This window comes from Maniola hyperantus, chromosome 1, assembly GCF_902806685.2.
Source record: "Maniola hyperantus chromosome 1, iAphHyp1.2, whole genome shotgun sequence".
Taxonomy (NCBI): Eukaryota; Metazoa; Arthropoda; class Insecta; order Lepidoptera; family Nymphalidae; genus Maniola; species Maniola hyperantus.
In genome coordinates this window covers 16,716,702-16,777,649 of record NC_048536.1, presented here as the reverse complement: position 1 = coordinate 16,777,649, position 60,948 = coordinate 16,716,702, and the positions used below count along the sequence as shown (strand labels likewise).

The following is a 60,948-nucleotide window of genomic DNA, read 5'->3' as shown; positions in this document are numbered from 1 at the left end:
GTATCATATGAAAGGTCTTCACCTGTGCATTCTGAAACAGATTTTTATTTATTTTTATGCATCATAGTTTTTGAATTATCGTGCAAAATGTCGAAAAAATACGACTGTAGTACGGAACCCTCGTTGCGCGAGCCTGACTCGCACTTGACCGGTTTTTTTTGTAACATAGTTTCAATTACAAAAGATGTTATCGCCATATTATTGTTTGTCCTGCCATTATGTAGGGTGACAATGATTTGAAGATCCGTCAGCAAGGGGCGTGATAATAAACATAATTAAAATCCACACCAACACGCGACAGATACGCATCGCTATACATAATAATAAGACTGTCTGTCTGTGCTGATGCGATATGAAAGATGACTCCTATTCAAGGAATGAAGGGTGCTTGCTGCTAATATTATTTGTATGGTACTAGCGACCCGCCCCGGCTTCGCATGGGTGCAACGTAGATACTAATGTGGTGTCATTGAGGTATCATTGCCTCGGAAACTCTCAAATGAGAGGATTTTTTTCCGACCTAATTCACATTATTTCAATTTCTCTAGGGATTTCTATTTTTTTGAGAATTAAACTATAGCTATAAACCTTCCTCTTGAATCACTATCTATTAGTGAAAACCGCATTAAAATCCGTTGCTTATAGTTTAAAAGATCTACGCGTTCATACATACATACAGACGCGGGAAGCGACTTTATTTTATACTTTTTTTTTATAGAATATTAGCCATGTTAAATAACTAATATTCCCCTTTCCTCTCCAACTAAGCGTCAGGCTTGTGCTAGGAGTAGGTACGACAATAGTGCAACGGGCGAGGTTTGAACCGTCGACCTTTCGGTTTTCAGTCCACTCCTTTACCGGTTGAGCTATTGAGGCTATGTAGAGATGTAGAGAAGATGTAACGTGAATCAAAACCAGTTCGTGATCGCTTAAAGAATATTTAATTTGGTGATAAATAGGTTCTATTAGATATACTTACGTTTGAAGTGATAATAGTCTAGTGGTTAAGACTTCTGCATCATGATCGGAGGGTCCAGGGGTCGATCCAGGCCACCTGTAAATTTTCGGAATTATGTGCGACTAGATGATGCCCGCGACTTCGTCCGCGTGGATTTAGGTTTTTAAAATCCCCTGGGAACTCTTTGAATTTCCAGGATTAAAAGTAGGCTATATCCTTCCTCGGGATGCAAGCTATCTCTGTACCAAATAGCGTATCCGTATCCGTCTGTAGCAGACAGACAGACAGACAGACGGACAGCAGACAGACAGACGGACGGACAGACAGACACACTTTCGCATTTTTTTTTATTTTTATTCAGATACAAGTTAGCCCTTGACTACAATCTCACCTGGTGGTAAGTGATGATGCAGTCTAAGATGATAGCGGGCTAACCTGGAAGGGGTATGGCAGTTTTTATTAAACCCATACCCCTTTGGTTTCTACACGGCATCGTACCGGAACGCTAAATCGCTTGGCGGCACGGCTTTGCCGGTAGGGTGGCTCGCGCTCTACAAAGCCGAAATGTCATTCTAAAGGCCGATTTACATTACTTTCGGCCACGTACTGTACAAAATAAATACATTGTAGGATTTAGGTATAAAATCCAAAATCAAAAACGGTCTATGCGCGAGTAAGTAGGTAAGGATAGAGGCAACAATGGGTTCCGCGAATTGTTCGCGATATTCGCGTGTGTAAGTACTTATAGCACATTGTCACTTGTGATATTATTCACTTTGATGTATGACTACTTGTACTCCTCAGACCACGGCATAGAGCTACTGGATAAGGCAGCCACGCCACACTGAACGCCACTGATTACTACCATTCGGCCGCCTACGCCACGCCACATCACCTGTCACTACATACACTTTGTAGCGACAGTTTTTTTAATTATTATTTAGATACAAGTTAGCCCTTGACTGCAATCTCACCTGGTGGTAAGCAGTCTACGTTGGAAGCGGGCTAACCTGGAAGGGATTTGGCAATTTTTATTAAGGCGAGTCACCGATGCTAAGCGGAAAAAACTGGTTTGCTAGATCCAATGTTTTAGGTATTTACTATTAAATAAAAATCATTATAATATATACAATATACTTAAAGACATTGGTCTAAAGAATGTGCTACTTTGATACACAATAGGAAGTACTTCACTCGATCAAATAAAATCTTGAAATAAGCCGAAATAAAAGTCTAAAACGAATTATTTAATACTTAAATTTCTGACTTGGCAAATAATTTTTATATGGAAATATTTGTCTTTAAGTACTCCAGAGAACCTGCTAAATTTTGGTTTTCAACAGGACTTCTATAATTTATTAAATTCAAATTTAAAGTTTGAAACACAGAATTTGAACGTTGCCAAGCGGTTTACTTCAAAGCCGCGCTGCCCGCCTCGGTGACTCGCCTTAACCCTTGCCCCTTTGGTTTCTACACGGTATCGTGCTGGAACGCTTAATAGCTCGGCGGCACGGCTTTCGCAAATCGCAAACCTCCTACCAGGAATCTGAAAAGAAGCCATGGAACTGATGGATTCGGACACATTCCTGCAGTACCATACGCCACGCCACGCTACCTGCCACTCTGTGCGACTGCATAATGTGGCAACAATGGGTTACGCGAATTGTTCGCGATACTCGCGTGTGTATTTCACTTGCGATACTATTCACTTTGATGTAAGTAGGTACCTGTTACATGTACTACTCAGACCAAGTATAGAGCTACCTACTAGACAGGATCTACAGAACGTTGAAAATGCCACGCTACGCTACGTGTGGCATTCTACGAGCCGTGGCATGCTACTCCATAGGACATATTCCCACAGCACGCTACGCTTTTCCACGCCACCTGCCACTCTACGTCTATCGGTTATAATATTATGGACTTTCGCAAAGTAATGCTTGGTTTTATCCAAGATCTGCCACCTTTTGAATTAATGTTCACAGGATTTGTATTCAAACACTTCCAGTGGTCCTAATCCCGTGTATTATATACGAACGCGATGAAAGGCGTATGTCATGTCGCTCTGAAAACGCTCGCATGTGTAATGGAGGCTTTATGCGATTGTGTGTTTATTATACGTAGCCATTGTTTGCGCGTCGAGCCGCCGAACTTGCGGATTGTATGAAACAATCGGTTTTCATACAAACATTCATACAATCATAATATGGAGATACCTACCTCGTAGTTAGGCATAAGTAGCATATCTACCTAAACTTTTCTTCCTTGCCTTATCCCACGCTACGTGGGGTCGGCACAACATGTCTTCTTCTTCCACTCATTCTTGTCATTCGTCAACGTATTATCCACTCCTTTTTCACGCATATCCTCTTTCACGCAATCCATCCACCTTTTCTTTGGTCGTCCTCTCCTTTTTTTCCTTCCACATGCATACCTGTTTAACATTCATCTAGTGACATGGCTTTCTTCCCTCCGCTTTTATATGTCCATACCATGCCAGTCATCCCATCCCATGCCATCTATCTAAACTTTATGGTATACTTACTATAACATACCAAAAGCCGCAACGCTGCATCTTCCGGTGCGAGGTCGCCATTCTAGCACCTTGAGACCCCAAAGTCTATCGATTTTACGAACTGTGCCTGCCCATTGCCACTTCAGCTTCGCAACCCGTTGAGCTATGTCGGTTACTCTAGTTCTCCTACGGACCTCCTCATTTCTGATTTGATCACGTAGAGAAACTCCAAGCATAGCTCTCTCCATCGCCCGCTGAGTGACTCTGAGCTTTCTTATGAGACATGGTCATGTCTCGGATCCATATGTCATATATAACAATAGCTACAACAATAGTTATTAGGTATTCTAAAATCTAGAACTTGTACAGTCGAATCCAGTAATCCTTGCATAATAAGTACATGGGCAAAGAGACTTGGATTTGCCTCACAAAGCGCCTAACGCGACGCGTCTCAGGCGAGGGTAGTACTAGTTACCCCACGATAGGGTGGCCATGTTACATTCAATGAATGTAGGATTGAAGTTCTAAATCCTTTTTTTAATGAAATGACTTAGATCTACTAAAACCCCAATGCAAATGTGTCTGTCTGTTGTTGCCTTTTCACGGCCCATCCTTTTAACCGATTTTGACAAAAGGTACAGAGTTAGGATGCATTCCGTATACGGAATATTCTAGGTACTTTTTATCTAAGATTTCCTTGGGATTTTTAAAAAACCCATGTCATTAGGGGAAAACGGTGATAGGCGCCTTCTATTCTATCTAAGGCTGAAGGGTCGATCCCGGGTACGCACCTCGACCTTTTCGTAGCTATGTGCATTTTAAGCTATTAAATATCACTTGCTTTAACGGTGAAGGAAAACATCGTGAGGAAATCTACTTGCCTCTTATGTTGAGTTCTCCGTAATGCTCTCAAAGATGTGTGAAGTCTGCCATTCCACACTGGATCCGCGTGGCAGACTATAGCTTAAACTCTTCTCATTCTGAGAGGAGATCCGTGCTCATGGATGGGTCTTATGCAAAAAAAATATATATTTTTTATTTAAATTCGTGGCTAAGTTCATCATGATGACTAATATTTCCCTTTCCCCTCGAACTAAGCGTTAAGCTTGTGCTAGAAGTCAGTAAGACAATAGTGCAACGGATGAGGTTTGAACCGGCGACCTTTCGGATTTCAGTCCACACTTTTAACCGTTGAAAATAGTTCTAAAAGCTCAAGAATGTCCTGGAAATTCGCCAGATGATGGTGTTCCTAGCACGGGAGCGGCGGTGGGCGGGCGGGGGAGTCTATTCACAAAGGCCCTGCGTAATAATATAATCGGGGCGACGACGCCACTTGTTATTAATTAAATTTAAAATTTTCATTGCTGTAGGTGCGACTAGCTACTTACCTACCTACCTACCTATCTACCTACCTAGTATAGTATCTGACGCTATTCGAACCACTGGTTAGGAATGCCTTTCCTACCGAGAAGAACCAGCAAGAAACTCAGCGGTTGCTCTTTTCCAAAGATTTGATATACCTACAATAGTATGCCATGTATAAGAAAAGTATTTGCTGTCCTGCGCGTTGCTGGATCGAGCTGCAGGTCAAATCCATTATCCGCTTTTATCATTTAGGTTGTATAATGCTATGCTTTTTTCAGGAGCATACTTTTACCTAATAGATTTTTTAAACTATGCAACAATGCATTCTAGCCAATAGTGAGCGAGTGTCAGCCAATCATTGGTGATTGCAATCGTCACATTGTAGCTTGACAGCTATGGCGGTAGGCCCCCAGGCCCCAGGCCCTCAGTTTTATTAATTAAATTTATTTCAGCCAACTGTGAACAGAGCTACCTACTGTATCTTACGCCATTCAAATGTCATTGTCCCGAACGGCTTTCATGCGTAAACGGCGGCCATTGTGGTGGAAGAGAAAGAAAGGTAAAGTAATTGAAATAGACAATGATGACTGTTAACTCTACAGTCTGGAAGCTTTATAGTGGCTTATTGTACCTACCTGACTTTATTTACTGCGAAAGTTTACCTATAGTACGTGACAGGTCGACATGGCAATCAGGGTGGGGACGCCCGGCACACCCGCACAGCCTAGTGCGGGTAAAATGCGGGTATGCGGAGCGTCTTCCCGCCTCTTTGCTCAGACTTAAGATTGAGTTAAAACGAGACAGATTTATGTGAGAGATATAGGTAGCTCTGTCTCGTTTTAACTCTGCCTTAAGTTTAAGCTAAGTCAGAGTGCGCTCTATTAGATGTCACCCTCAGTGTCAAAAATTCTAAGGTTAGGTGGGTATAATTAATTTTTGAAGCGGTGATAACCTGAGCTAGGAGGGGGATGGATTAAAATGATGAGAAGAAGTAAGTAGGTACCTAAGTATAACCTACCTAAGTTTTTCACTTTCACTCACTCACTTTCAAGTCACTCCATCGAGAAACTCTTCTCATAATGCTTTCGCTGGCCTTACTTAGTGTGCACAAGACAGTTCTTCTCTTGTGGCTCTTTTCAGCCTATATAACCTCAGTAATTTTTGTATAATTTAAGGTTTACTGTCTACTTTAAAATAAAGAAAAATACTTGTTACGCATTATAAATATCTAGGTGACGACCTCCCTGGCGCAGTCGTGAGCGCTGTGGTCTTATTAGTGGGAGGTCCCGGGTTCGATTCCTGGCAGGGCCTGCCATACCCCTTCCAGGTTAGCCCGCTATCATCTTAGACTGCATCATCACTTACCATCTGGTGAGATTGCAGTCAAGGGCTAACTTGTATCTGAATAAATAAATAAAAAAAAGGTACTTACAGTATACGCGGCCAAAAGTGATGAACATGGATCTTTAGAAGGAGACAGCAGATTTGTAGAGCTGCACTGTCTCGGTCGTTGAGACCGACAAAGCGTCATTTATGGGTATGAGTGACAGAGACAACGCTCTACAAACATGAATTAATGTCATTCTAAAGGCCGATGTTCGTCACTTGACGTAGAACTCTAAAATTAAAAAGCTGAGCTATTTTATCTAAACCATCTCATTGACACAATCGCTGACTCATTGCGAAATGGTTTCTACAAGGACATTTAGTTACGGCTGCCCTAAAACACGAAAAAACCCATGGGAGCCGAAAATTCCTAGCCACCATCTCCTTCTGTTATTATGAATGATCTTTTTTATTGCACCTCCATCGTTCGAACGATTAGTTTCATTACGACCTGCCAGTTCGCATCAATAACGAAGAAAAAACCGGCCAAGTGCGAGTCGAACTCGCACACGAAGGGTTCAGCAAGTAGGTATAGGAAAGTCCCGCAAATTGCGAATGCGCGTGGCCGCCATTTTAGTGACGACAGCACTAGACTGAAGTTTCGAACTGATGGTATATTTTTGTTTTCGGCTGACGTCAAAATAACGTCAATTCGATGTTAATGAGAAATAGTTCCAGCGCAATAGCAATTTGCGGGAAATAGGTAGATATACCAATTAGCATCGTACAAGAAATAACACTTTGTAATTTATTTTTGTGATGTACCTAAGTAACCACAAATTCCAGGTTTTCAGGTTATTCCTTTTAATTGTGTTATTTCACACTAGCTGATGCCCGCGACTTCGTACCCGTGGAATTAGGTTATTAAAAATCCCGTGGGAACTCTTTGGTTTTCCAGGATAAAAAGTAGCCCATGTCACTCTCCAAGTCTTTCACTATATCCATGCAAAAAATCACGTTAATCCGTTGCTCCGTTGTGACGTGATTGAAGGACAAACCAACAAATCAACAAACAAACACAATTTCACATTTATAATATGGGTACCTACTGATTGCTATAAGAAATTGCAGATCCTGCCAATTTTTATGATTCTAGGTCAACGGGAAGGTATAGGAAGGTTGTCCATTTAAAAAATGGCTATGACATAACTACAGACAGACAGACAGACAGACAGACAGACGGACTGGACGAAGGGTTCCTTGTTTTACTACGGAACCCTAAAAACAAATTGTCTATGAATTTTATCTACAAAAGTTTAAAGTTGAGAATCGAACGCCGAATTTCGGAAACACCCTAACCTCCCTGTGTTAACAAAATAATAATATGTCAATGATTAAAAAAAAATAGAGTCAAACTAGCCCAAATGCCCGAAGGTGTTTTATAGAGTTGCCGATGGGTTTTTTCTCACTTCCTCTCCTTTCATGGATTTATCCCTTTTTTTTAGGGTTCCGTACCTCAAAAGGAAAAACGGACCCTTATAGGATCACTTTGTTGTCTGTCTGTCTGTCTGTCTGTCTGTCTGTCAAGAAACCTACAGGGTACTTCCCGTTGACCTAGAATCATGAAATTTGTCAGGTAGGTAGGTCTTATAGCTGGCATTAGTGGAAAAATCTGAAAACCGTGAATTTGTAGTTACATTGCACAAAAAAAAAAAATTGTGGTCATAAACTAATAATTAGTATTTTCAATTTTCGAAGTAAGATAACTATATCAAGTGGGATATCATATGAAAGGTCTTCACTTATATATTCTAAAACAGATTTTAATTTATTTTTATGCATCATAGTTTTTGAATTATCGTGCAAAATGTCGAAAAAATACGACTGTTGTACGGAACCCTCATTGTGCGAGCCTGACTCGCACTTTTCCGGTTTTTTTTCTTTGTAACATGTTGCGATAATAAATGGACAGGTGGTATTTATGGCCACATGATTAGGCATAGAGGCATAGAGGCACATCTTTACTCATGTGATAGAGGTGCGGGTTTGTTAGTTTGTTGAATGAATGTTGACTACTTATTTATGATCGGCAGCCATATTTTTTAGGGTAGGGTTTTCACTGAGTCGCAATCACTTAGGTGATGATGCAGTCTAAGATGGAAGCAGGCTAACCTGAAAGGGTTTTTTTTTTCTAGGAGGAGGAAAAATCCCTAATGGACTTCTGTCTATCGACAGGGTGTGTCCGACTCGCACGGACTAAAAAAGACCTCCCCCTCTGCGAGATCAGCATGGAACCGTGTAACATTACTTCGTGCTGACCCTCCACTGGTTGCTCTCTCTCCTTTTTTTCTTGTTTTTCTCTATCTTCCCTTCTCAACATTATGGCTCTCAGCATCTGACCGTATCTGTGCCACTCATTCTCGCTTGACACCATACGGGCTACCAGATTTTGGGCGTTGACACTGTCACTTGCTCCCTGTGCTGCTTCTCTAAGATCCGCGCACGCGGGACACTCAAAAATCGCGTGTCTCGGGGTGTCTTCCTCTCCGCAAAAGTAGCAATTTTCAGTAGGCGCTTTCCCTATTGCGAAGAGGTATGTGTTGAACACTCCGTGGCCGCTGAGTGCTTGTGTCAGCCAGCGGTCTACTTCCCCATGCTTCCTCGTGTGCCATTTTTCCAAGTCGGTAATGAGTTCTCTGGTCCAGGTCCCTTTGCCAGCTCCCGACCATTCCTTTACCCACTCCTTCAAGGTATCTTCTCGCACTTCTAAAAGTGTTTTCTCCTTGCTATCGAACAGCTTAGCACGTTCTTTTACCAGTTTTGCAATAGGCACAAGCCCGGCTATCACTAGCACGGCTTCAGTGGAAACTGTTCGATATGCTCCACAAATACCTACCTATAGCAAGTCGCCTTTGGACTCCTTCTAATTTCTTTCTATACAGTTCCACCTTCATAGCTTCACTGAATATTGGTGCCCCGTAAAGAATAATGGAGTGGTCCACTGATGCCAACCTGAAAGGGGTATGGCGTTTTTTATTAAACCCATGCCCCTTTGGTTTCTACACGGCATCGTACTTACCGGAACACTAAATTGCTTGGCGGCACGGCGGTAGGGTGGTAACTAGCCACGACCAAAGCCTCTACCAGACCAGACCAGAAATTTAGAAATTATAAAATTCCAACCCCCTACCAGAAATCGAACACGGGACCTCCCACTAATAAGACCACAGTGCTTACCACTGCACCAGGGAGGCCGTCAAAAAACTGTATTATAAATGTGAAAGTGTCTTTTATACGAATCCGCACATGGCCAGCGTGGTAGACTATGGCCAAAACCCTTCTCACTCTGAGAGGAGACCCGTGCTCTGTAGTGAGCCGGTGATGGGTTGATCATAATGATGATGATGATGATGCAGTTATGATTATTAAATAAAATTACGAAAACCGACGAGGCCGTATGAGCTTGATGCATTTGCTTTTCCGACAAAAAAATATTAGTCTAGGAATTTACCGCGTTTTTTTTTTCTTCAAATACATAAACGTTAAGTTTATTTTAATTTATTTTTATAAATAAGTTAATGTTCTAAAAATACGTTTAATAAATGCTTATCTCATATTATTATTGTGTTAATTTTTTCGCAAATGGTATGAAAAGTAGAGTATTTTCCTCGGTGTTAAAGCTGTCTTAGTCTTGGGTGAACTTAAATCCCTCGCTATCGTCACCCGCGACAGAAGACACTGCTTTATCCCCTTGGTTAATAATCTACTATTATTTCATAATACCTAGTGTAGGAGCTAACACTAATAAAATGGTTATGAAACAGGTACATAAATAAATAAAAGAGGAAAATTTGATGAAAAATGAACAAATGAAAAACATAAAGTCCTTCGCAAGCCATCACGTTTTAACTAAAGTTCATTTGTTTATTTCTTATCCCATCTCGGTTCCGGTTGTTTTAATCAATTGGCAATTAGGCGCGGGGCATTGTCGCGCTCGTGAAAACTTTGATTGGCCAGACTCTCAGAGCACGGCCAATTATGCCAAATGCCAATACAACGTGCCAATTATATCGAGCTAGGGTCGCCATGGATTCGTTAGTCTAGAACGCTGTTTGAAAGTTTAGAAGTGGTGCTAAATACGGTTGTGAAACTTAAGTAGGTACATTTTAAAGGAATAAAAATCGTCGAAAAGGCCTATTAAGTACCTCTTGATAAATGGATACATCTAAATACCTAGACTACCTTTACAAAATAGAAAGGTGACTGATGATCTATCATTGCACAGCTGAAACTACTGGACGGATCGGGCTGAAAGGTATACAGATAGCAACTGCTTAAGTACCTAGGTACTTATATAAAATAGAAAGGTGACTGCTGATCTATCATTGCACAGCTGAAACTACTGGACGGATCGGGCTGAAAGGTAAGTATACAGATAGCAACTGCTTAAGTACCTAGGTACTTATATAAAATAGAAAGGTGACTGATGATCTATCATTGCACAGCTGAAACTACTGGACGGATCGGGCTGAAAGGTATACAGATAGCAACTGCCTAAGTACCTAGGTATTTATATAAAATAGAAAGGTGACTGATGATCTATCATTGCACAGCTGAAACTACTGGACGGATCGGGCTGAAAGGTATACAGATAGCAACTGCTTAAGTACCTAGGTATACCTATACCTAAAATAGAAAGGTGACTGAGAGATCTATCATTGCACTATCAATTAGTATTATTTTTTCTGGAAACGTATAATCTTAGGGACATGCTAGAAGAAAGCAAAAAGGTGACCCTATCAAGTACCTAGATATTATTTTTTCGGGAAACAAACAATATTGGGGACATGCTAGAAGAAAGCAAAAAGGTGACCCATCAAGTACTTAGATATTATTTTTTCGGGAAACAAAATATGTTGGGGACATGCTAGATGAAAGCAAAAAGGTGACTCTATCAAGTACCTAGATATTATTTTTTCGGGAAACAAAATATGTTGGGGACATGCTAGAACAAAGCAAAAAGGTGACCCTATCAAGTACCTAGATATTATTTTTTCGGGAAACAAAAAATGTTGGGGACATGCTAGAAGAAAGCAAAATGGTGACCCTATCAAGTTTCCCAGCACGCCAGCATCAGGCATCAGGCAGCTGGCAGCACTCAACGGCACAATAATTAAACCGCACCGGAGATCTTCTTGAAGAACTGGCTTTTTAATTAATTGGATTGTTCTAGCTACTCTGTAATGCGAACGAGCGCTTGTTTATTGAATGCTCGATTGCTTTCCTTCTCGATTGTAGATCGATTAGGTTTTACAATTAAATGATTGATTATATTTTTCGTCGTGGATAATTGTTTTTTCAATCCCAAGGTACTTACCTAATTGGGTATCTTTTACAAGTAGGTACTTACACCATGTAGCTAAAAATATTTTTAAACACCATGTAGCTAAAAATATTTACTACGAGATTTTATAACGAGCCGATGCCTTAAGCTTCGTACCTACTAAAAAACCTGTGGGATTCAAAGAGCTATGTGGGCTAAGGTCTCGAAATCCATACTAATATTATTTATGCGAAAGTGTCTGTCTGTCCGTCTGTCTGTCTGTCGGCTAGCCTTTCGCGGCCCATCCGTTCAACCGATTTCGACGAAATTTGCTATAATATATCAGAGATAGCTTGCATCCTGGGGCTGCTACATAGGCTACTTTTATAATCTATGTAATCTAAGTAATATTTTTTAATTTCTTATAGGACGTAGGAACTATTATAGAAGCACTAAACTAGCGGCACGCTATGATGGCCGGTTTGACGTTTGTCCGCTCATGAAGTTCCGTATTAATTGATAACGACTTTGAAGGAAATAATTGTATTACTTTATTGACGATAGTGATGTGCAGAGATTCATAAATTTTATCGAATGTAGTTTTAGGTTTAGGACTCAAAATTTATTTATTAAATTGATTTCTTAAATGTATACAAGTGTAGAAAAATCAGTTTGCACCATTTAAGGGGTGAATGTACTTGTGAATATGAACAATTTTCACTATGTGGACAAACCTCTGAAATCGCAAAAAAATATCAATAAATTTTTAAAAATGGAATCTAATACGATCGTCACATAGGATCGCTGGCTAGCACAACTACTACCTCCGGCAAACTCGCGTCAATGCTCAATGCAAAACAAAGCAGTTTCGAATTGACGTTGCTTCGAAAAGTATAAACTGTCAGTGCAATGCGATTGTGATATAGTTTTGACCTGGCTTTGGATTTCAAATATTGATACTGCATTACTGTTGACCCTTGCTCGTTAATTTGGACTCTGTTCAAGCCCTTTGTTGTGGATTTCGTCGATATGACCGAACGTACGCAGAGAACTGTTCTAAATAGTCAGACACGTGAGTTCCTAATACGCCTTCGTAACTATTTCGATCGTGAAGCTCAAAATGGAGGGCCAATTTTACCTATAACGTCAGTGGTTGAACGCGTAGCTGATGCGCTTAATATTGGACAACGAACTGTTAGACGGATAACTAAAAAAAAATATGGCGAGACTGGCACAGAAGAAAATAAACTTCACACACCAAAAAGAGAAAACGAGCAAAACCAGTCGTAGGCATCGATAGCTTTGATGCCGATGCTATCCGAAGACATGTTTACGGCTACTATTTACAGAAGGAGTATCCAACAAGAAAAAAGTTGGTGCATTCACTGAAGGAAGCTGGATTATTCTTCGGTGGGGAAAGTTCTTTAACGAAGATTTTGAAGACCATTGGATTTCGATACAAAAAATGTAACAAACGCAAAATATTGATGGAAAGATTTGATATAGCGATGGCAAGGTATACTTTTTTACGGCAAGTGAAAGAAATCAAAAATTGGCAAAATGTTGTGTTCTTGGATGAAACATGGCTTAATGCTAACCATACTGTAGGCCGTTCTTGGAACGATGACACAGCAGCATCTACTTCCAAAGTTCCTGTAGGAAAAGGATCGCGACTTATAATTTGTCACGCCGGAACCATCAACGGGTTTGTCGAAGGTTCTCTCATGGCTTTTGCGTCAAAAACCACTGGAGACTATCATGAAGACATGAATGGAGAAAAGTTTACTGAATGGTTTACCTCAATGTTGTGTAGCCTCCCTGAACCATCTATTATAATTATGGACAACGCCCCATACCACTCGATGCAAATTGACAAGCCACCTGCCCAATCCCAAAAGAAAGCTGATATCGTCGCATGGCTTCGTAAAAATGGCGTAGATGCAAACATGAATATGTTAAAAGCGGAATTAGTACGTCTTTTAAAAGAAAACAAACCAACCAAGATCCGATACGTCATTGACGAAATAGCATTAGAACATGGGCACAGAGTTATACGGTTACCGCCTTACCATTGTGAGTATAATGCGATTGAGTTGGTGTGGGCTCAAATTAAGGGATATGCTGCAAGACACAATACAGAACCCCCATTTACCACAAAAAAAATGCTAAAATTATTAGAAGAAGCTTGTGAACATGTGACTAAAGGAGACTGGGAAAAGGTTGTGAATAGAACTGTTAAATTAATAAGGGAAGATTATGAAAGAGATGTGAAAATAGATAATATTATAGAAAACGAACATATAATTATTAATGTATGTGATGATAGCAGTGACGACAGTGAAAATAGTAGTATGGACGAATCTGATTAATTATGGCCTTTTGTGGCACCTTTTTCGGTATCTTTTGTATTCATATGTTTCTTGTGTGCATATAAAGTATGTATATTCATTTTCGTTCAAATATTCAGTTCGTTCAAATAAATTAAATAAACATATACATTTTTGTTTTATTAAACCTATTTAATCAGGTACAAAAACAAAACTTAATTGTTTTTTGTTCGAGAATAAATTGACATTCCACATCACTATTGTAATGTGTCAAACCGGCCATCATAGCGTGCCGCTAGTGTAAGTACAATAGATCAGTCGACGCAGCTCGGAGTCTGCACATAGGTAGTTACGTACCTAAATAGTACAAAGGAGCAATAAAACGACCCGGCCAGACAATGATATCGATCCGGCAGCGGAACCGGCGACACCGCTACCCCGCTAGTCGCTACCCCGCTACCCCACCCGGGTGTAGGTAGCTACCCTACCCGCTAGTGTTCATTACATCTTTATAGTTCTCAGTGTAGCGTGGCCTAGTGATGGACAACGCATACCGATCATGCTGGTTAAGCAACGTTGACAGAGGTCGCTAACTGGATGATTGACCGACTTAAGAGTTTAGAAGCCCGGTTTTTTTTTCATTTTCTCCTTGATTAAAACGTCTTACAATAACATCAATAAGTGAGTAGGTAGGTACCTACTTAGATATGAGTCGAAAGGAGATTGCCCATTTTCTTAGGAGCTTTGGGCCCCCCCCCCCTAGTATAATTGTTATGTCACCATTGTTTTAATTTTATTTTGTAGACAAATAATTACCTTTTTATATTCTGCGAACGATTTCCATTTATTCACCCTGGTTATAAAGAAATCTTTTTTTTATGCTGCTGATATTGAGGTTATTTTTAATTAATTCTCCTTCAAAATAAATTGATGTTTACGATTCTTACTGTAATTATGGATATTTTCAATAATAGAGTGAAAGAAAAGTCGTAATAAAATATATAAGTAATCGTAAAAATAACACATTTTTAAAAATTAATTTAAGTCTTGACACGACGCCACAAAAGAGGGCCCGTTTACGGGCGATCTCCTTTGGTTCTTAGACATAGCATACCTATAGCTACCTACCTACAGATTACATACCTAGGTCCTAGGTATCTACTTATACCTACCTACTTACCTACATACCTAAGTATACTTAGGTAGGTAGGTATAAGTACACATTGAACTATAGTTCAATGTGTTGTAGGTAAGTACAGTAGCCGGCAGGAAATGTTGTAGGTACATCGACCTTTAGAAAGGGATTTCGGCTTCGTAGAGCGTTGTCTCAGTCACTCATACCATATCTCTTTCTAAAGGTCGATGTACAATATTTCCTGCCTATCAATTTAACCCTATAACAAGTCTATGATTTAACCACTAACGATGTCTGGTAGGAGGCTTCGGCCGTGGCTAGATACCACCCTACCGGCAAAGCCGTGCTGCCAAGCGATTTAGCGTTCCGGTACGAAACCAAAGCGGTATGGGTTTAATAAAGCCTGCCATACCCCTTCCAGGTTAGCCCGCTATCATCTTAAACTGCATCATCACTTACCACCAGGTGAGATTGCAGTCAAGGGCTAAAATCTGAATAAAAAAAAAATAAAAAAATGTAGGTAGGTATTATCTGTCACACAGAGAATTCAACGTCACAAGTACGCCATATGTCCAGCGGCGTGCAAGTCCTAGAGGCATAAATGCACTGCTTACCCCAGTAGTAATAGCTCAATGCATATTTTTCATTAAACTGGTTCCGACCTAACTAATGCCTACCCTGGCTTCAAACACTGTGCACGCCACTGCACATGTCCCACAAAATCAACTTTAGATTTAAAGGAAATCCCAATAAGGTAGCAGTTTTTCTACATGAAACAAAACCGCCTTGGCGGTGGGCGGGGCCTGCATTGTCTCGTACAATGGGAAGAGAGCATTTCCTTTGTGCCCATTGTGCGCGCGATTGTTCGCCTCGCGCCGCCGTGTGAGGCGAATCGCGGGTAGAGGTGTGGTTTGGGCTGAAATCCACCGCTTTTTTGCCTAGATCGCTTTCATTGGCCATGGATTATGGATAATCGCATAGTGGCAGATTCTAAGCACAACCTAATTTTAGAGTATTCGCACCCCCTTCCCACCATTGTAATTATGAAAAGGACAGAAGCAGTTTGACATTTCTAAATTTATATTTTAGATGGTAAAACCCGTGATTTTAGCACGCACTCGCGAACCTACTGTTTAAATTTGTATTGTGCACTAAAATTTAGAGTCTTTAAATGTGAAAGTCATGTTCCGTTCCTTTTTTAGCATTAGTAAAAAGAAAAGGATGCAGACACTCCAAATTTAGTTTAGAGAGAGACTAGAGAATCGGGAATTAATGGCACCGATTCTAAGCACAACCTAATTTTAGAGTATTCGCACCCTCTTCTTACTATTGTAATATGAAAAGGACAGAAGCAGTTTGACATTTCTAAATTTAATTTTTAGATGGTAAAACCCGTGATTTTAGCACGCACTCGCGAACCTACTGTTTAAATTTGTATTGTGCACTAAAATTTAGAGTCTTTAAATGTGAAAGTCATGTTCCGTTCCTTTTTTAGCATTAATAAAAAGAAAAGGATGCAGACACTCCAAATTTAGTTTAGAGAGAGACTAGAGAATCGGGAATTATGTACCTATATCATTTGTTTTTTAGGCTTCCGTAGGTACCTCAAAAGGAAAAACAGAACCCTTAGGTACCTACCTAGGTATAGGATCACTTTGTTGTCTGTCTGTCTGTCTGTATGTCTGTCAAGAAACCTACAGGCTAGTGCATACCTAGGTATGCTTCTTCTCTTGGATGACGAGTGCAGGCGTTTGCCGTGTTCTCGGTGATGACGGAGCGAAGGGCAAAACGGTTTCTCGCGCCTACTGGGATCTAGTGATTATATACCTACTCTTTGACTGGGAGGACCTAAGTACCCACTTCATCATGATCAACCCATGGCTCAATACAGAGCACAGGTCTCCACTCAGAGTGAGCAGGGTTTGGCCATGGTCTACCACGCTGGCCAAGTGCGGATTGGCAGACTTTACACACCTTTAAGAGCATTACGAAGAACTCTCAGGCATGCAAGTTTCCTCGCTATGTTTCCTTCACTTACAAAGCAAGTTATACCAGTGGCGTGCATAGGGTTTAAAGCCAGGGTAAGCAGTAGTTAGGTAGGTAAGCAAGTCAAAGGATAATGAGCATTGAGCAATTTCAACCGAGTTAACTATTTCTTGGGTAAGCAGCGCTTTTATGCCTCTATGAGTTGCACGCCACTGAGTTATACCTAGGTACCTATTTAATTTACCTACCTACTTAAAACCTAGGTAACCTACCTACCTACTTAAAACGCACATACCTAGGTCTTAAGTATAGGGTAAGTCCGGGAGAGATGCCTATACAGTATAGATGCCTACTAAATTTAAAACTTAAAAAAATAAAATTGTGTGAACTGGAACGCATCTTTATTACATCAGTTCAAGCTTGGCGGTCAGTGTGAAACTTTTGCGCGCAAATTTATGGAGTTTTAATTAATATTTTGATGTTTATTCATAAAATAAGGTAAGTGTAGTTAATTAATACGTTAGAATACAATCTTTGGGATAGTTTGGAGTAATTTTTTGCCCTGAATTCTTCACTTCAATAGTTTAAATTTTTTTCATAACCCAACATTGTGATCTTGTTTTGTTGACGATCCGCCATTTTGGATTAGAAATGCTTTCGGATGCGTCCAGAGTCGATAGGCATCTCTCCCCTATGATCGGGAGAGATGCCCAATAATGTTTCAGTGTTAGATGCCCAGTAAATATTAATGATCTGATATCTTTTTATATGCCGAATGAATACAGAAGAAAGCCTACTGTACGTACGTACTGTACGGTTTTGAGTAAAAGAAAACAGCACGCTGAGGTGTTGACACCGGAAAATTTGAACAAAATTAGGAATAAAACTAAAATAAAAGATTTAAAAAGCCGTTCTAATAAAGAATCAGACAAGAAAAAACCAAGGGGGAAAAAACTATTTGGGGAAAAACCAAAGAAAAGACTACCGTCGAATAGAAATTATGCAAGATTAAACAAGAAAACCCGGCCAAGTGCGAGTCAGGCTCGCGCAATAAGGGTTCCGTACTACAGCCGTATTTTTTAGACATTGAGCATGATAATTCAAAAACTATGATACATAAAAATAAATAAAAATGTGTTTTAGAATGCACAAGTGAAGACCTTTCATATGATACCCCACATGATATAGTTATCTTACTTAGAAAATTGAAAATACTAATTATTATTTCATGACCATAATTTTTTTTTGTGTGTGATGTAACCACAAATTCACGGTTTTCAGATTTTTCCCCGAATATCAGCTATAAGATCTATCTGCCAAATTTCATGATTCTAGGTCAACGGGAAGTAAGTACTTTAGATAAAATTGAATTTTTGACAGTTAGTCAACCTGCCCCTACGTACCTACCCACAACCAGAGCCGGTCTCCCCTACATTTCAATGAGACAGACCGACAATCGACAGTTTTGTATCGTACCTATCATGTGAAAGGAAATACAGTGATCCTATTGTAGGGAACAATGGAGGCCCCGCCCACAACAAAGGCGGCATTGTTTCATGTAGAAAACCGTCTCCCCCATTGGCGGAGACGGAGATTCGATCAACAGTCTCGTTGCATGACCACCCGCGGCCCACTGAAGAATGTGATCGAAAAAATGATCATTTTGTACTAGGGCTGGCACATTTCTGCTGAGAAAATCATTTTTTTTTTACTTATTAAATCAGTACCTAGTACCTACCCTTATTATAAATGCGAAAGTGTGTTTTTTGTTGGTTTATTGGTATGTTGATGTCCTTGAATCACGTCGCAACGAGGTGATTTTTTGCATGGGTAGGTACCTATAGTCAAAGGCCTGGAGAGTGACATAGGCTACTATTTATCCCGGAAAATCAAGGTGTTCCCACGGGATTTAAAAAAAATCTAATTCCACGCGGACTAAGTCGCGGGCATCAGCTAGTAAATATAAATAATCATTTATTTGCAAGAAAATTGGTCAAGAAAGATAGAAGTATACCTACCTACTTACCTACTGACAATACCTAAATAGGTACCTAAATATATACCTACCTAATCAGAGGCTATCTTACGAATGCAGGTAATTTATAAATGTAGAATTGTAGATGCCTTGAGTGACATTATGTTCCGAAAGGAAATAACTCCTTAAAATAAAGACTGTAAAAAAATCAGAGGTCATAACGTTCAACTAAATCAATACCTAAGTAGTGTGCAAATATTTTAAGAGAGAGATCAAATATTTAAATGAAGTCACCTAAGTAGGTATCTACTTATAAAATAAGTAGGTACATTATAGTCTACTTAGTTATTATTGTGAGATAGGCGCTTCACGACAACCCCAACCTATGTACGTAGGTACTTATTATAAATGCAAAAATGTGTTTATTTGTTGTTTTGTTCTTCAATCACGTTGTAACGGAGCAACGGATCGATGTGATTTTTAGACCTTCCTAGCAGATGCCTAAGTCATAATAGCTATCTGGATGCAAAATTTCAGTCCGATCCGTCCATAGTTTGAGCTTTGCGTTGATAGATCAGTCATGTCAATCAGTCAGTCAGAATCTTCTTTTATACTTACCTAACTATCCCTGTTACCTTAATTTGAGCTTGAAATGGGTAGGTATGACTTCTTTTTCTTTGTCAGTCCTTATTTATCCGTTGCTAGACATAAGGTCTCCTAATGAGCCTCAATAGCTCAACCGGTAAAGGAGTGGACTGAAAATCGAAAGGTCGACGACGCGACGGTTCAAACCCCGCCCGTTGCACTATTGTCGTACCTACTCCTAGCACAAGCCTGACGCTTAGTTGAAGAGGAAAGGGGAATATTAGTCATTTAACATGGCTAATATTCTTAAAAAAAAAAAAAATGTGCATGCCATTCTTCTCGGTGCTGGGCGAGCCTCCTCCAAGTTTTTCCCGCGTAGGCATTACCTACTCACTTATACCTACATACCTAGTTATAGTCGGCAGGGTGGTATTTAGCCACGGCCGAAGCGTCCCACCAGATTTGCTTCAATGATTGCCCTCGTAGCTTTAGTAGGTATTAAGTTCACGTAAAAATTATCACCACTAGGTATACTCCTACCTATCATCATCTAACAAAATATGCAAACCGACTACGAAAAAGCGTATTTTTTTTACCTAAGTACTTTGAATAAAAGTTTGACTTTGACTTTGACTTTGATTAAGCACGAGTGGCAGCCCTAGATTGTTATCATTCTGGCTACTTAAATTCTTTTCCTAAGTAATATAAAATAAACCCTATTGTAACACAATTGGGTTGTTTTTCGAGTGGTTCTTGACCACGCATATGCCAGATGCCCGCTAGTCGTTGATCGGAGGTAAATTGACAGGAGGTATAAATAATGGGGTACCTACAGATCGTTTACTGACGTCATGTTGGCACCATTGCTTTGTATGCTTTATTCCTTAGAAATTAGGGCTCATTATTGTGTGATTTGCATTGGTGCCAACATTGTCAGGGGAAAAGTTACAGTGAACGATCTGTACTTACTGATGATTTCGATTTTTTGAATGAAAGTGTTTATTTTTTATTATTTGGGTAGAAACTGCTGTTGGCAAAGCTATGCTGTTTGACCACCTTTAAAAAGATCAGTCAAGTGAGGCTCGGGCCGCGCGCAGTTCAGGGTTCCGTAGTTGCTAGTGTTTTACAAAACAAACATTTCTTAGCGGATGCCTAGGTCATAATAGCTATTACCTATTACAGCCCGATCCGTCCAGTGGTTTGAGCTGTGCGTTGATAGATCAGTCAGTCAGTCAGTCAGTCAGTCAGTCACCTTTTCCTTTTATATATTTAGATTTAGGGTAATTCCGGGGGAGATGGCCGTACGGGAGAGATGGCCAATACATAAAAAATCGACAATTAGACAGTAAATGGCACTAATATCAGTTTAGTACGCTTTCTTTCGCGACCGGCGACAGGTGTCCGTGAGTTGTTGTCAAAAAGTACATGAAAATGTAAGTAAATTCCACTTTTTTGTTTGATTAAACATTTCATATAAGGCAAGGGGTTATCATAATACGTGGTGGCAAAAAGATTTTACAATATTTGCATGTTTTAGCACAGTTATTGTAAAGTAATTAAGTTTCCACGCATTTTAACCTATACTTAAATTATAAATCATAGTTGCTGCGTGTTTCTTTTTTTAATTCATATGGCCATCTCTCCCGGACAATCGGGATAGATGGCCTATTGTTAGAAAACGCAAAGCCATTCGGAGGATCTCAGACAGTAGCTGTGAAGAAGTTCCCTTCTCCCTTTGTGATACTTCTGAAAGTGAGAATGAAGACAACGAAGAAGATAACTGTAGAGGCTGTGGAGAAAATTATCACAAGACCCAACTCGTCGAAGACTGGCTGCAATGTAATATTTGCATGCTTTGGAAGCATGAAAACTGTACGGAGTTTGAGGATATGTGCTCTGACTGCGGCAATAAGAAAAAGAAGGAGTTGAAAGGACGTAAGGGCAAAGGGAAAGGGAAAAAGAGTACTGGCTATCTCTCCCCGACTCCTATGGCCATCTTACCCGGACAATCTGGGAGAGATGGCCAATCGTAAGTTTTTTATTTCGTGCCAGGTTGATTACTTTTGTTTATTTTAAGACTGATTATTGTTAACATTTGATAACAGAGATAATTAAAGTTTCGTTTGTGATTAAAGTAATTGTTTGATTTATTATGATTCATTGACAATCAGTCCTCAAAGTTAATGGGGCCATCTCCCCCGGAATTACCCTAAAGATAAAAATTTCAAATTGAAAAAAAAATATTAACAGTGTTCATAAAAAAAAAAAAAATAGGTAGGTAGCTACTTATTTGAAGACCATAATATCCGAAGGTATATTTAGATAGAAGAACATTTCCAAGGGTAACGGGGCTAAAATCGTTAGGCCCCTCAGTGGCAGGTTGGCCAGCGAGTCGAGAGGCAATTTGCCGCGGTCGGGGAAACACTCATGAAAATGTGTTTGCCCCTTAGGTTCCGTCCGCGCTCCTTGGCTCGCCAATTTTGCTATTTCCAAGAGCTTTCTCTGCTCTTAATATTGTGTACGCGACCTTAAGTACCTACCTAGGTATTTTCGGGTCTGTTACATTTTAGAGATTAGATACTTAGGTAAACTTATCAACTGCTGCATTATCTGATACCACAAATATTAAGTACCTACTTATTGTAGGTAAGTAGGTACCAGTAGGTACTTATAATCTACATTCTACCTACTAGTTACCTAGGTACCTATTTATTTACATTAAGAAAACCAAAAATATTTCTCAATATACCTACCTACCGGCTAAAAGTGATGAACATCGGCCAGTGGCGGATTTGCAGTCTTGGCCGCCCCCGCTTGGGGGGGGGGGGGATTAAAAATTTACCTTTTCATTTGTCAGTAAAATACAATCCAATGATAAATAGGAGCGCGAGCACAGCAGGCGCAATTTTTTTTGTCACTAAAAAAAGTGCTTTTTGTCATGATTGGCCGCCTCTAATATCTAGCCGCCCTAGGCCCGGGCCTACTGGGCCTTAGGGCAAATCCGCCACTGACATCGGCCTTTATTTCAGGTTTGTGGAGCGTTGTCTCCGTCACTCATACTTACCCATATATCTCAACGACTAAGACAGCGCTCTACAGCCTCTGCAAATGAGTCGTATAAAATCAAAGTCGGCAAAGTAGGTAGGTGGACGAAAATGAGATAAATATATGGCAACACTGAAAATTCAAATGTTTACCTATTCCGTGGTCACTTTAAAATCAAATACGTCCATAAATCCTTCAAAAACACGAAATAAAACTCGGCATGGGATCAAAGACGGCAATCGACGACGACCTCACAACCATAGTCGGCAATCTTTCACTGTCAACCAATCATAAGCGTTGTTAACCGCAGTTTCAATATGGCGGATCGTATTCATTTGCATAGAAAATTACTGCGAGTTTTTATTGAATTATTAGAGTTTCTTTAGCTAAATAAAGTTATCTATCACAATGGAGCATAGCCCAACACCGGCTACGAATAATACAGCGAGGAAAAGGAGCAGAAATCCTGAGACATGGAAGAAAAACGTGTTGATAAAACAAAGGCAAATAGCAACAGTATTCTAACCATTTTTACGCTAGGGCTGTGTTCTAACACTATTGTAATTTTATTTTTTCTTTATTTGAAATAAAAACGTACGATGACACATGTGAAAAATTAACTCAATGCAAGTAAAAAGAGATCGTAGTCATACTCGCTATTTATAGCGTTTTCACAATTTTTAACTAACTTAAAAAAGGAGGTTATCAATTCGACCCGTATGTATGTAATATTTTTTATTTATTTTTATTTTATTTTATTTGACTAACCAACAACATTTACACATACACAAGTATTTACATACAAAAGGATTTATCACTAAAGGACACATAGTATAAACGTTAACAACTGGCTATTTCTAGAACTGCCCAGTTTTCGTACATGTTAGTCTATATCAGCTTCTAAAAAGTGCCAAATTTCAAAAGTATGTATGTATGTATATATGTATGTATGTATGTATGTATGTATTTATATGTGTATCTTTGTCCTCGCATATCTCCGGAACTACATTCATAATAACGCTTATAGAATAACACGTTTGCAAGTCAGCTGTCTAGTACACACTTAACATTCCCTATCTCAAAAACTGCTCAACCGATTTTGATGAAACGTGCTGCATTCCCTAAGTTTAACAACACCTAGTTCAACAAAAAATAATTATTTAAATCGAACGTGTAGTTCCGGAGATATGCGAGGACAAACATACAAAGATACATACATACACTTTTGAAATTTGGCACACTTGTTTAGAAGCTGATATAGACTAACATAATATACGAAAACTGGGCAGTTCTGGAAATATTAGGTACATACATACGGGTTGAATTTGATAACCTCCTTTTTTGAAGTTGGTTAAAAAAGTTTTGAGTGTCTATGCATGTGTAACAAAAAGGCGAAATACTATTTTAATAAAACTGTATATTTCTGAGTTTAATTATAATTTTTACACACGGATATTTTGCTTTTATTTTAGCCAACCCTAATTTTCATAAAATCTGTCAGGTTCGAAGACGGCCACCTTGCCTTCGTATGGGTTCAAACACGGCAATCTTTATAATTCAAAATCAAAGTCGGCAATTTGGCAAATTCAATGTGATTTTGCACCTATATGCTTAACTATTACACAGATTTTAGAGTGTCTATGGCTTAGTACACCATACAGTAATAGACAACACATCTGTTATTATTATTTTATGGCTTTAAATCGAAATTAACGGTTTTTGTTTAATTGCCAAAATTTAGGAAAACCCTACTTTGCCGATTTTGATTTTATACGACTCAAATCTGCTATCTCCTTCTACTGGCCGCGTACTGTACATACCTACATAGGTAGGTACAGTACGCAACAGAAAGTAATGTACCTTTAGAAGGAGATAGCGGATTTGTAGAGCATTGTCTCTGTCGTTGAGACCGACAAAACGTCATATGCTTAGGTATGAGTGACAGAGACAACGCTCTACAAAACCGAAATGTCATTCTTCCGACAAAATCTTCCGACCATCATACTAATTTAATACAAGACTCGAAAGAGCTAGAACCCAGAGCCGTACAGCCAGTCGCAAAAACTGACAGACTGACGTGGACGTGCTGACCATCCATCTCAATGACCTAGGAAATAGTTATTGTTTACTCATTGATCCATCTCCATCCATGGTGAAGCCAACGAATTAGTACTTACGAGTAGTACTTAGAAATTCTATGACCCATGGTGCTCAGAACAAGGACAATGGACATATCTTGCCATGGTTTACATATTCTGTGCCATGTTGTGACAACTGACTGACAGTGACACAACGATTTTAGGGTTATTTTTCTGGTCGGTGGACTCATTAATTGCGCGAAAAGCGGTAAAAATTAGAAATCTTTGATAAATACATTATGATTACACTCTTTGGAATTTGGATAGATTAAACCTTGTAGTCATCTTGTAGTGTTCTGTGAGCAAGACTCATTTCTCATTCTCAAAATTTACGTGTTAAAAACTCTTATACCTATAAATCTGTGAAACTGCTTCAAGGCAAAACACTAGGCATTAAAAATGCGGTGTTGTGTGCCTTTTTGCAAAAATACTTCGGATAATGTATCACCATCAGACGGAGAAGGGAAGGGGATTAGTTTTCATCGGTGAGTATATTTGAGTTGCCTCGCAAGTCGTAGAACCATGGCCGAGTTCTCACTTGTCAAACTCCAGAATATTAAAGTTGATTGCGAGTATATAGTTTTCTTAAAATATTATATTCTGTGGTCTTAGTTTTGTGCTGACTGCTGGTCTGAGCCAGTCTGAGCAGTAGCAGCAGTAGTCAGTCAGTACAGATCAGCTAGTCATGCTGGTGGTCATTGAAACACTGTCCTGCAGCAAAGCGAGGGCTTACAAGGAGTTATCAAAGTGTGTGTGTGTGTGTGTGTGTGTACTAGAAATATAACTGATTACTGTTTAAAACACGAGTATAGGTTTTTAGTTACCTACCTAAAAAGTAAAATTCAGGAATTTTAGTTGTAGAGTGTGAAATAAATCACTATGGTACCTACATGTTTATTATGTATAACATAAAAGGTGATTTTCAGTTTCCCCAGTGAAGTGCATCTTCGTGCTGCTTGGCTCCGAGCCCTCGGCAAACAAGACCATCTACCGGAAACTGCTGTGGTCTGCTCGCAGCATTTTCTAAATGACGATATTTATGAAACAGAAAGTGGCTTAAGGCAAATTGGTACTGGTGCCATTCCTTCAACGGTGCAGGTAACTAATTATGTATCATTAGTTGTAACTAAAAAGTAACTAAATTATATCAACTATGGCTGAGGAAAGAGAAGGAGTTAAGACATATTGGCTCTGAATTTGCCTTTTCGCCTCACCTGTTGCAGCATTACTAGTTACTTCTACACCTCTGTTAGTAAATATAAATATATTACTGTATATTTACAGGTTTGCATGATATGCCTTGACACTGACAGCAAGCTGTGTCTAATGAATAAACATAAATTGGATGAAGCGTATGAAAAGTTAACGGGACATCCTGTAAGTTGTTAATCTATCACTCTTTATGTATTGTATACACACAAGGAAGAGCCATTTATAGTACATGACAGGTTGAGATGGCAATCAGGGTATGAGGTGGTGGGACACCTCACACACCCACACATCACACGCACTATATGTATAATATGTCTTAATGTTAAATCCCTAGATTGAACCTACTTTGCTTAACACTGTCAAATGCTTTTGATAAATCTGTTAACAATGCAGGGACAATTACAAAGATTATTTGACAAATGTTTGAATAGTTATGTGTTGTTTCAGTTGTGTGATCAAGGAAACCTAAAACAGACACTTTGCATACAATGTGCTCAGAGATTGATAAATTTCAGTAGATTTAGAGACAAGAGCTTGAGAGCCCGTGCACTGATGATGGACTTAGTTGAAAAACATGAATTAGTGAGTACTTAATACGTATGTGAACTTATTAGTTCGAGCTTTGCTTTTAAACTTGCACTCTTTCTATAGCCTTGATGACCTCCCTGGCGCAGTCGTGAGCGCTGTGGTCTTATTAGTTGGAGGTCCCGGGTTCGATTCCTGGCAGGGGTTTGGAATTTTATAATTTCTAAATTTCTAGTCTGGTCTGGTGGGAGGCTTCGGCCGTGGCTAGTTACTACCCTACCGGCAAAGCCGTGCCGCCAAGCGATTTAGCGTTCCGGTACGATGCCGTGTAGAAAACAAAGGGGTACGGGTTTAATAAAAACTGCCATATCCCTTCCAGGTTAGCCCGCTATCATCTTAGATCATCACTTACCATCAGGTGAGATTGCAGTCAAGGGCTAACTTGTATCTGAATAAAAAAAAAAAGCCTTGTACTGTACACATTAAACATTTAACTTGTCTCTCAACAGATAACAAAGCGACATATCAAAATGATAAACCGCACAAAACATCAACTAATGACTAATATGGTGTTGACAACGCTAGGACCTGACCACTGTGACTTATACATAGTAGAACACCCCTCGGAAGACGAACAAACTGAATCAGAGGAAACAAACCACCAAGTTCCAGTGAAAACTGAAGGAAGTGATGACTCTATGTCGGTTGATGAGGACATAGAAGTAGTAAATGAAGATGACAACAATGCAGTACATGTCAAAGATGAGTTTGCAACTTGTTATGATGAAGACATATCCGACTATAGCATCATGGACGCAATAGATGATGCTCTTTACAAAGCTCTCAAGACGAAACATTCATACATTCGACACATTAGTGCTAATCTAGAGGTGAGATAGTTTTTCAACAACTTGATAAGTTCATAATATAAAGCTTGTTTGGTGGTGGAGGGGAAGGAATTTTTTAAGTGAAATTTCTTTAGGCGTGACTTGAGAGATTGCTTGAGAGTAAATAGTAATTCAGACCTTTTTTCGGATGGAAGATTTTCATACATCATTTTGAGAGTAAATCAGATCTTTGTTCGGAGGGAAGTAACGTTCATACGTCATTTTAAAAATGGCTGCCAAATAGATCAGCCGTCTCAAGGCTACCATCTTATATCTTGTTACCACAAAGTTTCATGACAGATTAAAAGTTCTATATATTAATAATATGTCTTCGTCTTCCTACTTCGTGATATACCTAATAGCCTAATACCTTTTGTTAGCTCAATAAAAAAAAAAGGAATCCTTCGCGCTGTTAGTTATATCACTTATACTTCAATCGTGTGTTAAGGGTTACACATGCATTTTTTTTGTATTTTGCAGAACAGTGATGGCAAATGTGAGATGTCACAAGTATGCAAGCTTCATACAGCTGTGAGCTCTAGCTCCTCACACTCTTCACTCATCACTGAGAACAAGTCAGTATACCTGCCAGTGCCAATAACGTTTAGTTTAAGTTACAGTTAGGTCTAGAACACACGACGCAACTCAGAAGTGATAAAACTACTATTCAAGTTTCTTTTCAGTTTCATGCCTATAGTCTTATACTTATGAAGCATCTAGTTCGCAAAATCACAAACTCAACACTGATTAGTTGCGGTCTGTCTTGTGGTAATTACGTGAAACATACTCTATTTATTGCGAACTTCTATTTAACGAAAACCTCCTTAAACATAGAAATTGCTAAGTTTGTCCAAACATAACTCTACACTGTAGTGACTCTAGGTCCAGATACATTCTGATAATATATTTCACAGGCAGGCAGACCCCAGCCCTTCTGCACATGCTGCTCAAACCTTAGGTAAGATATGGCGTTATTTATCATTTTACATTTTACACATATAACAAGGAAATAATAAAAATATTTCGTTTCAGTTGCTCCGCTGCCCGCGAGTCTTGCGGCAAGTAACGAAGTAAATGTGGCCCCAACTGAAGTCGCCGATACAAACTTCAGATTAACAGATTGTGTTGTCAAATTATATGATATTTTCTCTAAGAAAGTTGTACGGAGACGAGACGGAAAAGCTGTTAGGTCTCGTGTCAATCAAAATATTGTGTCTCAAGATCAGGTGGCAAGTCGGAGTGAAGTCTCTACGACAAAATACGTTGAACCAGCCACTAATACAGTACAAGATGTACATAAAACTTTGCAAAGCAAAAGTGATTGTTTGGAGAAAGTCATTATTAAACAATGTTCATTACAAAATAGTTCACACACTGAGGAAGGTCAATTCATTTGTGATATTTGCCGAATAGAGTTCAAACGAAAAAATCTCATAGTTAAACATATGAAGACTCATGCTGAAGTAAGACGGTTCACTTGCAAGATTTGCCAGTACAAATGTAATTATCAAAGTCACTTGAAGATGCACATGAGAACCCACACTGGTATAAAACCTTTCTCGTGTAAGTTATGTGATTACAAATGTGCACAAAATAGCAGTCTAGTAACACACATGAGAACCCATACTGGTATAAAACCTTTCTCGTGTAAATTATGTGATTACAAATGTACAGTCAATAGCAGTCTCGTGAAGCACATGAGAACCCACACTGGTATAAAACCTTTCTTGTGTAAGTTTTGTAATTACAAATGTACAGTCAATAGCAATCTTGTGAAGCACATGAGAACCCATACTGGTATAAAGCCTTTCTTGTGTAAGTTATGTGATTACAAATGTACGCAAAATAGCAGTCTAGTAACACACATGAGAACCCACACGGGAATAAAACCTTTCTCGTGTAAGTTATGTGATTACAAATGTGCACAAAATAGCAGTCTCGTGAAGCACATGAAAACCCACACTGGTATAAAACCTTTCTTGTGTAAGTTATGCGACTACAAATGTACACGAAATAGCAATCTAGTGACGCACATGAGAACCCACACTGGCATAAAACCTTTCTCGTGTAAATTATGTGATTACAAATGTACAGTCAATAGCAGTCTCGTGAAGCACATGAGAACCCACACTGGTATAAAACCTTTCTTGTGTAAGTTTTGTAATTACAAATGTACAGTCAATAGCAATCTTGTGAAGCACATGAGAACCCATACTGGTATAAAGCCTTTCTTGTGTAAGTTATGTGATTACAAATGTACGCAAAATAGCAGTCTAGTAACACACATGAGAACCCACACGGGAATAAAACCTTTCTCGTGTAAGTTATGTGATTACAAATGTGCACAAAATAGCAGTCTAGTAACACACATGAGAACCCACACTGGTATAAAACCTTTCTTGTGTAAGTTTTGTGATTACAAATGTGCACAAAATAGCAGTCTAGTAACACACATGAGAACCCACACTGGTATAAAACCTTTCTTGTGTAAGTTATGTGATTACAAATGTGCACAAAATAGCAGTCTAGTAACACACATGAGAACCCACACTGGTATAAAACCTTTCTTGTGTAAGTTTTGTGATTACAAATGTACACGAAATTGCAATCTAGTGACGCACATGAGAACCCACACTGGCAATAAACCTTTCTCGTGTAAATTATGTGATTACAAATGTACAGTCAATAGCAGTCTCGTGGAGCACTTGAGAACCCATAGTGGTATAAAACCTTACTTGTGTAAGCTCTGTGATTACAAATGTGCAGTCAATAGCAATCTTGTGAAGCACATGAGAACCCATACTGGTATAAAACCTTTCTTGTGTAAGTTATGTGATTACAAATGTGCACAAAATAGCAGTCTAGTAACACACATGAGAACCCACACTGGTATAAAACCTTTCTTGTGTAAGTTTTGTGATTACAAATGTGCACAAAATAGCAGTCTAGTAACACACATGAGAACCCACACTGGTATAAAACCTTTCTTGTGTAAGTTTTGTGATTACAAATGTACAGGCAATAGCAATCTTGTGACGCACATGAGAACCCACACTGGTATAAAACCTTTTTCGTGTAAGCTATGCAGTTACAAGTGTACACGTAAAAGTAGTCTAACGAAGCATATGATGAATGTTCACACTGCCACTGGTGAAAAGCCTTCATCATGTTCGTGAATCGTGAGCCGCACGTCCCACTCCGCTACTGGAAGGCTCGGGACATAAAGTGTACAACAGACAGCGAGTACTGTGCTTTGTGTGTGAGGAATTAGGACACGCCCGCTTTGGGATGCCCTGACACAATAACGACACTACCTACATATCATGATACACATATTCTGATACTGGATGCACATAGGGTCAAGCAGTTAGATCTATATAGCATAAACTATGTAGTTTGGACGTTGGTCTAAAATGGAGTTGGCTGGTAACTTGTGCAAGCGCTTATGTGCTAAATTACTTATTACTGAATATTATTGATGTTATTTTTATTTTAATTTTTATTTAGGACCTATAATTCTTTTTATATATTGTGTAATTGTAGGTATGTCGTGGCCAGATTTGATTATGATATTATAAAATACAAAAAAAATTAAAAATCCACTTCAATACCTAGCCACAAACACTAAAAATTAAAAATAATTTAATTTATTAGGTACCGAATATATTATGTATACAAGAGTATTAATATAGTTCCATGATAATACTTTTTGGTGCCGGTGCCAATTGGCTTTAGCTGCGCGAATAGTCTAGACTTCATATTTTTATGAGACTCCACAATGGCACCTCAGGGACCACCTTTGAAGTGTACCCTTTCAAACAAAAAAAGGATTTTCAAAATCGGTCCAGGCGTCTTCGAGTAATCGGGAAACATAAAAAAAAAGATTCTGGCGAATTGAGAACCTCCTCTTTTTTTTTGAAGTCGGTTAACAAGCTCTGACCGTATGGACATGTTAACTATTTTCATTAAATGCCACCATTTTTAACCGACTTGGTGGTTCTCAATTCGGCCCGTTTCGTAATTTTTATGTATGTACACCGATTTTTTCGACTGATTTGCAAATTATTTTTTTAATCAACAGAGGATGTTTCTGTGGTGGTCTCATAAAAAGTTCTGGATCCAACTCCTCAATCCTGATGCGGCAGGGTTACTGCCCGCCTAAGTTATCAAGATTCAGGAAGTGTTCGTAGTGAGTTAATGATGTAGGTACCAAGCAACGACTTCATGCTTGGACTCCAATTCTCAACTCCTCAATCCTGACGATGTAGGGTACAGCACTCCTAAACTGTAGTGATTCTGGAACTGTTCCTAGTGAAATAATATTGTAAATGCCGAGAATAAACTTTGTTATTGAATTTCAAATCCCAATTCTTCAATCCTGATACTGCAAGGTACCTTACTGAACTCTTTGTTTATTCTTTTTAGGGTTCCGTACCTCAAGAGGAAAAACTTAACCCTTATAGGATCACTTTGACCTAGAAACATGAAATTTGGCAGGTAGGTAGGTCTTATAGCAGAGATTTGGGGAAAAATCTGAACACCGTGAATTTAGGCTTACATCACACAAAAAAATTAAATTGTGGTCATGAAGTAATAATTAGTATTTTCTATTTTCTAAGTAAGATACTATATCAAGTGGGGTATCATATGAAAGAGCTTCACTTGTGTATTCTAAAACAGATTTTTATTTATTTTTATGTATCATAGTTTTTGAATTATCGTGCAATATGCCGAAAAAATACGACTGTACGGAACCCTTGTTACGCGAGCCAGACTCGCACTTGGTCGGTTTTTTTATTTTAAGTGTTTTAGTGTAAGTAATCATTGGTACTGATTCTGAGCACAATACACAATATATTAATGTAATATGAAAAGGTCAGACGCAGTTTGACAGTTTTAAATTTAATATTAAGATCGTGAAACCCGTGATTTTAGCGCACAGTCGCGAGCCTACTTTTTAAATTTGTAGCGTGCACTAAAATTTAGAGTCTTTAAATGTAAAGTTCATGTTCTGTCCCTTTTTAGCATTGTTTAAAAGAAAAGGATGCAGATACTCTAAATTTAGTTTAGAGAAAGACAACGGAGCCTGCTTGGTACTGGTAGGTACCTAAAATATCAATTCACCAGCAAAACTTTCGAAATCCACACGGCTTAGGAGTTCCTTGCACCTTGCAGCATCAGGATTATAGTTGGAGCTTGGAATCCAATACCTACCTAACAAATTCTATTCGGCATTTACAATATTATTTCACCAGGAACAGCTCTTGAATCTCGGTAGTCGGTTTTTTTAGGGTTTTTCTTGATAATATCGTCGTAGCGTAGTCTTAAGTCGAGCGCTTCGCGAAATGGCCAATTCTACGATCTGGGCCACGGCATATATAAATAAATAAATAGAATAAAATAAACTAAACTAGCGGCACGCTATGATGGCCGGTTTGACGTTTGTCCGCTCATGAAGTTCCGTATTAATTGATAACGACTTTGAAGGAAATAATTGTATTACTTTATTGACGATAGTGATGTGCAGAGATTCATAAATTTTATCGAATGTAGTTTTAGGTTTAGGACTCAAAATTTATTTATTAAATTGATTTCTTAAATGTATACAAGTGTAGAAAAATCAGTTTGCACCATTTAAGGGGTGAATGTACTTGTGAATATGAACAATTTTCACTATGTGGACAAACCTCTGAAATCGCAAAAAAATATCAATAAATTTTTAAAAATGGAATCTAATACGATCGTCACATAGGATCGCTGGCTAGCACAACTACTACCTCCGGCAAACTCGCGTCAATGCTCAATGCAAAACAAAGCAGTTTCGAATTGACGTTGCTTCGAAAAGTATAAACTGTCAGTGCAATGCGATTGTGATATAGTTTTGACCTGGCTTTGGATTTCAAATATTGATACTGCATTACTGTTGACCCTTGCTCGTTAATTTGGACTCTGTTCAAGCCCTTTGTTGTGGATTTCGTCGATATGACCGAACGTACGCAGAGAACTGTTCTAAATAGTCAGACACGTGAGTTCCTAATACGCCTTCGTAACTATTTCGATCGTGAAGCTCAAAATGGAGGGCCAATTTTACCTATAACGTCAGTGGTTGAACGCGTAGCTGATGCGCTTAATATTGGACAACGAACTGTTAGACGGATAACTAAAAAAAAATATGGCGAGACTGGCACAGAAGAAAATAAACTTCACACACCAAAAAAGAGGAAAACGAGCAAAACCAGTCGTAGGCATCGATAGCTTTGATGCCGATGCTATCCGAAGACATGTTTACGGCTACTATTTACAGAAGGAGTATCCAACAAGAAAAAAGTTGGTGCATTCACTGAAGGAAGCTGGATTATTCTTCGGTGGGGAAAGTTCTTTAACGAAGATTTTGAAGACCATTGGATTTCGATACAAAAAATGTAACAAACGCAAAATATTGATGGAAAGATTTGATATAGCGATGGCAAGGTATACTTTTTTACGGCAAGTGAAAGAAATCAAAATTGGCAAAATGTTGTGTTCTTGGATGAAACATGGCTTAATGCTAACCATACTGTAGGCCGTTCTTGGAACGATGACACAGCAGCATCTACTTCCAAAGTTCCTGTAGGAAAGGATCGCGACTTATAATTTGTCACGCCGGAACCATCAACGGGTTTGTCGAAGGTTCTCTCATGGCTTTTGCGTCAAAAACCACTGGAGACTATCATGAAGACATGAATGGAGAAAAGTTTACTGAATGGTTTACCTCAATGTTGTGTAGCCTCCCTGAACCATCTATTATAATTATGGACAACGCCCCATACCACTCGATGCAAATTGACAAGCCACCTGCCCAATCCCAAAAGAAAGCTGATATCGTCGCATGGCTTCGTAAAAATGGCGTAGATGCAAACATGAATATGTTAAAAGCGGAATTAGTACGTCTTTTAAAAGAAAACAAACCAACCAAGATCCGATACGTCATTGACGAAATAGCATTAGAACATGGGCACAGAGTTATACGGTTACCGCCTTACCATTGTGAGTATAATGCGATTGAGTTGGTGTGGGCTCAAATTAAGGGATATGCTGCAAGACACAATACAGAACCCCCATTTACCACAAAAAAAATGCTGAAATTATTAGAAGAAGCTTGTGAACATGTGACTAAAGGAGACTGGGAAAAGGTTGTGAATAGAACTGTTAAATTAATAAGGGAAGATTATGAAAGAGATGTGAAAATAGATAATATTATAGAAAACGAACATATAATTATTAATGTATGTGATGATAGCAGTGACGACAGTGAAAATAGTAGTATGGACGAATCTGATTAATTATGGCCTTTTGTGGCACCTTTTTCGGTATCTTTTGTATTCATATGTTTCTTGTGTGCATATAAAGTATGTATATTCATTTTCGTTCAAATATTCAGTTCGTTCAAATAAATTAAATAAACATATACATTTTTGTTTTATTAAACCTATTTAATCAGGTACAAAAACAAAACTTAATTGTTTTTTGTTCGAGAATAAATTGACATTCCACATCACTATTGTAATGTGTCAAACCGGCCATCATAGCGTGCCGCTAGTGTAGTCGGGCTAACGTCGACTAAACACATGAGTACAGCCGGGGACAGATATTATTATTTACCTATAATAAATAAAATAAAATTTCTTTATTTCAGACCGTGGCCCATGTGGTGTTAGTAAATAGTATCTAGTAATATTTAAAAACTTAGGAACTATGTTAGTACGTACAACTTACATGTAATTAAAATAAAAACCTTAATTTAAATAATATCGGCCTTAAGGCTAAGTTCCGAACACAGTCTAGGATCTCTTAAGGTCTTAAGAGACTTACAATTAAAAAACTAATTTCATTTTTTCTTTAAACTATTCGTAGGTAAAGTATATGTAGTAATATTAAAAGTATAACATTTATACCTGTGTATTTTTGACTTGATATATTTTTTAGGTACCTATAACCTACCATAGTTTAATAAGGTTTCACGACCAGCCTGGTGCAAGTGAGCGCTGTGGTCTTATTAGGAAGGACTTAGTATATTTTAAGAAAAAACAACCTTATTTTTACTATTAAATTCACACGGGTGGACTTTATAAGGAATAATAAGTTATAGGTAGGTACTAACTACCTTGTATCAAAGAAAAAAATCAAAGATTTCCCACGGGATTTTTGTAAGCCACGCGGACGAAGTCGCGGGCAGTTTGGTTATAGTTTAGTTTTCTACAAAAAACTAAAATATAACCGCAATTTTTTCACCAAAAACAAAAGACTGCCATCATAGATGGCGTCCAGGCCAAATACGTAGTGGTTACCTATTCTGTGGGCTAAATGGCTCTATTGCATTTTGTCTATGAGTGGTATAATAAGTATAGCCAGCTTTCCTTAGTGCTATCATCTTTCCGACGGAGAGTCTCAACTCCTTAGGTAATTTACCTATATGAAAATAAAAATAAAAGAGACCGATAATACTTTCATTTCAACAATTTTCCTGCTAGCGCCATCTATTGAAACGAGGTTGAAGTATTACCTACACAACAAACGGCAATGGAAAATGGAGGAATGGGGGAGTTTTTCGTAGTACCAAACAATCACGTAAGATGTCTCTGTTTTGTTTTAGTTTTTGGAGATCATCCGTCTAGAAAAACTAAAATCATTTTGTTCGATCTGTGCAGTGATGTACCTTAACCTACGGAACCGTGAAGTAGCACCAATTTGTTTTGAACTCCACTTTTAATATTCCATTTGTAAATATAAAAGTTGTGAAAAGCAATGTAAATTTTTCTCTTTTTATTTTTATACTTACCTATTACATACATAGTAAAAATGAAATAATTCTACAATAAAAAGATAAATAATGAACAATGTATTGGCGTAAGCAACTATTTTAGAACCATTCTAATTTACGAGAAAATCAATAAAAATAAGTTTCATTTCTTATTTTTCACATATCTTAATGTAGACCGTGTGGCCTAATGGATAAGGCGTCGGACTTCGGATCCGAAGATTGCAGGTTCGAGTCCTGTCACGGTCGCGGCTTCTCACCATTTTGTTTTTTTTTTAAACGCGCTTTATAAAGTTTTTTTTCTTGAATATTAATAAATACATTATTTGCAGCAACCAACATCTACAGTGTAATCCAAATTCGCAATATCAAAATAAAATGTGTATTTTAATTTTTATAAAGTAGGTAGGTACTAGCTGCCCCGGCGAACTTCGTACCGCCTCAGTCGATTCAAATTTTTTAAATTTTTCTCTCCGTAAGAACCGTCCGTCTTCGTAATTCAAGAAATATTATAAAAAAAGAATTAGCGAAACCGGTTCAGCTGTTCTCGAGATTTGCGATCAGCAACACTAATCAGATCAGCTAAATTTTAGCGATTTTCATTTTTATATTATAGAGATTATTATTAGAACAATTATCATTACTATTTCCCGTGAGTTTACTTGAGTGAAATTGCACTTGTCTGTCTGTCACAGCCTTATAACTTCTGAATTACTTACTGAACGTACCTTATACAGCTTCACCCGAATATTGTAAAAAAAATTTAAAAAGCTTTATTTCAGGGGGGCTCTCATACGAAATGTGGGGCTAATTCGACCGCTACAATTTTAGAATATTATTAATCTATTGTATTGTAGAAGCTGAAACTTGTGTATAATTTCAGTTAAGTATATCCTGTACTTGAACAGCAAATACTAAAATTAGATAAACGTAAGGAAACAGAATTTTCAACATAGTTTCACTATAGTTAATAGATAGCGCTCATCATTATAAAACTATCGGGAATTATGGGATACCAAGAGGTCCGGGGCGAACCACTAGTTTCTTCATTTGAGAGAATTAGAGGAAGGAATTTTCATAATATTTTCATCGAGCTGTACAAATTAGGTAGAGTTCTACAAAACTACCATACGAAATCGATGACTATAATAATAATTACCTACTTCCCACATTCATGATAGTAATAAACATTCACTTCACGATTTGACTGTTCAAATGTGGAAAAAATCATCACATATAAATTATAATATTATTGTGACGTACCATAGCCTTCTTTATTATAGGCTGTGGACGTACCGTCAAGCGGATAAAATGATTTAATTTTTTTTACATAAGTATAACCGCCATCTATATTCATGTGTTTGAACAGCGTGGTTGCTTCAGGAAAATCACGATTGAGCGGGGTCGTTTGGCCACGGTGCATGGTCTCATAGTAGTTTTGAGATAATAGTATAGATGCCACTTTTTAATGATACCAATATCGCCACGCAAAACTAATGTAGGTGGCAGCACTGGCCAACTAGTATAGCCTTAGTATAGCATTGAGAATAAAACATTAAAAACCGTGTGCGTGTGTTTCAGTGCGAGTCAGATTCGCGCACCAAGGGTTCCGTACTCGAGTATTTTTTTGGACTTTTTAGTACGATAAATCGAAAACTATTATTTATAAAAATAAATAAAATTCTGTTTTAAAATACCCCACTTGGTATAGTTATCGTTGAAAATACTTACTAACAATTATTTGTTCATTATCAAAATTTATTTATGTTTTTTTGTGATGTAAGCGTAGGTCTAGGTACCTACCACAGATAAGTCTGTTATCTATGGTACCTACGTACATAGCATAGATAAGAGTACTTATCTGTGAAAAGTACATATTAGAATACAGACAGCGGGAAGCGACTTTATTTTATAAGTATAATTGTTTCCTAAAACAAGAGTGAATCTTTTAGATAATCGCGTCCCAAAAGATTTTGGTCACATCATCACTTTCCATTAGGTGTGATAAGTGATTGTGGTCAAACGCTTCCCATGCGCTTGTCTATAATGAATAAAAAAAATACTAAGTAGGTAGGTATGTATAGATAATTTTAAGGGGATGACAGCTACAGTGTCACGATCGCAGTCATCTCTGATTGGTTGATGCTTGCTTACTATTGGCTACAATGTATTCTTGCAACAAGAATAGCATAAATTCATCCAATCACAACAATTGAGATTGTAATAATGGTTGATGCAGTTTTCCCGCAATCGAGCAGCAGCTCTGATTGGTTGACGCTCGATCACTATTGGCTACAATGCATTGTTGCAACAAGAATAGCATAGATTCAGCCAATCACAACAGTTGAGATTGTAATACCTAATGATTGATGCTGGTTTTTCTCAATCGACCAGCTGATTTCTGGGTTAACTGGATAAACGCGCAATACGCGCGGTCACCCGGACGGCAAGCGGTCAAAAGGCCCATATCCGGGGCACAACCCGGTCAAGCATGCGGCGGTTTGATCGAAAAACCCCTCATAAATCCCGACCTCACAATCCCGGTGATCGCCTAGGCCGAATTATTATGTTTCCACTGATATGACTGATTATATCGCATAACAAGGCATGTACTTAGGTACTTAGCAATTTACATAATGATAACTTATCAAAATTCACGATTCAAAAATGGGATAAAAAAATCTTTCTACGTTTATTTATAAATGTTGTCACTATATACCATTATAAACTAAGGTATATCTGTTTTAGTTATTATACCTATACCTACTAGCTTACGCTCGCGACTTCGTCCGCGTGGACTACACAAATTTCAAACCCCTATTTCCCCCCTTAGGGGTTGAATTTCCAAAGATCCTTTTTTAGCGGATGCCTACGTCATAATAGCTATTTTCATACCAAATTTCAGCCCGATCCGTCCAGTACCTTTTCCTTTTATATATTTAGATTTCTAACTAGATTTCAATAAGTATGGCGCTAAAAACGAATTGAAGTAAGTACTTATAGTCCGTACAAAATGACTCCTTACACGCTATTTTAACTCTATGGGTCAACTGTCATGTCAAAAGTAGGTACGGGTTCACCTTAAAAAAATGGAGCGTGAGGAGTTAAACTTTACGCGTTATAACTAAGTACGTAAAATTACACCTAGGGTAGGTACTTTTAGCTATTTAAAGGCGTGTATATAGGTACATTATTAAGACGAACATATTATGCTCAGTATAAGTCCCGTATTGCGCTGGAACCATGTCTCATTAACATCAAGTACCCGTAGTACAAGATTTTACGTCTCACCAAACCAAACCAAATTCGAGAGTCGAAATACTTCCGCGTTACAGTAAACTGGATCTTAACTGCCTTGTTTTAAAGCTCAAGTTTGTCTACACTTCTACAGCCAGCGCTCCAAGCGGAAACATTGCGAAATTAAAATCAGTGGCGTTGAATATTTGACTTCAATTCAAGGCTGTTTAGGTCCATTTTACTTTGATGTTATTGTGTTTCGACTCTCGAATTCTAGCAACGTTTGGTGAGACGTAAAATCTTATACTACGGGTACAGACGTCATTTTCACGTCAGCCGAAATAAAAATATACCGTCAGCTCGAAATTTCAGTCTCGTGCGACGTCACTCAAATGGCGGCCACGCGCATTAGCAATTTGCGGGACTAAGGCAGTGGTCCGACGCTGGCGTGAAAATGACTAACTATCGGCGATTTTCTCTCTTAAGAAACGCACAATAAATGTACATTCCGTGTAAACGAAAGAGATGCATATATCAAAAGTTGCTCTATGACTGTTCACACTGCCGGCGACGACTCGCTTTACTAGTTTTGTCGCTGAGCGACGAGCTTTCAAAAATAATCTCGCTCAGCGATATTCGTTTAGCGATGCTCGCTCGCTTAAACATATTGTGTAACGCGCGCGCAGGTTTGCACAAAATGAGCGACCGCGGGCGAATGACGCGAGTAATCGCTCGTCGCACTTGCTCACTCGCTTATAGCCCGGCGACAAAACTATCGAAACTAAACACTCGCTTCCCGCTGATCGCCAACTCGTTCATAGTTTCTAGTTCTACTAGTTTCTCGTTCATCGTCGGCGCGCGGCCGTCGAACCACTGCCTTATAAAACAAAAACTCTGAAGGAAACGTAAATGATGAACAACTATGAAAATAAAACAAAACCCATGCATCATCAGCAAAAAAGATATTCTATACAACCAACAATGGCAATAAAAATAACACGTAGGCTTCAAGTTGTGTTAACATTGAATACGGCGGCGTAACGAACAGGGATAACCCTAAATATTACGCAACTTGGGCACGTACTGGGCGAAAATTTGCCGTTCTCAGATCAACAAGAGATCTCGCTGAAAATCATCGACGCGAAAAAACATACCGGTCGACCGCGGTACAAGTTATAAGCTCCTGAATCACACTATATTATATTATCACTACCCCTAATATAAATGTGAAAGTGTATTTGTTTGTTGGTTTGTCCTTCAATCACGTCGCAACGGAGCAACGGATCGATGTGATTTTTTGCATGGGTATAGTTTAAGATCTGGAGAGGGACAGGTTACTTTTTATCCCGGAAATCAAAGAGTTCCCACGGTAAATCCACGCGTATGAAGTCGCGGGCATCAGCTAGTAATATTATTATAAAGGCGAAAGTGTGTATGTGTGTGTGTGTCTATCTTTCACGCAAAAACTATTGGACGGATTTCACTGAAATTTGGAATGGAAATAGATTATACCCTGGATTAATACACAGGCTACTTTTTATCCCAGAAAATCAAAGAGTTCCCGTGGGATTTTGAAAAACATAAATCCACGCCGACGAAGTCGTGAGCATCAGCTAGTATTGAAATAAACGCAAGGCACTTTACGTTGCAAGTCTGTCTAAAAACCAGTCAAGTGCGAGTCGGTACGCATATGAAAGGTTCCGTACCTCAACACATAAAACTATGTACAAGATAATATCTATGTACTTACTTTTCTAATATGCATAGCGGTCATTTTGAGATTTTTATTATTTGTTGTTAAAGCGGCAATAATTCAAGTCTCTACCTGTTACGGTTCATGACAGACAGACAGACAGACCGATAACAACATTATGGGGCACGTCGACTGTCAACGTGTTAATTCTTGTGACTTGGGCCACACCCCGTCATTCCTATCACGTCGTCAAAGGTATCCCGGTCAAAAAGTTAACTCGTGCGTTCCCGGCCGACGCAGCGCATGACAACCATCCCTTTGAGAAATCATGGATTTTTTACTTAGGCACCTTCTGTTTGCCGGGAGGGGACGGGCTGAATAATGTTTTCGTGGCCGGGCCCACTTGTGAATTTTAATATTATTGAAGAGTTGAGGCTGAAACTTTCTTAGTGAGTGAACTACCCTTTTGTCCGTAGCTTACACAATGGTATCACTAGTATACTGTAAGAGCTACCCTAGTACCTACTAACCAAGTGGTTAAGATTTCTGCCTTTTCAACTCTAGGTACTTTTAAACAACCTTTGAGCATTTCGACTATGAAAGTGTAAAATTAATGATTCTTTCAAATTGTAGATTAAGACTTAATCATAGTTTTGTGTTAATTTAGTGTGTAACGATGGAGTTGACGTATCTATATGGATCACCTATAAACGCTCCTGCGTCCTGCGTTTGATCCCAGGTACGCACCTCAAACTTTTCGAAGTTATGTGCCTTGTTTCGACGGTGATGGTATCCATTGTGAGGATCTTATGCCTGAGACTTCTTGCATAATGATTTCATTGGTGCGTAAATCTGCCAATCCGCACTTGGGCGGATGGTACTTTGTGAAAATTTCAACTCTCTACCCAATACAGTTAGCTTAGTATTAGGGATTCGTACTCTAGGTAGATACAGAAATCCAGTAGTACCACTGTACTGTTTGTAGGAGTTAAGTTTTAAAATAGGTAGATATTAAAATAGGTAGATATTAAAAATTTAAAAAAAATGTAACCGGTAAAGCCTGGCAATAAAATATCAAGAAAGGAATAGCTATTCTACTTAGTATTATAATTCTGTGATAGTGTATCGAAGAAGCCTAGGGCTCGCTTCGTTAAATATTGTATTACAAAACAAACTCTAGGCAAGAGAAACCCTCAGAAAGTAGATCATTAGGTATTTCTTAGCATTTACCCAACGTATATACTTACCTACTAAAACAAATTGTTATGAGCAAAGATAAATGTTTGGATTACACTAACATTAGGTCGGTATCATTACTTAGACTCTGAAGATAATCCTGTACCCTCAATTTAAAAGCCACACAACAAATGAGGGTAGTCGGAATAACTAAGCGCAGTGGTCGGTTCCCCGGCCGAAAAACATCAGTCTCGCTTCGACCGTTGAGAGAGACGGACCCTGGGATTGCTATTAAAAATTTAAAGCGGAATGGTCATGCGGATTTATCGCCACTAAAGTTTGTTTATGTTGGTATGGCTCTCAGAAGATTAGTTTGCAGATGTCGATCTTATATCGACTGACCCAATTGCTGGGCAATATGTCTTCCCAGATCTAGTGATTGCTTTGATATCGAATGTTATTGAAAAATTAATTTATCATTCTTTCAAATATTAATACTTTCCCCTCCCTGCATATCTGTAAAGCTAGCTTTGGTGGTTTCAGATTTGTCGACGTGCTGGACGAAAACATTGCGAGGTTTTACCATTTTTTTAGCTTTATTTCCTGGACTACATGTTGTAATCTAAAGGGAACACCGCCAAAAGGGAGTTGATTCCAGTTGGTTGGTTCCACAGTTTGCATGTGCGTGGAAAAAAGGATCTGGCAGAACGGGTGGTCGAAGTGCTCCAGAAACCCAGCACCTACGATTCACGGTGAAGAAGATAAAACGATAAATATGTCACATACTCGGTTCCACTATTTCAAATAAAACGGGACAAAAATGTACAGTTCCAAGGGGACATAATATTATTATTCCACTCTAGAAACCGTCTTCCCAATATAATACGAGGCTCAGAACAAGGCTGAGGTGTTGACAGTGATAAAACGCTTCGCTATACGTGTAGGTAAACAATATTATAATACAATTCCCGAAAGTAGCTCCAGGACATCAATAAACACGTGTAGGAGTAGACATCAGTACCCATATTATAAATGTGAAAGTGTGTTTGTTTGTTGGTTTATTGGTTCGTTGGTTTGTCAGCGTCACGCCACGTCGCGACAGAGCAACGAATCGACGTGATTTTTTGCATGAGTATAGTTAAAGTACCTTACCTTTTATAATATAATCCCGCAAACTATTTTGGACTTACCTTTGTACAAGTTTAAAAAATCTAAAAGCATATTACACAATTGAAGATTATCTAAATGATAAAAGAGCGTGGATTTGACCTGCAGCTCGTTCCAGCAACGCACAAGACTGCAAATACTATTTTATACATGGCATAATCTTGTACCTATATCAAATATTTGAAAAGAGCAACCGCCGAGTTTCTTGCTGGTTCTTCTCGGTAGGAAAGGCATTCCGAACCAGTGGTAGATGCATCCGACTATTCGTAAGTACTTGTAAAAGTTTATTCGAACAAGAAACATTTTTTTTATTTTATTTTTTTAAAGACCTGGAGAGTGACATAGGCTACTTTTTATCCCGGAAAATCAAAGAGTTCCCAAGGGATTTTAAAAACCTAATTCTATGCGGACGAAGTCGCGGGCATCAGCTAGTTAATGAATAACTTTAAAAACTCAAAATAGATTATATACACTCATAATAAATAATGCCTATTAAATTCGTAATTGACCACTGGGTCCAGTAATTTGGCAGAGTGCGTTGCGTATACCATCTCTCCCTTAAGAGCGGAGACTTAGTTGCTTTTTCCGTATACTGACGAAACGAAAATAACTGTTAAGTAACTGAAAATGTCATGTTTTTCATCTATCGCCACTTTGATATTGGATCTATTGAAAAACAAGGCGCGTACCTAATTCTATTTGAGTGATATGATAGGATAATATTATATTAGATCTATCTAGGTAGGCATGATAGTTCGCCTAAAAGCCTACGTCATATAAAATTTTAACTTACTGAAATTAAGGGAAATGTCCCAATACTCGTCGGTTTCTCAATTTAGCTGACTTTGCAGCTTTGCCACGTTGCTGTTAGTGAATTTAGAACAAAACAAATTACATGACAAGAAAGCAGATATTATAATGTATTTATTAAATATAATTTTGGAATTAATAAGTTTCATTAATGTTATTAAATAATTAAAAAATACAAAAATGAGTGATTTGTACCAGTATCCGTCAGATTTGTCCTAATTATCGTCAATGCGTCCCAGAACTCGTCAATTTTTAACAATAATTTAAACTCTATTGCCGTAGACATAAGGTTTATTTTAATTTCATTTTCAAGTTGTGATTTTTTTTTACATCGCCACTCGAGCTGAGAAAATGTGTAAAATATAAATTTAACTAGTCGTTTTAAATGAAAAACAATTGGATTCTGGGCTTTCAAGCCATGGCGGGCAATCCCCGCCTCGTCCTTGGCCGTTTACGTTGTCTATGATATATCATCATCATCAACCGATAGACGTCCACTGCTGGACATAAGTCTTTTGTAGGGACTTCCACACGCCACGGTCTTGCGCCACTTGAACCCAGCGGCTCTCTGCGACTCGTTTGATATCGTCCGTCCACGTAGTGGGGGGTCCACCTACGAGTATTAGGTAGCATTACCTACTATATTGTTCAAGTTGTTTTTAGATATTGTTCAAATAGGGATGATGACTACGAGTCAAATAGACATCTTTTTAAAATTGTTTTTCTGTTGCTTGTTATATTTTAATATAACAATATATTTAATATTCGTGAACACCAAATTTTCTCGCTCTCTCATTTGAAACTCCACTCAATTCGATAGCAAAAAATACCGAAAGGGCTTCAGGACCTGGATCACATCCACACGCTGCGGCAGGTTATACAGGAGACTGTAGAATATAATCGGCCACTTTGTTTAATGTTTTTATGAAAAAGCCTTAGATTCCTTGGCAACATAGGCTGTATTGAGATCGCCATAGAGGTGCCAAATCGACTACTGGCATATTCAAGTGCTGAAGTGCTTGTACGAAAACCGCCACAATGTCAGTCCGCATTGAGGACCAGGCAAGGAGTCGTAACCCCCCCGAAGCCCTTTACCGCTGCTTTAGAAGACTGTTTTAAGTTTCAGGATTGGAACGGTCTTGGCATTAACACTAATGGCGAGTACATCACTCACCTTTGATTTGCCGATGACAATGTATAGTCGTTATTGCAGAGACTCTGGAAGACCTTAATGCAATGTTCAATGACAGCAGAGCTTCAGAACAGGTGGGCCTAGAAATGGACATGAGTAAGACAAAAATCATGACTAAGGGCCGGTTGTTTCAACAAACTTTGACGGACACGTAACCTTTAAATATGGCGCTAACGAACGTAAGTAAAGAAAAAGCGTTGATCCAGCATCTATTAGCGCTAACGTTCGTTAAAAAGTTACGTTTACGTTAACCAGTGCTGGCGCCATTGGTGATCGTCAAATCAGTTCGTAACTTCATACTTCTTACAAACGGAATATTTTATTTACAAATTATAATGGAATCAATTTAATTCAAAGCTTTTAATGGTAGTTTTTTTGAAGATGAAAGAGAATTTGTAAGAAAGAAAAAGTGTTTAAAATGCGAAGTAGCAATATTAATAACTATGTATATAATTTAACTAGCTTATTCCCGCGACTTCGTCCGCGTGGACTACACAGCTTTCATACCCATATTTTACCTTCTTACCTTGTATTTACAAAAATCCTTTGCCAAACAGCCCGATCGGTCTACTTAGTATTTAGTTTGAGCTGTGCGTTGATAGATCAGTCAGTCAGCTTTTCCTTTTATATGTATTACTAGCTGATCCCCGCGGCTTCGCCCGCGTAGATTTAGGTTTTTAAAGATCCCGTATAGCCTATGTCACTCAGGAATAATGTAGCTTTCTACTGGTGAAAGAATTTTTAAAATCGGTTCAGTAGTTCTAAAGATTACCCCCTACAAACAAACTTAACGACATCGGGCCGTGCAGCAGAAATCGTAATATTTTAATTTCGCCATAACTTCAAAACCAAACGTCCAATTTTAATCATTCAAACCAAATATTATCTCCATAAACTGTTCTTAGTGATGAAATCATTTATTTTGATAAGGATTAATAGCATGAGTAAAATAAACGCGTTTAAATGTAGTCCAAAAAAAATTCAAGATTTTTAAATAAAAAAATGGTTGCTGTGCCTCACTCGACATAGATGGGTATAGTGTGTCGCGGACTTTTTTGTAGATATTTATAAGATCTACAATTAATTAGAACATTTTATGGTTCTATCTTTTATAGTTTAGGCAGCGTACGCAAAATAAGTAACTTTTCTGGTTGATTTTTTACACCTTGTGTCCGAAAAACCCAAATATCTTACGGAACCCTATTTTTTTCCAAAATAAAATATAGCCTATGTTACTCGTGGATAATGTAGCTTTCGAATGGTGAAAGAATTTTTAAAATCGGTCCAGTAGTTTTTGAGCCTATTCAGTACAAACAAACAAACAAACAAACAAACAAACAAACAAACAAACAAACAAACAAACAAAGTTTTCCTCTTTATGATATTAGTGTAGATATACTTAAAATGAAATAAAAAAAGGATACGGAGAAGTAAGTTAATTTTTAGGGTTAGTTTCGCAACCAAAATAACAATGACGAACAGTTTTTGTGTACAATGAAGCAACGCACTTAAATTAACAGATGTTAAAGTTCGTCTACGTCTGTTAAATTTTAACGAACGTATCTTACGAAGACCAATGGTTTGAAACAACCGGCCCTAAGGCTCATGTCCTGCCCCACCCAGTAATCATTAAGAGCTCTGCACTCGACATTGTAGACGAGTAGGTATGTATACCTGTTGACATATGGTTCTGAGACATGATTGCTAACTATGAACTTAATAAAAAAGCTCAGAGTCTCTCCATCGCCCAGACCCAATTGCAAAGATCGTGCAATTGGGTCGAGATATCGACAAATAAAATTTATAAACTAATCGTGGAATGTAGCCGTTATCTACATAATAATATGTCGTTAAACCACGAAATAAGCTTGAAATCATTAAATCACTTGCTTTAACGATGAAAGTCGTGGTCAAAGGCCGGTCAGGCTTCACAGACTGTGGCGAAACCCGGGTTAACTCGCAACAAGGTGATGCTGTGTGTGTGGTGGGCATTATTCATTATAAGCTGTTATCACCAGGCAGGACCATCGATTCTGAACTCTACTGCGAACAACTGATAAGATTAAAGCAAGAAGTTGAGAAAAAGCGGCTGGAATTAATCAACAGAAGGGGTGCGGTTTTTCATCATAATAACGCTAGACCTCACGCATCTTTAGCCACTCAGCAAAAGTTAAGAAAGTTTGGCTGGGAGGTGTTAAAGCATCCGCCGTATAGTCCTGACCTTGCACCTTCAGATTTCCAGCTGTTTCGGTCTCTTCAGAATTCTTTAGGCAGTGTCAGGTTACAACATCACTAGAGGACTGCCAAAACCACTTGTCGCGGTATTTTGATCAGAAGTCCCAAAATTTCTATAGCAATGGGATCATGTCCCTACCTACAAGATGGCAAAAAGTTATCGAAAAAAATAGTACCTACATACTTTAGTTAAATGTAAATAAACTATACAATTTATTTATTTTTGAATTTTCTTAAAAATGCGAAGTAACTTTTTCCCCAACCTAATATTAAGATTATTGTAAAGTTATGTTAAAAATACTGATGCCCATTAAAAATGAAATAATTTCGTTTCTTTATAACATATATCTGATATTATTTTTGTTGTTCAAGTACACGATATCATAGATTAATTATTGGTCTCGATGCACGATATAACTGAAATTATACACACGTTTCAATCTCTAATATGTCACCGTTTTTGGCATATAGCGTCGAATTCAATCGCCACTTTAAAACTCCCTATTTCATATGAGAGCCCCGCTGAAATAAAGCTTTTATATTTTTGTATGTATTTTTGTAATATTTGGCTGAAGGCCATCAGTTTTCATATTATGTTTAAATTTGAAGTAATTGCGGTCAGTAATTCAGAAGTTATAAGGCTCTGACGGACAGACGGACAAGTGCCATTTCACTCAAGTAGACTCAGAGACCTCACTTCGCTCGGTCAAATATATACGGAAACAGATAAACATTACACAGCATGCTTAAATTATAAAACTTTAACTTCGTCGTAGTCAGATTAAAAAATAAAAACATTGCATCTTCAATTTAAAGGTCAATTTAAGTACAGATTAACTGTCCAAAACAGTCATGTCTGTGTACCGCAACTGAAACTCTTATCACGTTGCAATAAGGTTTAAAATTGAACAGTGTCGGTATTACGTTCATTTTTCTAGTGTGTCCCAGTAACCGTCAAAATAGTATGAATTTTGACGAGTATTGGGTCAAGTAGGGATTTCAAAGTACCAATAAATGTCACATGTGTTAAATCATAAATAATAATAAAATAAACACAGTTTTATAGATTATTTCGTTAGAAAATTAACTTGACTGTTGTTTAAAATAATCTGATTTACCAGAGTGGCCAATAGATGTTTCAAAACTTTCTTCGAATACTAGCATGTAGGACTACGATTGAGTGACTAAACCTGGCTAAAAACACAAATTTTGAAAATGCTAACTTTGAATGCGTTTTTCTCCAAGGCTATTATAGTTTGGATTAAATGTTGTTATACTAATTTATGGAAAATATTATCACAAATATGTTGCCATAAAAAGTTTTCATTTAGTTTTTGCTAGAAATTAATAGCTGACCATTTTTTACAATCTGACGGGTATCGGTACACTGACGACTATACCAGCGTTTCCCTTATTAGAAGTCCCGCAAATTGCTATTGCGCTGGAACCATGTCTCATTAACATCGAAATGACGTCATTTGACGTATATTTAAGTAAAAAATATATACCATCAGCTTGAAACTTTAGTCTAGTGCTGACGTCACTAAAATGGTTCCCACGCGCATTAGCAATTTGCGGGACTAATACATCTAGTAAAGCTGTAAGAATTTCAGTCAGACAGTTTTCCTTCTACTAAAATCATCATCATTATTGCCAACCGATAGATGTCCAACGCTGGACATAGGTCTCTTGTAGAGACTTCCACAGTCCACACGCCACGGACTTGCGCCGTCTGAAAAGTGTTGTCGTTTTGTAAAGTGGTGATACTAAAAAGAATACCCGGCTGAGTTTGTTGCGGGCTCTTCTCAGACCTGGGCGCGTTTGGAACCCTCGTAGCTTTAGTTTTAAGTACGTATTAATTATCACCACTGTATCATATCATCTTACAAATAAAAATTTATGGCAATCAGGAAGCGTAAAATTTTACCAATTCTGAATAAATGATTTGAGTTTGAGTTTGAGTTTGAATCCTGCGGTTCCCTGCGACTCTTTTGATGTCGTACCAAGTTACAAGTATGTCCACTTAGTTGGTGATTTTCCATCGCTGAGGGAGGGGGCTGGTTGATAACCAAAACGATTAGACAGTAGGTTATCCATCAGTCACAGCAGTTGCCGTAGAAAACGGACAGAAAAACCTATCGGTGAGGTATATTACGTCCATGCCAATCGTGTAATGGTGAAGTATTGAACTTTAAAAAAAAAAAAACTTTTTTATTCGAATAAACTTTTACAAGTACTTACGAATAGTCGGATGCATCTACCACTGGTTCGGAATGCCTTTCCTACCGAGAAGAACCAGCAAGAAACTCGGCGGTTGCTCTTTTCAAATATTTGATATAGGTACAAGATTATGCCATGTATAAAATAGTATTTGCAGTCTTGTGCGTTGCTGGAACGAGCTGCAGGTCAAATCCACGCTCTTTTATCATTTAGATAATCTTCAATTGTGTAATATGCTTTTTTCAGGAGCATATTTTTAATAGATTTTTTAAACTTGTGCAAAGGTAAGTCCAAAATAGTTTTATCTACAACTAGCTTATGCTCGCGACTTCGTTCGCGTGGACTACACAAATTTCAAACCGCTATTTCACCCCCTTAGGGGTTGGTTGAATTTTCAAAAATCCTTTCTTAGCGGATGCCTACGTCATAATAGCTATCTGCATTCCAAATTTCAGCCCGATCCGTCCAGTAGTTTGAGCTGTGCGTTGATAGATCAGTCAGTCAGTCAGTCACCATTTCCTTTTATATATTTAGATTATCTTCTTAAACATTGTTGTGAGGCACTAGGCTTTGTAGTATTTCACCCCAACATGTTCAATATAATGTAGCAGCGAGGAGAATTGTATGTAATCTGTAACGCAGCCGTTTCGCCTGAAATACGACCCCGTAGGATCGTAAGCGCAATCGACGCCGGCGGTACCTACCTACTGTGTTTTTGCAAAGATTAGCTTATTAAGTTAACAGACGGTACAATAACATGCTCTTAAAAAATATTTATACCTACAAGCATGACTCTTTCATCAGCTCGAAACTTCAGTCTAGTGCTGACGTCACTAAAATGGCGGCCACGCGTATTAGAAATTTGCGGGACTAATAGGTACATCTATTAAAGGTATAAGAATTTCAGTCAGACAGTTTACATTTTAATAGGGTATTTTACCCTTTCTTGAAAAGTGTTTTTATAATTTCTCGTTTTTGAAAGTTTTTGTTTATTTCGTTAGTTTTAGTATACGCAATCGATTGCAATCATTTTTACAACAGGTTATATTTTGACCAAAAAATACTTTAAAATCCTGCAAGTTTAGGGACCTAGTTGAATGGCCGCATGCACCAGCTGATTCAAGCCGAGCAAACAGGAGCGCGCACACTCGACGCTAGCCGTCTCGTTCGCTCACAGCCGCTCGCTATACCGCACATGCTCCGTGCATGTTCGGTGTACACCATCTGTTGTCTTGATGAGGTTAGTCTGTGGCCGCAGCGCAAAATGGTTAATATTCATGACAGTCTGCGGGCGGCGAGTGAAATTGGTTCACATTTTTTATGTCTGCCTCTCCTTGCCTTCAGCGCTAGACAAAAGGCTTGGCTGTACTTTTTGTTTTAGATCTCCACCAGAGTAGAGACTTTTGTCTTTTTGCCAGTTGTCCTGCTCAGATATTTCTTGATAACAATCAAGAACACTCACACACACACACACACACACACACACACACACACACACACACACACACACACACACACACACACACACACACACACACACACACACAAATCGTCACATTCTAATATTATGGCATTTCGTACATTTTGTCGTACGACATTTATTTAATGCAATTATACCCTAAGCTAAAAATGCTTCCTTTAAATTGTGTATACCTTGTGTATAGGTACCCACTGTTTTGGATTGACAAACAAGACGTTTTATGTGAATGTGTCGTTTACCTACATACCTATAGTCTATACGTGTCTCGTGCAATTTTCCTTTTGGAAGTCGGACTCGAAAATTGAAGTGAACCGTGTTCCAATAAATTGTTTAAATTATAAGCAACAACAAGCTTTTAAACGAAAGGATGAAAATATATGAATATCATCATCATCATGATCAACCCATCGCCGGCTCACTACAGAGCAAGGGTCTCCTCTCAGAGTGAGAAGGGTTTTGGCCATAGTCTACCACGCTGGTCATGTGCAGATTGGTAGACTTCACACGCCTTTGAGAACATTATGGAGAACTCTCAGGCATGCAGGTTTCCTCACGATGTTTTCCTTCACCGTTAAAGTCAAAACTCACATAACTCTGAAAAGTTAGAGGTGTGTGCCCCGACCTCCGATTAGAAGGCTGACGTCCTATATGAATATATTTTGTATGTATTACACTGTAAGTAAATACAATGGTAAAAGCTGTCACAACTAGGTCACAAAAGGAACACATAAGTGACATTGTGACATAATTCAAAATGGCCCCATTAGCATAGGAGCGGTTATCGCCGCGCGGCAGATTTGATGGGATTTCCGCTCACTCGTAAGAGGCGTTCAGTGACCGGATATTACGGAGCGGCGGGAACGGCTGACCGAACGAAGTGGGTCAGCCGTCATTCATTCGTTGATCGTTCAGATGCCTACAAGATTGTGTGTTTAGCATGATGACGCGGAAAAATGACAGTAAGTATAGTAAAGCTATCTAATTTATGCTAGACTGTGCATCTCTACCTCGTCCGACTCTGGGCGTAAATCTAGATAGCTATAGTTTAACGTTGTCCAGCCGCGGCACGGCTCGGCCTATGCATATTATATCTATTTTATGATGCCTTAAGTATAAATACAATGGTAAAAGCTGTCACAACTAGGTCACAAAAGGGACACATATGTGACAATGTGACATAATGCAAAATGGCCGCATTAGCATAGGAGCGGTTATCGCCGCGCGGCAGATTTGATGGGATTTCCGCTCACTCGTAAGAGGCGTTCAGTGACCGGATATTACGGAGCGGCGGGAACGGCTGACCGAACGAAATGGGTCACAGAATCATTCATTCGTTGATCGTTCTGATGCCTACAAGATTGCTCGTTTAGCACGATGATGTGGAACTTGGACGATATGTGGAATAATGATGCATTCACTTAATTTTTAACCGACTTCTATTATAATTTATTTATATATTCAGCAACTTTTTTCTTAGATCCTACTGCATTTTTTTAAACTACAGTCCTGCACATGCTGCTGGCTTTATCTTAAAAGTGATTAACTGCAAAAAATTGCTTAAGAGTTATCGCCAAAATAGGTATTGTATGGAAAAACTGACGTTTCTAAAATGTCTAATAAACTAAAACGTAAGTAAAACGTTCTGAACACTTTAACTTTTAAACTTTAGAGGTGTCTATCCAAACAAACGTCCCAGTGTTGGGGACAATACGCAGAGAACCTTACAGCTTTTATAAAATAACGAAGATCTGTCACGCGCTGGCTCTCTTTCTATTACTATTTATTTTGAACTAGCTTATGCTCGCGACTTCGTCCGCGTGGACTTCACAAGTTTCAAACCCCTATTTCACCCCTTTAGGGGTTGAATTTTCAAAAATCCTTTCTTAGCGGATGCCTACGTCATAATAGCTATCTGCATGCCAAATTTCAGCCCGATCCGTCCAGTGGTTTGAGCTGTGCGCTGATAGATCAGTCAGTCAGTCAGTCAGTCAGTCAGTCAGTCAGTCAGTCAGTCACCTTTTCCTTTTATATATTTAAGATCTCTTGTTGCCATCAACGTAAGGTATAGGTAAACCTATCTTCTAACTTCTTAATCTTATATTTTTGTTAAAATTTCAGTATTATTGAAATTCAATGGGATTTTAATTTGTACATTGGAACTAGATAAACTTAAATCTAAATTAAAAGTGAATAAAAAAACATTAAATTAAGACTAAAATTAAAATATAAATTTTTTTTTTTTGTTAAAATATAAAATTTTAATTTAATAATTCAGCATATTAGTCTGGCCATTCAACGAGGTAACGCTGCCAGCGTTCTGGGCACCCTGCCTCGTTGCGGTGGTTTAGATGATATTTTCGATCTGTAATTTTTATGTTCTAGAATAAGTTTGGTATTTTTGTTTATTGTATTTAATGTTGTTTTATTTTACTATTCATTTAAATTTAAGTTTTTTTAAATATAATTGTATCACATGTAAAGTGTGGTGTAAAACTGACAAAAAACTTTCTTCAAGAAGCTATATTTCTCCACTATCAATACTACGGATCGATCTACTTGACTGGAACGGCCATTAGGCTGGCAACACTGGCCGGCAATAATCTCAGCGGATATATAGAGCAGTCCTATTGGTGGAATGCCCTTTCAGATAAATCAAAGACGAAAGTTCCGACTTTACGGTTCAGTAAGATGGTATCATATTTGGAAATGTTTTCAGTCCCTTTTCTCTAATGCTTTTCGAGGGTCGTAGATATTACTATTCGGAGTGTCCTATTTTTTAAACTGGATATTTTTGGGGTTCATTATCTCCAGAAAAAAAAGGAATTCTTCGTTGTCTGTCTGTCAATTCGGGGGAATTAAAATCTATAGGGTACTTCCCGTTGACCTAGAATCATGAAATTTGACAGGTATAGTATAGCAATGACTTATGGCCAAAGTAAAGCAAAAAAAACCAGCCAAGTGTGAGTCAGGCTCACGCACCGAGGGTTCCGTACTACAGTCGTATTTTCGACCTGCCAAATTTCATGATGCTAGATCAACGGGAAGTACCCTGTAGGTTTCGTGACAGACCGACCGACAGACAGACAGACAGACAGACAACAAAGTGAGTCATATATACCTAAGGGTTCCTTTTGAGGTACGGAACCCTAAAAAGCTTAGAAGTCTAGAAGTTATATTTTTTTAAATTATGTAGGTACCTACTGGAAGATGATGCCTGCGACTTTGTACACAATGACTTATTTTGTAAAAATCATGTGGGAAATCTTTGATTTTCCAAGACCAAAAGTAATCTACTTCCTTCCCGTGTAGGTCGATTTCGAAAAACCTGCATCAATCATTATTACAATCTCAATAGTTGTGATTGGCTCAATTTGTGCGATTCTTGTTGCAACAATGCATTGTAGCCAATAGTGAGCGAGCGTCAACCAATCAGAGGTGATTGCGATCGTGACATTTTAGCTGTCATCCTACCGCAATCGAGCAGCAGGATGTAACCGTCCGTACCAAACGTCAAAATCAGTTTAACGGATGAGCCATGAAAAGCTAGCAGATAGGCAGACAGACAGACACTCAAACTGTCTGTTCATCTAAGCTAAGGGTCTAAGTAGGTACAACCATTAACCGTCTCAAGCTCTCTCACCTCAAATTAACACTGCCATTGTGTCATTAAATGTAGGTACTCCAATAATATTCACGGACCATTCAGAATAAGCGGCGTAGTAATTGAGCGCTTAAAATGATGATTTTTCAGGGGTGGAAAATCTTGGTAAACGTATCTTTCCTATATATAATAAAATAAGTCCAGACCGACCGACTGGCTTATATAATATCAACGCACAGCCCAATCCGCTGGTCTTATAAAATTTTGAAAGTGTGTTCCTTCTGGCCTAGCGATTAAACATTTTATTCAGTGAACTTATTTCCTAGTATACCGAGGTAGTTATAAGTTTGACAATACTAAAGCTAAAAGCATAAAACTGAATTTGTGAAATGTATTTTGATATGATACTACGTCACACCCGGCTTACTCACGTGTTTTGTCGACGTTAGCCCGACTAGTTTCGAACCCATCCGGGATCTTTTTTCGAGTCAGTTTGCGCACGCGTCACGGTTGAGCCTGCGTGCCGCGCGCGCCGCTGCCCGCACAGCTCATTGTGAGGGTGGCTGAGGTGGGAGGGGAGACAGCTGGAGATCGTCTAATATCGTCGTCATATATGTAGGTATAATATGAAAATCACTCACGACAGTTTAAACGCTAAAATGTATTTTGAATGTTAAAGCGTAGGTGCGAATAAATGATGCATAAAAAGCAACTATTCAATCCGACCAATTACTCGCTAAAAAAGAGAGACTAAACGCAGATTTTTATCAGAATCGCGGCAAAACATTTCCAAAACTAAATTCCAATTTGCAAATTGATATTTTAGTGTGAAGCGCACACATACGCGTCAAATGTCTGTGTCGAAGATATTGCGGGCACGTGGAATAAAACATCCCGTTTGTGTGGAGTGGACTTATCATGGTCCAAGTGATGAAAGATGGTGATAAGATTCTTATACTTCGGCCTCATGGCTTCTGGAGATAGGCTCAAGATGTTATACATATTTTACACCCGGCTGTACTCACGTGTTTAGTCGAAACTAGTCGAGTTAACGTTGACTAATCACGTGAGTACAGCCGGGTGTAATATATGTATAATATGGAAATCGCTTACGATACTTTAAAAGGCTCAAGTTGCTTCGCCGAACGAAAAGCTACGCAATTTTTTTAGGTCCTGCAGCCCGGCAGCTATAGCCTTCAGCTTTAACATTATTTCAGGGCAGTACATCCTCTGGAACGAGCCCAATGGGCTTCGCACAAGAGAAGCGCCAGTGCACGTTCTTTGGAGTTACCGGAGCTTCTTAACGTGCGCTGGGGATGGGTTTTAGTGGGTAGAAATCCCACATTAGTGGGAAGAAGATTTCCACATGTCTCTTTGCAATGACAGCAGGTAATCAAGACTAGCGACTTTGGTCTGTAAAGCTCTTCATATAATTTTTGTTCAACTGTAGGTAAATCAGTCGCTTAGATTGCAAACAAAGGGCATTAACAAAAGTACCGTGAACCATAGTACCGTGATCTACCGGTCAAGTCAAGTCACTCAGGGATTCCCAGAGAGATGCAGATTCTAAATCCCACCAGTACTGCAACTAGCCAGCGTGCCTCATGTTGAAGTAGGTTGATGCAACGTCTTGAATTGAACAGCCTCTGTTGAAATGAAGTTTATCTCTTCAGCTTCTCCCTTGTACCACACACACGCAGCCCCGTTCATACAGGCGCGCCGGACGCGCATAACGAATGTCCAAACATTGAATAGCTGATGAACAATTTGCATACGCGAATCGGTTTAAATCACTGTGACAATCATTTCACCGTGCCAAGCGGGTTTATTGGCTTCATTGGCTGTGGGGTGAAAAAGTTGTAACGTAAATTTGTAAAAAATTGTAGTTGTACGTAAAATTGTTGACCCTGCACCTGATCTCTCTCCGGTCGTGTAGTATTACTGTCCCATCAGACTTAGAGCGAGGAGTTAGAAAGTGCACATGCCACAAGGTATGGCGCCGCCTGAATCCAGCGGCTCCCTGCAACTCATCTGATGTCGTCCGTCCATCTAGTGGGGAGTCTTCCAACGCTGCGTCTTCCGGTGCGTGGCCACCATTCCAGCACCTTGAGACCCCAACGTCTAACAGTTGCCCAGCCCATTGCCACTTTAGCTTCGTAACCCGTTGAGCTATGTCGGTTACTCTAGTTCTCCTACGGATCTCCTCATTTCTGATTTGATCACATAGAGAAGCACCAAGCATAGCTCTCTCCATCGCCCGCTGAGTGACTCTGAGCGTTCTTATGAGGCTCATAGTTAGAGACCATGTCTCGAATCTATATTATGTCATCACTGGCAAAACGCACTGTTTGAAGATTTTGGTCTTCAAGCATTGAGGAATTTGGATGAGATGACATTGATGGAGTTACGACCTAGTATCTAAAAAAAGGTCATAGTGCTAAACCAATGTGTGGTAACCCTAACAAAATATTAATAAATCTTTTAATAATTAATATGCGCATCTCTTAACATATCATTATTCATACGCATTGTACCTACCTTTATAACGCGGGGTCGAAACGACCCACTGGGGTCCAGGTTGTACCATAAAATAACACTTTAAACCGTAACCCTTCTACGATAGAGGTGTTGCAGAAATGTATCTTATTTCGGTAGGGTTGTCACATCGGAATGTTTTTTTTCTATTTTTGAAAATTTTATCCCCTATCTAATCCTTTCTTAGCGGATGTCTATAGCCTACGTCATAATAGCTATCTGCATGCCTGATCCGTCTAGTAGTTTGAGCTGTGCGTTGATAGATCAGTCAGTCAGTCACGTCAAATGTTAATACATTTGACGTAGGGAGCCCTAAGGTAATCCCATTTTTCTTTGATTTCACGTCACCATAGCATTTGACATTTCGTCTATTCCCTCATTCTAGTTCACTCTGCCTTTTCTCTTATTGATGTTATATCACAGTTTAACAGTATTCTTTGGTAATTACTCTTAATTAATTTTAATATGGGCACTTATCAGCAGTCATAATAAAAAACATCAAAGTTGGGATCCTACAATAAACTTTGACTGGATTCTTTTGCCACATTAATTACGCACGGGAGTGAGATTTCTTAAAAGAATCACACAAAAGCTAAACTAAGAATGTGAATTTTCTTCTCGGCTCTTTTCAACTTATTAAACTAGCGGCGTGTGGCAGCCCTAGCGGAGGGGTACAATGTACCGTTGTTCAAAGTTACATGAAATGGGAGTGGCCGGTCGCAAGTTAGTTGCGATGGCTCTCTGGAGGCGGGCTGCTCTGTTGACGTGGTACCTATTATACTAATGGTTAATAGTGATTTTATTAAACTATGCACAAGAAGTAAAATAAACCCACTGTTTTTGTCAGTTTTTAATCGATGGTCAATCAATTCACGATATTCTGAAAGAAAAGTAGTGATTCCTATTTTCCACCTAAGTGTAAACACCTTAGTAGATATACTTACCTATTTAGTTTTATACCTAACTCGGTACTTTTGTAGAGTTATCTGTAGGTACAGTGTACATAATACTGGGTGTAATCAGAACACTAGCAAAAATGAAGACAAGTGGTAGTGCCTAACTCTGACGACACATGGATTGCAGTTGTAATGTATTTCACAAGAAAATGTCGTTGTTTCAATCCGTGTGACGTCATCACAGCTCATGAACCTAAAAATAATATGGCGGGTAGCGTTTTTGCGGTGTTTGAAATAAAAAATTTAAACGCATTTTTATTGCACTTATCGACTGAATAATTTTTTTGTGAATTTTTGGTAGTTTATTTTATCACTTTAAGATCAAATTAAGATGGTTTTCAAAAAAGGGTAAAATACCCTATTGTGTACAATAGAATTAGCTACAATAGGTAAGGTACATGCATATCATATCTCACAGCATATATGACGCAAATTTTCCTGAAATTCCAAGCGATATCTATTCTATAACGTTTTGAAAATATCTCCTACAGATTTATTTAAGCATAAGATTATTTCGAGCAAAAGTTACATGCAGAGGAAGTCGTCACGTGCGCCGCGGCTCACCGAAGCGCGCTCGCTCACAGCTACTGCGTAATAGGTACCTACTCCGTATCTTACCTGCTTTATCCTCTCTATAATATCTTTATTCTGTGATAAAATTTATGAAGAAAGAAAGCGGGAAAAATCTTTATTCAAAGAAACTCTTGCACAAAAATTAACTACTTAAAAAAACCGAGGTACTACAGTTGTATTTTTAGGGTTCCGTACCTCAAAAGGAAAAACGGAACCCTTATAGGATCACTTTGTTGTCTGTCTGTCTGTCTGTCATGAAACCTACAGGGTACTTCCCGTTGACCTAGAATCATGAAATTTGGCTGGTAGGTAGATCTTATAGTTGACATTTGGGGAAAAATCTGAAAACCGTGAATTTAGGGTTAGATCACACAAAAAAACATTAAATTGTGGTCATGAACTATTAATTAGTATTTTCAACTTTCGAAGTGAGTGACTATATCAAGTGAGGTATCATATGAAAGGTCTTCACCTGTACATTCTAAAACAGATTTTTATTTATTTTATGCATCATAGTTATCGTGCAAAATGTCGAAAAAATACGACTGTAGTATGGAACCCTCAATGCGCGAGCCTGACTCGCACTTGGCCGGTTTTTTGTCATTTTGCACGATAAATCAAAAGAAGACAAAAACTATTACGCAAAATAAATAAAAATCTGTTTTAGAACGAACAGGTACCCTTTCATATTATTATGATACCCCACTTGGTATAGTAATCTTACTTTGAAAGTTGAAAATACAATTATTTGTTTATGAACACATTTTTTTTTCACGATGATAAATTCACGGTTTTCGGATTTTATAAGACCTACTTAGCCGGTGTCAATCGGGATGATGTAGGATTCTAACGATACCCTATACATTCAAATCTGTTTAGGCATGTCGAAGTTAAACTATCTCATATAGCTTAGGTTCTAAACTGCAAATACACCTCACGTTTTTTTTAATATTCATTATAGGCAAACGCTTGACCACAATCACACCTGATGCGTCATAAAATATATTAGTTTTGCTGATATACAAGGTTTATACAGCACTTCCTAGTGGCATTCTTCAACAGATAAACTGCAGATAAACGAAATAATTTGACGTACGCTTGTAGTAAACATTTCCCCCTCCGAAATGAAATTCATGAATTTGCGGCGGCGTCCCTGTTTGCCTGGTGTTTTTTGGCCGCAGCTCATTATATATTTATTAAGACTAACCGCCAACATCAGCGCGATGTTGCTCTCATTAATTCAAATAAGGTCTCTAAGTTCTAACCTTACTCGGAATATTTTCGCTTTGAGGTGAATAATGTAAATATCGAAGCCGGAATTTTGAAGTGGCCACTTACTTCTAAGTAGCAAATCTCTCTATACCTATCCACTTATCCATAGTCATCGTCCCATCCCACCGCTGTCACCATGTTGTGAATCAAACGAGCACTTGATGGGAACTGACACATTATTATTAGTTTTGTAACATACCCACTTAGTTACCATAATTGTTACAACAGTCGCGTCGTCAGTCGCTAGACTTCCACAGCTGGACATAGGTCTCAAGTAGAGACGTCAACCCGAGGCGGTATTGCGCCACCTGTAGGTCGATTTCGTAAAATCTGCATCAATCATTATTGTTATGATTGGCTGAATTTGTGCGATTCTTCTTGCAACAATGCATTGTAGCCAATAGTGGTCGAGCGTCCACCAATCAGAGGTGATTGCGATCGTGAAATTGTAGCTATCATTCTACAGCAATCGAGCAGCTTGATCCGTTGACTTCCTGTGACTTATTTGATGTCGTTAGTCCACCTAGGAGGGCGCTGCGTATACTGGTGACATGTCGCTATTCCTGTATTTGGGAGATGGAACCCCAACTGCTACCAGTTCTTCGAACTATGTAAGACGTAAGTATATACAGGGTGTAACCAGAACGCTAGCAAAAATGAAGACAGGTGTTGGCACGGCCTTGCCGGTAGGGTGGTAACTAG

General features: G+C 38.6%; 1 protein-coding gene and 1 non-coding gene across 2 annotated transcripts; both read left to right on the top strand.

Moving 5' to 3' along the window:
• The first annotated feature begins 24,761 nt into the window (after window positions 1–24,761).
• Window positions 24,762–32,086, top strand: LOC117997171 (zinc finger protein 271-like). The gene is made up of 8 exons (XM_069499520.1): window positions 24,762–25,163; window positions 25,605–25,776; window positions 25,963–26,055; window positions 26,338–26,472; window positions 26,925–27,305; window positions 27,783–27,877; window positions 28,217–28,260; window positions 28,335–32,086. Exons 1-8 carry the CDS (start codon window positions 25,078–25,080, stop codon window positions 30,476–30,478), a joined length of 3,150 nt encoding a protein of 1,049 aa, XP_069355621.1. The 5' UTR covers window positions 24,762–25,077; the 3' UTR covers window positions 30,479–32,086.
• Window positions 32,087–36,275: 4,189 nt separating this feature from the next.
• TRNAR-UCG (transfer RNA arginine (anticodon UCG)) lies at window positions 36,276–36,348 on the top strand. The gene has a single exon. It is a non-coding gene; the product is annotated as a tRNA-Arg (tRNA).
• The last annotated feature ends 24,600 nt before the right edge of the window (window positions 36,349–60,948 follow it).

Excerpts from the sequence above, each read along its gene's own strand:
- LOC117997171 (XM_069499520.1), top strand. The coding sequence starts at position 25,078 with ATGCGGTGTTGTGTGCCTTTTTGCAAAAATACTTCGGATAATGTATCA. Across the intron at positions 26,056-26,337 it reads AAAAGTTAACGGGACATCCT|TTGTGTGATCAAGGAAACCT; the intron begins GTAAGTTGTTAA and ends GTGTTGTTTCAG. Across the intron at positions 27,306-27,782 it reads ACATTAGTGCTAATCTAGAG|AACAGTGATGGCAAATGTGA; the intron begins GTGAGATAGTTT and ends TGTATTTTGCAG.